Here is a 71,159-nt window from a genome sequence, read left to right on the forward strand (position 1 = left end):
TCACAGCTGCCTACAGGAAACACACTGCGGGGTCTCCAAACTGTAACTTCCTCTCCTGACCCCTCATAAGGGGTCAGGAGAGGAAGTTACAGTTCCTTTGTTGCCTGTGGGCAGAATCATGCCGGCACCTGCTCCCCAGGTCACTGAGGCATCTTTGACCCTAGGCGAACCTGGGGGCTGTGCGCTGAAGATTCGAGAACCGAGCCCACAATCCCAGTTTATTTATTTATTTATGTATTGTTTGTCGGATATGTGTATCCGACAAACAATGCATAGATAAATAAATAAACCGGGTAGTGGTTGTTCCTTCTCTGTACACGACGTTCTTAATTTATATATTCATGCATTGTTTGTTGGATACGTGTATCCGACAAACAATGCATAAATAAATAAATACACCAGGTCTGTTCAAGGAATGAAACCAAAGGTGCGAGAACAGAGAAAGGAACAAGGGGATGAAGTAAGGTGAGTGGGCAGGCGGGAAAAGAAGTAGAGTAACAAGTGAGCCTGATGGGAAAAGAAGGAGAGGACATGTTACGCTCACCTGGATCCCACGGGGGCGTCGACCGGAACTGGGCCGCTGTTATTTCCACCAGCGTGACGTGTAGCGCCGAGATGACTGACTGGACTGGCCCGCTCAGCCTAGTTTGTCTGGCTCGCAAGAATATTCTTCTGCAAAGGAGAAGAGGAATTTACCACATGTGGAATTGAGTGTCAACCCACCTTCCCCACTCCCGTTGTCTTCCCACTGATCACTCTTGATGTCCCCTCTTTAGTCTCACCTGATGGTTTGGAAGGATGAGCTCTCCATCCTGCGTCGACCGCAGGGGTGCGTTGTTGACCAGTTACTTCACTGGCGTAGAGGAATTGGTGAGTTCCAGTATTGACTCTAAAGTCCAATTGTTCATAAGAGTTCAAATGTCTGCTCTTCACTCTGTCCGATTCCTTGCAGGTTGCCGATTAATCCACTCGAAGATTTCCAAATGGCACTCGGTAAGATTCAGGTAAGTCTATTGTGGTTTTCCCCTTAGGGGCCGGGGTACGGCGATGAAGCAGAGTGGACTGTGCCGACCCGAGATGAGGTGAGACCCCCGTGGTAAATCAGGTAAGTTTTGTGGGGGGGTAACTGGTATTGTCCTTACTTTCTCCACTTAGGGGCCGGGGTACGGCGATGAAGCAGAGTTGACTGCGCCGACCCGAAATGAGGTGAGTACCTCCCGTGGTAAATCAGGTAAGTCCTTGGGGGTAGCTTGTATGGCCTTAGAGAGTCCCCTTGCTCACCTTGCTGTCTTTGTCTCCTTAGGTGTCGGAGGGCGGCCGCGAGATGGAGAGAGCGTGATGGAATGCTGAAGTACCGCCAAGCAGGTGAGTTCAGCGCGGCGCCGTAGGAATGCGAAGCAATGCTTCAAAGACTTCTGTCTTTCAGTTCCGTGGCGAAATGGATCAGGTTTCAGGTAAGGATTAAAGTTAAAACTCCTGTTCTAACCTTTATCCTTTTTGTCTTCTTGTTTCAGGAGTCCCAGGACTGAAGCGGGCGTGGCTGAAGACTGGAGCTGCTGAAAACACGGTGAGCGTTACGCTGCAGCAAGCAGAATAACGCGAAGCACGTGTGGCTGTCCGGGCGTGGTTTAAATAGCCTTGGAAGAAGATCCAGGTAAGTATTCTTCCACAGCCCCACCCAAGTAACAAAATAGTCCCTTCAGTAAAATAGTCCCTCCTAAGCCTCATTTGGCTTGAGTCTTCATGCAACATGGTCTGCCTCAGGTGAGTATGCAGCATGGTCTGCTTCAGGTAAGTTATCAATTTATGAGCCTGGCGCCATAGGCGCCAAGGCTGTACCCAAACAGCCCCTAACTGGGGCTTTTGGGCATGCTCCAAGTGGCATGATGCCTGCTTCCGGGGTTGCTGGGCCTGGTCTGGTCTTCCGGGGGCAGGCATCATGACAGCACTCCCCCTCAAGGCCCCTCCTAAAGTAGTTCTCCCCTTGGCCGTGGTTTGTCTGGAAATTCCCGATGGAACCTCTTCACTAAACGAGGTGCATGCACATGGTCACTAGGTTCCCAAGACCTTTCCTCTGGACCATAACCTTTCCAGTCAATTAGGTAAAAGAGTTTTGATCTCACTCTTTTTGATCCAAAATATTCTTGACTTCGAACTCGGGCTCCCCGTCTATGAGGATAGGTTCAGGTGGAGTGGTTAGCCTTGTTCCTGGTTGCACTGGCTTCAAAAGAAACACGTGGAAAACGGGATGGATTCGCATATGAGCAGGTAGGTCCAACTTGACGGCCACTGGGTTAATAATTGCCTTGACAGAAAAAGGTCCCAAATACCTGGGGTTAAAGGTCCGAGTCCCCTTGAGTGGTAAGTGCTTAGTGGCTAACCATACTTGGTCCCCTATTTGGTATTGGGGATCTTCACTTCTGTGCTGATCCGCATCCTTTTTGTATTTTTCCTTAGCCTTTTGCAAATGGATGGTTGCTTCTTTAAAGGCTTGTGTAATAACAGCATGGAGATGGTCCACTGCGGGCATCTCTAAATGCTGGGGTGAGTCCAAATCCAAGGTTCGAGGATGGTGCCCATAATTGGTAAAAAAAGGACTTTGTCCAGTTCCTGAGTGTACAGAATTATTGTACGCATACTCTGCGATCCACAGAATGTCTTTCCAATTCCCCTCAGACTGATGTAGCATACAACTGAGGTACTGTTCAAGAGTCTGGTTGGTCCTCTCCGTTTGACCGTCGGTCTGAGGGTGGTGACCGGTCGAAAGCCTAACATCAATTTGTGCCAGTTGGCAGCATTTCCTCCAAAAATGTGAAATTAATTGACTGCCCCGATCTGAAATTAACACTGAAGGAAAGCCATGCAGGCGGACAACATTTTCAAGGAATTCCTTGGCCAGGATTGAAGCTGAAGGTATCCCTTTTAAAGGAATGAAGTGGGCCATTTTAGAAAAAAGATCTACAATAACTAGAATGGTATTGTAACCTTGGTACGGGGGTAAATCCGTGATGAAGTCTAATGACAAGGTATGCCAAGGGGTAGGTGGTATGTCTACTGGTTGCAATAATCCAGCAGGTTTTTTCTTTTGCCCTTTATTTTGTGCGCAAATGCCACAAGACATGACAAATGACTTGACATCCTTTCACCAGGTAGGCCACCAAAATTGCTTCCTAATTTTAGCTTCGGTTTTTGCAATACCCGGATGCCCTTCTATTAAGGTGTCATGGTAATGGGAAATGACAAGTTCCTGTAGTTCCTTTTGCGGTAAAAATAGCCGGCCTTGGTAATAAGGTAAATCATCGATGACAGAGTACTCTGGACCTTTCTTTGCCCAGTCCTGTAGGGCAACGGAATCAAAGAGTTGGAGGATCTTGTTTTGAATGTTCTCCAGTGTCTGTATGGAAGTCAGGCCAAGGATTCTCTGTTCCGGAATTATGGGTACGGGTTCTAAAGTTATTTCTGCTTCTCCCATTCCAATCCGGGACAAGGCGTCTGCTTTACCATTCTTACAACCTGGTCGATAGGTTATTACAAAATCAAACTCGGCAAAGAACAATGCCCAACAGAGTTGGCGCGAAGATTGGGCTTTGGCTGTCTTTAGGTGTTGTAAGTTGCGGTGATCGGTGATGACCGTGATGGTATTGCTGGCACCCAGTAGATAGTGCCGCCAAGCCTTGAAGGCGGACTTGATGGCCAGCAGCTCCTTGTCGGTTATGGCATAGTTTAATTCGGGGGCTGAAAATTTTCTTGACCAGAACGCCACTGGGTGAAGCTGGTTAGTTTCGGGATCCTTTTGGGAAAGGACTGCTCCCATGGCTGAACTGGATGCATCTGTTTCCACTATGTAGGGAAGCTCGGGGCGCGGGTGTCTTAATATGGGGGCAGATGTGAATTTAGCTTTTAACTCTTGGAAGGCGTTCTCGGCTTCCTCTGTCCACACAAAGCATTTGTTTTTTTGCAATAGTGTTGTGATTGGATGTACAATGTGCGAGAAGTCCAGGATAAACCTGCGGTAGAAATTGGCAAAGCCAAGCATGCTTTGAACTCCTTTGATTGAACTTGGCGAAGGCCAATTAAGAATGGCATCCACTTTTCGTGTATCCATCCGGATTCCTCTCGGGGTCAGAATAAATCCAAGGAATTCCACTTCCGTAGTGTGGAAGATGCATTTTTCCAGTTTAGCATATCATTTATGCTGGCGTAACTTCTCTAGGACTGCTCGGACGTGTTTTACATGCTCAGATTCTGATAAAGAGTATACTAAGATGTCGTCGATGTAAACGACCACACAAACGTCGATAAGCTCTCGGAGGACATCGTTCATGAAGAACTGGAAGGCTGCTGGTGCATTGCATAGTCCGAAGGGCATCACCTGGTACTCAAATAGTCCGTACTTGGTGCGAAAAGCAGTCTTCCATTCGTCACCCTCTTTGACACGTACCAGATGATATGCCCCCCGAAGGTCTAGTTTTGTGTATATACAAGCGTCCTTCACCTGGTCTAGTAGTTCTGGGATCAAAGGCAGTGGGTATTGATTCATGATGGTTATCTGATTCAGTGCGCGGTAGTCTATACATGTTCTAAGGTCGCCTTCCTTTTTCGGTACGAAGAACAAAGCTGAAGATGCAGGGGATTTGGACGGGCGAATGAAGCCATTAGCAAGGTACTGGTCTAGGTACTGGCGCAAATGAAGATTTTTGGGTTCCGTAAGGGCATAGATTCTGCTGCAAGGTGGTTGTGCTCCAGGTACAAGATCTATTTGACAATCATACGATCTGTGAGGTGGTAAGGTGTTTGCCTGTCCCTTTTGGAAGACATCCTGAAAGTCTTGGTATTCAACAGGTAATTGCATAGCTACTGGAATTACTGGGGCCAGGACTGAGTTTTGAGTTTTCCTTGGGTAGCAGGTGTGAGCACATTCTGGGAAGGTTAGTCTCTTCTCTCGCCAATCAATACAGGGATTATGTTTTTCCAACCAAGGTATCCACAGTATCAGCTGAAACTGTGGGGCCTTGATTAAGTCAAACATCATAGCCTCTCGATGCCCATCTTGACTCAGCAATGTCATCTCTGCAGTGGAATGAGTTACGGGTCCAGAGGCAATTTCCGTTCCATCTACAGTGGTGACAACATCGGCCGTGGTCTTGCGGGTGAGAGATAGATTCATCCTGGTAGCCAATTCCCAGTCCAAGTAATTTCCTATGGCTCCACTGTCTACATACGCCTTTACCGCGTGCATGCGTGATGGCTGCTCTGGATATATAAGGACCATGGGTATGGTGAAATGCGAGGTCAGAGTGTCCTTCTTTAAGCTCGGCAAGCGGACCTCTACGCTTGCCGGGCGTGGTCGTTTCCCGAGTCAGATTTCACATGGTTTTCGTCTGCTGCTCCTATAACTTTCTTGGGTGGTTTTACAGGGCAGTTCCGAAGAAAATGACCAGCAGTTCCGCAATATAAACATAATTGCAGTTGCCGTCTTCTATCTCTCTCCTTTTGGGTTAGGGGTCCTTCAACCCCCCCCGATTTGCATTGGTTCTGAGACATCTACTCACTTGGAGTTTATGTGGGTTTTAACCAACACCCAGTTCTCAAACTTGGTTCGGTCAGCCTTCCTGGTTTGAAGTCTGTGATCGAGCTGGACCACTAGATCTATATAATCAGCACAGTCTTGAGGCGGGTTCACGATTTGGGCCAATACATCTTTGAGTTCTCCTCGAAGTCCTCGATGGAATAATGTGATTCGCTTGGCTTCAGGCCATTCGGTTTCCACTACTAATCTATTGAAAGTTGCAATGTAAGATAAAAGATCCTGGTTACCTTGACGTAGGGATAAAAGTTTGTTGTCCAAAGCCTGTCCTCGGGAGTGTCGGGCGAATAGTCTTTCCATGCTTGTTCGAAAACCCTGGAAATCTCGAAGAATTGGGTCATCCTGGATAACTAGTGGAATGGACCAATCCGCCGCACTGCCGCTGAGATATGACAGTACAAAGGCTACCTTGGCCTGATCATTTGGGAAAGCTCCAGGTCTACATAAAAAGTGCAAGCGGCATTGATTCATGAATGTTGCAAACCCTTTTGGGTCTCCGTCAAAGCGTTCAGGCGGAGCCAAAGGAACGGCTCCAGGTAAATTTATCTGCACAGGGTTACTCGATGGTACAGGAGCTGGACTTGCCCCAAGTCCTGGTAGAGGTGTTTGTCCAGCCTGGCTCTGTAATAGTTGTCTGGCCAACTCATCAGTTCGTTCTTTTGACACTATCAGTTCCCTCCTGAGGGCATTGGTTTCTTGGCAGGCGGAATGCACTTCGGCCCTTAATTCCCCTAATAATTGGGCCAACTGATCAGTTTCCGAGGTCTCCATGACGCCCAGGTGGGTATTTGTGGGTAGGCTTCGCGTTCTGTTACGCTCACCTGGTTCCCACGGGGGCGTCGACCGGAACTGGCCCGCTGTTATTTCCACCAGCGTGACGTGTAGCGCCGAGATGACTGACTGGACTGGCCCGCTCAGCATAGTTTGTCTGGCTCGCAAGAATATTCTTCTGCAAAGGAGAAGAGGAATTAACCACCCGTGGAATTGAGTGTCAACCCACCTTCCCCACTCCCGTTGTCTTCCCACTGATCACTCTTGATGTCCCCTCTTTAGTCTCACCTGATGGTTTGGAAGGATGAGCTCTCCATCCTGCGTCGACCGCAGGGGCGCGTTGATGACCAGTTACTTCACTGGCGTAGAGGAATTGGTGAGTTCCAGTATTGACTCTAAAGTCCAATTGTTCATAAGAGTTCAAATGTCTGCTCTTCACTCTGTCCGATTCCTTGCAGGTTGCCGATTAATCCACTCGAAGATTTCCAAATGGCACTCGGTAAGATTCAGGTAAGTCTATTGTGGTTTTCCCCTTAGGGGCCGGGGTACGGCGATGAAGCAGAGTGGACTGTGCCGACCCGAGATGAGGTGAGACCCAAGTGGTAAATCAGGTAAGTTTTGTGGGGGGGTAACTGGTATTGTCCTTGCTTTCTCCCCTTAGTGGCTGGGGTACGGCGATGAAGCAGAGTTGACTGCGCCGACCCGAAATGAGGTGAGTACCTCCCGTGGTAAATCAGGTAAGTCCTTGGGGGTAGCTTGTATGGCCTTAGAGAGTCCCCTTGCTCACCTTGCTGTCTTTGTCTCCTTAGGTGTCGGAGGGCGGCCGCGAGATGGAGAGAGCGTGATGGAATGCTGAAGTACTGCCAAGCAGGTGAGTTCAGTGCGGCGCCGTAGGAATGCGAAGCGATGCTTCAAAGACTTCTGTCTTTCAGTTCCGTGGCGAAATGGATCAGGATTCAGGTAAGGATTAAAGTTAAAACTCCTGTTCTAACCTTTATCCTTTTTGTCTTCTTGTTTCAGGAGTCCCAGGACTGAAGCAGGCGTGGCTGAAGACAGGAGCTGCTGAAAACACGGTGAGCGTTACGCTGCAGCAAGCAGAATAACGCGAAGCACGTGTGGCTGTCCGGGCGTGGTTTAAATAGCCTTGGACGAAGATCCAGGTAAGTATTCTTCCACAGCCCCACCCAAGTAACAAAATAGTCCCTTCAGTAAAATAGTCCCTCCTAAGCCTCATTTGGCTTGAGTCTTCCTGCAGCATGGTCTGCCTCAGGTGAGTATGCAGCATGGTCTGCTTCAGGTAAGTTATCAATAATGAGCCTGGCGCCCATGGCGCCAGGACTGACTTTATCTTTATGAGCCTGGCGCCATAGGCGCCAGGACTGTACCCAAACAGCTCCTAACTGGGGCTTTTGGGCATGCTCTAAGTGGCATGATGCCTGCTTCCGGGGCTGCTGGGCCTGGTCTGGTCTTCCGGGGGCAGGCATCATGACAGGACAAGAGAGTGACAAAGAAAAGTGGTGAAATATTCAAATGAAATAGAGACAATAAGGGGAGGAAAGATAGGCACACAACAGAGTCGAGGGGTGCATGCATTGGGGAGAAAACTATGGAAAGAGAATGAAAAGGAGGAAAGAAACACAAGAAAGTGACAGAAAACGATGATGTTACGGAAGAATGAATGAGAGAAATTAGGTGAGAGAAAAGGAGAAGAGGGAAGTCGAAGGTTAGAATGGGGAAGAGCGGTGAAGGAATGAGAGCAGAGGAGGAGAGGAAAGAATAGATGGGGGCAAATAGAGAAGAAAGGGAAGAGAAGGTGGAAAGGAGAGATGGAATGAGAGGAAATGTGGGGTGAGACTGGTGAAGATGGGGAAAGGATTGAAAAGAGGAGAGGAAAGGAAAGAAGGGGTAAGAATGGGAGAATGATGAGGAGCCATGGAAGGAGAGGAAAGACAAGGGTATGAATGCTGAAGAGGGGTGAAGGAATGAAAGAGAAGGAGGAGAGATGGAAGAAGAGGAAATAAAGGGGTGAGACTGTTGAAGAGGGGAGAAGGATTGAACAGAGGAGAGGAAAGGAAAGACATGAGAATGGAGCAGAGGAATGAAGCAATGAGAGCAAGGAAAAGGGAAAGGCAAGAAGAAAGGGATGACAGGGAGCCTGGAGAAGAGTTAACTGACAAAAACACTAATTGTAAGACAATTCTTGAAATAATGTAAAATGACCTAACAGCAGTCTGACCTCATACAGGCATAAACACACTCATTGCACAGGCACTCAACAACTACATGCCGGTTTCGTTTTGGTTTTCCTTGAATCTTGATTCTCTCCTTAATCCTGTTAGTATTGGGATAGGCTGAAGTGTTGTCCTACACATTACCTCTACAGCCTATCATCTTAAAAAGTGCCACCTGTGCATTCCTCTTCCAATGCGCACAGCATTCATGACACAGAGCAACACCCAGGCAGGGGGATTGCTAGCAGCGCATTGAGAGCTGTGTTACACAGCATAGCCATCCTCAGTCATCAAGCCCATGCTGCCACCCCCATGGCCTCCGGCCCCAGTTTACCTCCACGGTAGCCCTTTGATACAGTGAGGCCCACTTCCAAGGTTCTACATGGTTGCTCTTGCTGGGTTACCTGAACAACTACTTCAAAGAGAATTTGTGAAAGTGTTCGCAGGTGTATCGGACAAACAATGCATAAATAAATAAACCTGCTAGTGTGCTGAGCGGGAACAGTTCTTGGCTCACAAGGCCCCACCTAAATACACAACCCGGTTTATTTATTTATGCATTGTGTGCTGGGTGCACAGGCTGATTATTCTATGCAGTTTCTACCAAGCAGACTGCGCTGTGATATGCACTTAGTTATATAGGCCAGACCATTTTTACATGTTCCTCTTTAGGCCACGCCCATCAAGTCCTCGGAAACGCCCATTGTGCAAGCCACGCCCCTAAATGAGGGACCCCCCCACTCAATTTCTTATCCCACTTAAAGCACTGCTGTTATTAATCTTTACTTATTTCTTAAACACACAGAGGGGACGGAGGCTGATCTCTCAAAAAAGAGGGCAGACGCCATCCACCCTCATGGTCCCCCGACATGAGCCCTGACTACACAAGCGTCAGCTTCCACCCTGCCCTTCACGACACAATTACTGTCACAGGCTGACGGTGCGAAAGGCCTTCAACTAGAGCACCCCCTCCCCCTGCCATTGTAAGCGTACCCAGCTAATACCCAACCTAGCGAATGTGCAAGAGCACGGGCACCCAGGGGTCGCTGGAGGCACAATGCCTAACGTTTCTATGTGGCACTTCTGCATTTTAAAGGATGCATACAATAAAGACAATGTTCTGGCCGATTGTGTGTGGCCTTCACATGCGGAAATATCACATCTCTGGGGGTGGGGGAGATCCCCTCCCCAAAGCCCCAGCAATCGGATCCCCTGCCGGCCCCCACTCCCACCCTCTCCAAAAATCTCCAAAAATCGGGGAGATTCTCCCCTGAGTCTCCTTTCCATCACTGCTGCCTCCCTTTCTCGTACAAATGCATCCCCAGCAACCCCCACCACAGACACACTTAAACACACTCTGAAACACACTCACGTTTACATGTATCCGCTCCCCCGCTCCTTTGCCCTCCTTTCTCCAGCACAAGCATTTCCCCCTCCCCCCACACAGACACATACATACATGGGCACGCACCAACACACTCACACACGCATAGGCACTTACCTGGTACCTGAGACGCCCGCAACTTCCCACTTCCGCCCCGGTTGCTCCTGTCAGGCCCTGCACGCACTCTTGTGCACCCAGGGGAGTGGCATTTTGATTTAGAAAGACTGCACTGCGTCGTCTGCAAGCATTCATTTCGCTTAAGTGAATAGGATGTTTTCATGCCTAACAATCATCATGTGCCGTCTGCCCTAAAGCAATAACCAGTCCAGAGAAGGAACCTCCATGTAGCCAGCTAACTCACAACACATGTGCCTTGCCCACACTGACCACAGGCAATGCCAAGAAGCCAGGTAATTGACAAACATTGCGCTGTATCAAAACAAATGAGTAGAACATAACATCAGTGGTGGATCTGTGGATCAGAAAGGAATGGGTCTTCATGGGAGGGAATGGGTCTTCATGGGATATAATGGGTCTTCGGGGAGGGAATGGGTCTTCGGGGGAGGGAATGGGTCTTCATGGGAGGGAATGGGTCTTCAGGAGAGGGAATCGGTCTTCATGGAAGGGAATGGGTCTTCATGGGAGGGAATGGGTCTTCAAGGGAGGTAATGGGTCTTCATGGGAGGGAATCGGTCTTCATGGGAGGTAATGGGTCTTCAGGGGAGGGAATGGGTCTTCATGGGAGGGAATGGGTCTTCAGGGGAGGTAATGGGTCTTCAGGGGAGGGAATGGGTCTTCATGGGAGTCAATGGGTCTTCAGGGGAGGGAATGGGTCTTCATGGGAGGGAATGGGTCTTCATGGGAGGTAATGGGGCTTCAGGGGAGGGAATGGGTCTTCATGGGAGGGAATGGGTCTTCATGGGAGGGAATGGGTCTTTATGGGAGGGAATGGGTCTTCAGGGAAGGGAATGGGTCTTCATGGGAGGTAATGGGTCTTCAGGGGAGGTAATGGGTCTTCATGGGAGGGAATGGGTCTTCAGGGGAGGGAATGGGTCTTCATGGGAGGGAATGGGTCTTCATGGGAGGGAATGGGTCTTCATGGGAAGGAATGGGTCTTCAAGGGAGGGAATGGGTCTTTATGGGAGGGAATGGGTCTTCAGGGGAGGGAATGGGTCTTCAGGGGAGGGGACGGGTCTTCATGGGAGGGAATGGGTCTTCATGGGAGGGAATGGTCTGTAACGGATTTGTATTTTCTAGGTTAGAGCTGGTGTGTGCATCTGTTTGGCAACAGAAGGTCAATGTTTGAGGTGCATGTGAGTGGACACTGGGAAAGCAGTTTCTGTTCGTGGAATGAGTAGAATATTCATTTATGGTCCCTCAAGAGCAGTGGTCGAAGTGGGCGGGAGCTGTTGGGAGCGGTGCTCCTCTACATTTTATGTTACGTTTTACTTTTCCTATACTTTTGTTTTAAAAAATAAACCTTTCCGAAATTGGTTAGTTTTAAAATAAAAGTGTAGGAAGAGGCTGAAACGTGCACTTCAGTGCTCTGCACTGAGCATTCCGTTAAACAGCAGGTGTGTTTGTTTGTTTGGGGGTTTGGATTGAGCGTGGAAGAGGGCGAGGCGATGGGGTTTGTGGGGAGCAGGGGGCAGGCCAGCGGGGAACATAGTTCCACTACTTCTTTTCGTACGCTTGGACCACTACTGAAAAGCATGACGCTAGGTCGGGACTAATGGAGCATTGTACATAAAGTGGGGTGGAACGGGGTTCAGGGTCTGAGTACAGGGGGGAGGGGTGAATTAGGGTGGTGTACATAAAATTAGCCAATTATTGGTGGGTTATGGGAATTGATTAGAACGAGAGAGAGAGAGAGACAGAGAGAGAGAGAGAGAGAGAGAGAAGAGAAAAAGGGAGAGAGAAGAGAGAAAGAGAAGAAAAGAAAGAGGGAGAGGTAGGGACAGGGTGAGAGTAGAGAGAGATTAGACAACAGTCATGTCATATCATGTCATGTCATGTCAGTCACCTCCTAGGTATGACTGAGTTCAGCAGAATAAGTGTCAGTACTGGAGGAGTATACAGCAGTCACACTAAGCTTTGTGTGCCTGTGTGCGTGGCGTACGCATGCGTGCCATGTTTGACGCAGGTACGTGCACTAGTGAATTGCCTCTGAATGGAACATATTCATTGAGGTTGTTTTTGGAGCAGGGTGTGCGTGCTACTACAGAGGGGTGTGTTTGTACCTGGAAAGTGTGCATGTGTCAATATGGAAGAGCAGCGCATCTTCAAGCACCCTGGGTATACATGGAGAGTGAGTGAAGTGGGTGAGCATTTGAGTGTGATGCATGTGCCAAAGCAGAACACAGACATTAACATGCTGTGTACTTTGCTTATGTTTCAGTGGGGACCAGTTATAGCTTTTTAATGAATAGCACTAAGTGGGTGTGTACTCTCCTCTTGTATGGCGCAGGCTGGGGGGGGCACAGGAAGAACGCTATACGTGGCATCCTTGGACCGCTGCTCAGCCTTTGACAGTGTGCATCGATACTGTAGGGAAAGTTGTCTAGGTGGGGGATGGAACTGGGACTGCACCGTATGCTGGGACTCATACCAAAATGTCACCACAATTGTAGCAACAATACTCATGCTGCGCTGCGCCTGAGCGCAGTACATAAATCCCGACCCCTGTTACACCGACTAAGGTGAGCAGGCACTGCAGGGGTGTCCCGCGCTCCCCTTAGTCAGTGTAATCGAGGTCAGGGGTTGTGGGGGTGTCCCCCGCTTACCATTACCATTATGGGAAGCGCTGGATCAGAAATAAAAACATTTTTAAAAAAGGACCCAGCAGCAGCGCCCCACACAAGTGGGAGGAACTGACGCTGCAGGGGTACAAGGCAGTCAGCACCGCAGTAAAGGTAAGTGAGTGGGGTTCAGGTTGGGGGATTGCGGCCCGGGGCATGCGGGCAAACGTGATCTATCTGCTCACTGCACTGCGCCGTACTTGGAGTCGACATTTTCGTCTGCGGATTTATGGGCGGCACAGTGATTACATAGATTCTGTATGCTGCAGTTACTGCGTGCCAATCATTACGGGAGTGTCAGAGTAAATGTGGAGGGTGACCTGTCTAGAGTGGTAGATGTGGGAAAGGGGGTAGGGCAGGGTTGTGTTATTGCACCAACACTGTTTAACTTGTGCATAGCCGACCTGTGGGTAGAAAGCACTGGGCAGAGTGGATAGCCACCAACATGTGGAAGAATCATGGCCAACTGCATCGCAGACGCTGAGGATCTGATCTTCCTGCACTTGCCACCGGCAGGAGCTCAACTGCATCGCAGACGCTGAGGATCTGATCTTCCTGCACTTGCCACCGGCAGGAGCTCAACTGCATCGCAGACGCTGAGGATCTGATCTTCCTGCACTTGCCACCGGCAGGAGCTCAACTGCATCGCAGACGCTGAGGATCTGATCTTCCTGCACTTGCCACCGGCAGGAGCTCAACTGCATCGCAGACGCTGAGGATCTGATCTTCCTGCACTTGCCACCGGCAGGAGCTCAACTGCATCGCAGACGCTGAGGATCTGATCTTCCTGGACTTGGCACCGGCAGGAGCTCAACTGCATCGCAGACGCTGAGGATCTGATCTTCCTGCACTTGCCACCGGCAGGAGCTCAACTGCATCGCAGACGCTGAGGATCTGATCTTCCTGCACTTGCCACCGGCAGGAGCTCAACTGCATCGCAGACGCTGAGGATCTGATCTTCCTGCACTTGCCACCGGCAGGAGCTCAACTGCATCGCAGACGCTGAGGATCTGATCTTCCTGGACTTGGCACCGGCAGGAGCTCAACTGCATCGCAGACGCTGAGGATCTGATCTTCCTGCACTTGCCACCGGCAGGAGCTCAACTGCATCGCAGACGCTGAGGATCTGATCTTCCTGCACTTGCCACCGGCAGGAGCTCAACGGTCATTAGACCATGCGGTGTCCTATTAAAGTCTGAACACATTCATTATTAATGCAGTTACATCTCAGGTTATGACCATTACTGGTGAGAACAAGAGGAAAAAGTGTGTCTGGGCAATTAACAAAGTGAGAATTCTGGAGGTTGACTCATTGTGCTGTCTGGGCTACTTGTTCTCCACCAAAGATGTGCTAAACAGACAGAACATGAAAATGGGGGGGCGGGGGGGGGATGAAGATCTTATGCCTCGCTGATGAAATCAATAAAGCAGAGGCTAGGTGCCTATTCACTCGTTCCCCTGATAGAATTCTATCGCAGCAAGGTGTCCACAATGGTTCTCTATGGAATAGAATTGGTCGCCCTCACAAACAGAAAACATTTGGACTGCCTGAAGGGGCGTATACTGAAAGAAGTCCTCGGCTTGCCCAAATCTGTACCCATCAGTATTATCAGGTTGGGAGTTAGGCTTCCAATCATGGTGGGCTCAATACATGAATTAATGAATTAATCGCTTTGTATATGAAAGTGACTAGCGTGGAATGTCCGGCCTTGGGCTCGTACCTTGGAGACCTGCTGAAAATGGACTCCAACGTATTCCTTCAAAATGTTAAGAAATGATGTGTTGGTTTTATGAAAATTGTCTATCTAACTTGTCTTGATTCTCAGTGGTTTATGAAAAATAAAATTATAAGGCGGGATTTAGTGAGTGATGTGGTTTAATGTTTTGGACAAGCGCTTGTTTTATGACTTTTCAAAAGGACCTGGATTTTGTAATGGTGTTTTAGACACAAATCGTCATGACGTTTTATTGTATTTATAGATTAACATGTATTGAATTTGTCTTATTGCGCTTAAGATGTAATTGTGGAATTTTTTCTTTTGTGTAAGGTATTATGTATACTATAAACACAATAAAAAAAATACAAAAATGAACACTTTTCACATTTTAATTGTACTTCCCATCTGCAACCTCAACGCAAATCACTCCCACTTTGCCTTCACCTCTCCTCCCAACCAAACCCCCCAAATCTCTTGTGGATCTGCCAGAGCTCCCGGAGACCATTCCAACGGGCCGCGGTGCATGTTACACAGCCTAATAACACAACATGACCTAAGCTGGTGTATGATTGGAATATGCGAATGCAGGACAAATGAGAGTGTGGGCACACGTGTGTAACATGCTGACCTCTTAGTGACTCCAGAGTGTAAGGCGAGCATAATTATGTAGACTAGAGGTTGTGTAATGTCGTTTGAACACGTGTGTGTGAGGGAAATAGCCCTGTATTTACAAGGATATCTGATCTCATGGCTCTGCTATGTAGCCTCTACCTGGCTACCTATTTATTCTCTTCTGCACTTGAGCTTTATGTGTATATTTCCGCACCTACCTTGTATAACTCACTGTATCTATTGTATTTTTGTATCTTCTGTGACTAAGCTGAAAGTATACTTGTAACCTACTGGTGAAAGGCGCCCAGATACCTCTGGGTTGGGTGCGGCATACAAATAAATAAACAAACAAACAAATGTCATAGTTGTGCAGGTATGAGCAGAGTTTTAGGGTGCATGTTGTGAACGAAGCACGTGCGAGTGATGTGTCTAGCAAGCGAGCAACTTTATTTTAAGAGAGATTCGTGGGCAGGTTTAATGTGGATTGTGTTTGGGAATTGGAAACTCCTATGCTTTGTGTGCGCGCACTAGTGTTCTGTTTGAAACGTATATGAATGTATGAGTGCTATGTGATGGTTGTGTGTGTCGCCAGCATAGGCGTTGAATACATGGGGCAGCTGGGGCACTTGCACCCTTATTCCTTGAACAATGGGGGCAGGAGTGTCTTTTAGCCTCCGTTGAAAATGTTCAGGTGAGACTTCTCTCAATGTAATGAAAACAAAAAAAGTTTGTCTAAAGGACAGAGTGGCAGTGCTTCTGGCTCCTCTACTGCTGGTTGCCCGGGCTTCTAGCTCATCTCCTGCTGGGTGGCCGGGCTTCTGGCTCATCTCCTGCTGGGTGATCAGGCTTCTAGCTAGTCTCCTGCTGGGTGGCAGGGCTTCTGGCTCCTCTCCTGCTGGGTGGCCGGGCTTCTAGCTAGTCTCCTGCTGAGTGGCAGTGCTTCTGGCTCCTCTCCTGCTGGGTGGCAGGACTTCTGGCTCCTCTCCTGCTGGGTGGCCGGGCTTCTGGCTCATCTCCTGCTGGGTGGGATGATGCCTGGCTCCTCTCCTACTGGGTGGCAGGGCTTCTGGCTCCTCTCCTGCTGGGTGGCCGGGCTTCTGGATCGTCTCCTGCTGGGTGGCAGGATTTCTGGCTCCTCTCCTACTGCGTGGCCAAGCTTTTGGCTTGTCTCCTGCTCGGTGGCAGGGCTTCCCGCTCCTCTCCTGTAAGTGGCCGGGCTTCTGGCTCCTCTTCTGCTGGGTGGCCAGGCTTCTGGCTCCTCTCCCGCTGCGTGGCAGGGAGTCTGGCTCCTCTCCTGCTGGGTGGCTGGGCTTCTGGCTGCTCTTCTGCTGGGTGGCCGGGCATCTGGCTCCTCTCCCGCTGTGTGGCAGGGAGTCTGGCTCCCCTCCTGCTGGGTGGCCTGGCTTCTGGCTCCTCTTCTACTGGGTGGCCGGGCTTCTGGCTCTTCTCCTGCTGGGTGGCCGGGCTTCTGGCTCCTCTCCTACTGGGAGATACAGCGTCTGGCTCCACTCCTGCTGGGTGACCAAGCTTTTGGCTTGTCTCCTGCTGGGTGTCAGGGCTTCTGCCTCATCTCCTGCTGGGTGGCCGGGCTTCTGGCTGCTCCCCTGCTGGGTGGCCGGGCTTCTGGCTCGTCTCCTGCTGGGTGGCAGGGCTTCTGGCTCATCTCTTGCTGGGTGGCAGGGCTTCTGGCTGCTCTCCTGCTGCGTGGCAGGGCTTCTGGCTGCTCTCCTGCTGGGTGGCCGGGCTTCTGGCTGCTCTCCTGCTGGGTGGCCGGGCTTCTGGCTCATCTCTTGCTGGGTGGCAGGGCTTCTGGCTGCTCTCCTGCTAGGCAGCAGGGCTTCTGGCTCGTCTCCTGCTGGGTGGCCGGGCTTCTGGCTCGTCTCCTGCTGGGTGGCAGGGCTTCTGGCTCATCTCTTGCTGGGTGGCCGGGCTTCTGGCTGCTCTCCTGCTGGGTGGCCAGGCTTCTGGCTCGTCTCCTGCTGGGTGGCAGGGCTTCTGGCTCATCTCTTGCTGGGTGGCAGGGCTTCTGGCTGCTCTCCTGCTGCGTGGCAGGGCTTCTGGCTGCTCTCCTGCTGGGTGGCAGGGCTTCTGGCTCCTCTCCTGCTGGGTGGCAGGGCTTCTGGCTGCTCTCCTGCTGCGTGGCAGAGCTTCTGGCTCCTCTCCTACTGGGTGGCCGGGCTTCTGGCTGCTCTCCTGCTGGGTGGCCGGGCTTCTGGCTGCTCTCCTGCTGGGTGGCCGGGCTTCTGGCTGCTCTCCTGCTGGGTGGACGGGCTTCTGGCTGCTCTCCTTCTGGGTGGACGGGCTTCTGGCTGCTCTCCTGCTGGGTGGCCGGGCTTCTGGCTCCTCTCCTGCTGGGTGGCCAGGCTTCTGGCTCCTCTCCTACTCGAAGAGACAGCGTCTGGCTCCACTCCTGCTGGGTGGCCAAGCTTTTGGCTTGTCTCCTGCTGGGTGGCAGGGCTTCTGCCTCATCTCCTGCTGGGTGGCCGGGCTTCTGGCTGCTCTCCTGCTGGGTGGCCGGGCTTCTGGCTCGTCTCCTGCTGGGTAGCAGGGCTTCTGGCTCATCTCTTGCTGGGTGGCAGGGCTTCTGGCTGCTCTCCTGCTGCGTGGCAGGGCTTCTGGCTGCTCTCCTGCTGGGTGGCCGGGCTTCTGGCTGCTCTCCTGCTGGGTGGCCGGGCTTCTGGCTCATCTCTTGCTGGGTGGCAGGGCTTCTGGCTGCTCTCCTGCTGGGTGGCCAGGCTTCTGGCTCGTCTCCTGCTGGGTGGCCGGGCTTCTGGCTCGTCTCCTGCTGGGTGGCAGGGCTTCTGGCTCATCTCTTGCTGGGTGGCAGGGCTTCTGGCTGCTCTCCTGCTGGGTGGCCGGGCTTCTGGCTCGTCTCCTGCTGGGTGCCAGGGCTTCTGGCTCATCTCTTGCTGGGTGGCAGGGCTTCTGGCTGCTCTCCTGCTGGGTGGACGGGCTTCTGGCTGCTCTCCTGCTGGGTGGACGGGCTTCTGGCTGCTCTCCTGCTGGGTGGCCGGGCTTCTGGATCCTCTCCTGCTGGGTGGCCGGGCTTCTGGCTCCTCTCCTACTGGGAGATATAGCGTCTGGCTCGACTCCTGCTGGGTGGCCAAGCTTTTGGCTTGTCTCCTGCTGGGTGGCAGGGCTTCTGCCTCATCTCCTGCTGGGTGGCCGGGCTTCTGGCTGCTCTCCTGCTGGGTGGCCGGGCTTCTGGCTCGTCTCCTGCTGGGTGGCAGGGCTTCTGGCTCATCTCTTTCTGGGTGGCAGGGCTTCTGGCTGCTCTCCTGCTGCGTGGCAGGGCTTCTGGCTGCTCTCCTGCTGGGTGGCCGGGCTTCTGGCTGCTCTCCTGCTGGGTGGCCGGGCTTCTGGCTCATCTCTTGCTGGGTGGCAGGGCTTCTGGCTGCTCTCCTGCTGGGTGGCCGGGCTTCTGGCTCGTCTCCTGCTGGGTGGCCGGGATTCTGGCTCGTCTCCTGCTGGGTGGCAGGGCTTCTGGCTCATCTCTTGCTGGGTGGCAGGGCTTCTGGCTGCTCTCCTGCTGGGTGGTCGGGCTTCTGGCTCATCTCCTGCTGGGTGGCGGGGCTTCTGGCTCATCTCTTGCTGGGTGGCAGGGCTTCTGGCTGCTCTGCTGCGTGGCAGGGCTTCTGGCTGCTCTCCTGCTGCGTGGCAGGGCTTCTGGCTGCTCTCCTGCTGGGTGGCAGGGCTTCTGGCTCCTCTGTTGCTGGGTGGCAGGGCTTCTGGCTGCTCTCCTGCTGCGTGGCAGAGCTTCTGGCTCCTCTCCTGCTGGGTGGCCGGGCTTCTGGCTGCTCTCCTGCTGGGTGGCCAGGCTTCTGGCTGCTCTCCTGCTGGGTGGCCAGGTTTCTGGCTGCTCTCCTGCTGGGTGGCCGGGCTTCTGGCTGCTCTCCTGCTGGGTGGCCGGGCTTCTGGCTCGTCTCCTGCTGGGTGGCCGGGCTTCTGGCTGCTCCCCTGCTGGGTGGCCGGGCTTCTGGCTCGTCTCCTGCTGGGTGGCAGGGCTTCTGGCTCATCTCTTGCTGGGTGGCAGGGCTTCTGGCTGCTCTCCTGCTGCGTGGCAGGGCTTCTGGCTGCTCTCCTGCTGGGTGGCCGGGCTTCTGGCTGCTCTCCTGCTGGGTGGCCGGGCTTCTGGCTGCTCTCCTGCTAGGCGGCAGGGCTTCTGGCTCGTCTCCTGCTGGGTGGCCGGGCTTCTGGCTCGTCTCCTGCTGGGTGGCAGGGCTTCTGGCTCATCTCTTGCTGGGTGGCCGGGCTTCTGGCTGCTCTCCTGCTGGGTGGCCAGGCTTCTGGCTCGTCTCCTGCTGGGTGGCAGGGCTTCTGGCTCATCTCTTGCTGGGTGGCAGGGCTTCTGGCTGCTCTCCTGCTGCGTGGCAGGGCTTCTGGCTGCTCTCCTGCTGGGTGGCAGGGCTTCTGGCTCCTCTCCTGCTGGGTGGCAGGGCTTCTGGCTGCTCTCCTGCTGCGTGGCAGAGCTTCTGGCTCCTCTCCTACTGGGTGGCCGGGCTTCTGGCTGCTCTCCTGCTGGGTGGCCGGGCTTCTGGCTGCTCTCCTGCTGGGTGGCCGGGCTTCTGGCTGCTCTCCTGCTGGGTGGACGGGCTTCTGGCTGCTCTCCTTCTGGGTGGACGGGCTTCTGGCTGCTCTCCTGCTGGGTGGCCGGGCTTCTGGCTCCTCTCCTGCTCGGTGGCCAGGCTTCTGGCTCCTCTCCTACTGGAAGAGACAGCGTCTGGCTCCACTCCTGCTGGGTGGCCAAGCTTTTGGCTTGTCTCCTGCTGGGTGGGAGGGCTTCTGCCTCATCTCCTGCTGGGTGGCCGGGCTTCTGGCTGCTCTGCTGCTGGGTGGCCGGGCTTCTGGCTCGTCTCCTGCTGGGTAGCAGGGCTTCTGGCTCATCTCTTGCTGGGTGGCAGGGCTTCTGGCTGCTCTCCTGCTGCGTGGCAGGGCTTCTGGCTGCTCTCCTGCTGGGTGGCCGGGCTTCTGGCTGCTCTCCTGCTGGGTGGCCGGGCTTCTGGCTCATCTCTTGCTGGGTGGCAGGGCTTCTGGCTGCTCTCCTGCTGGGTGGCCAGGCTTGTGGCTCGTCTCCTGCTGGGTGGCTGGGCTTCTGGCTCGTCTCCTGCTGGGTGGCAGGGCTTCTGGCTCATCTCTTGCTGGGTGGCAGGGCTTCTGGCTGCTCTCCTGCTGGGTGGCCGGGCTTCTGGCTCGTCTCCTGCTGGGTGCCAGGGCTTCTGGCTCATCTCTTGCTGGGTGGCAGGGCTTCTGGCTGCTCTCCTGCTGGGTGGACGGGCTTCTGGCTGCTCTCCTGCTGGGTGGACGGGCTTCTGGCTGCTCTCCTGCTGGGTGGCCGGGCTTCTGGCTCCTCTCCTGCTGGGTGGCCGGGCTTCTGGCTCCTCTCCTACTGGGAGATATAGCGTCTGGCTCGACTCCTGCTGGGTGGCCAAGCTTTTGGCTTGTCTCCTGCTGGGTGGCAGGGCTTCTGCCTCATCTCCTGCTGGGTGGCCGGGCTTCTGGCTGCTCTCCTGCTGGGTGGCCGGGCTTCTGGCTCGTCTCCTGCTGGGTGGCAGGGCTTCTGGCTCATCTCTTTCTGGGTGGCAGGGCTTCTGGCTGCTCTCCTGCTGCGTGGCAGGGCTTCTGGCTGCTCTCCTGCTGGGTGGCCGGGCTTCTGGCTGCTCTCCTGCTGGGTGGCCGGGCTTCTGGCTCATCTCTTGCTGGGTGGCAGGGCTTCTGGCTGCTCTCCTGCTGGGTGGCCGGGCTTCTGGCTCGTCTCCTGCTGGGTGGCCGGGATTCTGGCTCGTCTCCTGCTGGGTGGCAGGGCTTCTGGCTCATCTCTTGCTGGGTGGCAGGGCTTCTGGCTGCTCTCCTGCTGGGTGGCCGGGCTTCTGGCTCATCTCCTGCTGGGTGGCGGGGCTTCTGGCTCATCTCTTGCTGGGTGGCAGGGCTTCTGGCTGCTCTGCTGCGTGGCAGGGCTTCTGGCTGCTCTCCTGCTGCGTGGCAGGGCTTCTGGCTGCTCTCCTGCTGGGTGGCAGGGCTTCTGGCTCCTCTGTTGCTGGGTGGCAGGGCTTCTGGCTGCTCTCCTGCTGCGTGGCAGAGCTTCTGGCTCCTCTCCTGCTGGGTGGCCGGGCTTCTGGCTGCTCTCCTGCTGGGTGGCCAGGCTTCTGGCTGCTCTCCTGCTGGGTGGCCAGGTTTCTGGCTGCTCTCCTGCTGGGTGGCCGGGCTTCTGGCTGCTCTCCTGCTGGGTGGCCGGGCTTCTGGCTCGTCTCCTGCTGGGTGGCAGGGCTTCTGGCTCATCTCTTGCTGGGTGGCAGGGCTTCTGGCTGCTCTCCTGCTGCTGGCAGGGCTTCTGGCTGCTCTCCTGCTGGTGACAGGGCTTCTGGCTCCTCTCCTGCTGGGTGTCCGGGCTTCTGGCTCATCTCCTGCTGGGTGGCAGGGCTTCTGGCTCATCTCTTGCTGGGTGGCAGGGCTTCTGGCTCGTCTCCTGCTGCGTGGCAGGGCTTCTGGCTGCTCTCCTGCTGGGTGGCAGGGCTTCTGGCTCCTCTCCTGCTGGGTGGCCGGGCTTCTGGCTGCTCTCCTGCTGGGTGGCCGGGCTTCTGGCTGCTCTCCTGCTGCGTGGCCAGGCTTCTGGTTGCTCTCCTGCTGGGTGGCCGGGCTTCTGGCTCATCTCCTGCTGGGTGGCAGGGCTTCTGGCTCATCTCTTGCTGGGTGGCAGGGCTTCTGGCTCGTCTCCTGCTGGGTGGCCGGGCTTCTGGCTCGTCTCCTGCTGGGTGGCAGGGCTTCTGGCTCATCTCTTGCTGGGTGGCCGGCTTCTGGTTGCTCTCCTGCTGGGTGGCCGGGCTTCTGGCTGCTCTCCTGCTGGGTGGCAGGGCTTCTGGCTCATCTCTTGCTGGGTGGCAGGGCTTCTGGCTGCTCTCCTGCTGCTGGCAGGGCTTCTGGCTGCTCTCCTGCTGGTGACAGGGCTTCTGGCTCCTCTCCTGCTGGGTGTCCGGGCTTCTGGCTCATCTCCTGCTGGGTGGCAGGGCTTCTGGCTCATCTCTTGCTGGGTGGCAGGGCTTCTGGCTCGTCTCCTGCTGCGTGGCAGGGCTTCTGGCTGCTCTCCTGCTGGGTGGCAGGGCTTCTGGCTCCTCTCCTGCTGGGTGGCCGGGCTTCTGGCTGCTCTCCTGCTGGGTGGCAGGGCTTCTGGCTGCTCTCCTGCTGCGTGGCCGGGCTTCTGGTTGCTCTCCTGCTGGGTGGCCGGGCTTCTGGCTCATCTCCTGCTGGGTGGCAGGGCTTCTGGCTCATCTCTTGCTGGGTGGCAGGGCTTCTGGCTCGTCTCCTGCTGGGTGGCCGGGCTTCTGGCTCGTCTCCTGCTGGGTGCCAGGGCTTCTGGCTCATCTCTTGCTGGGTGGCAGGGCTTCTGGCTGCTCTCCTGCTGGGTGGACGGGCTTCTGGCTGCTCTCCTGCTGGGTGGACGGGCTTCTGGCTGCTCTCCTGCTGGGTGGCCGGGCTTCTGGCTCCTCTCCTGCTGGGTGGCCGGGCTTCTGGCTCCTCTCCTACTGGGAGATATAGCGTCTGGCTCGACTCCTGCTGGGTGGCCAAGCTTTTGGCTTGTCTCCTGCTGGGTGGCAGGGCTTCTGCCTCATCTCCTGCTGGGTGGCCGGGCTTCTGGCTGCTCTCCTGCTGGGTGGCCGGGCTTCTGGCTCGTCTCCTGCTGGGTGGCAGGGCTTCTGGCTCATCTCTTTCTGGGTGGCAGGGCTTCTGGCTGCTCTCCTGCTGCGTGGCAGGGCTTCTGGCTGCTCTCCTGCTGGGTGGCCGGGCTTCTGGCTGCTCTCCTGCTGGGTGGCCGGGCTTCTGGCTCATCTCTTGCTGGGTGGCAGGGCTTCTGGCTGCTCTCCTGCTGGGTGGCCGGGCTTCTGGCTCGTCTCCTGCTGGGTGGCCGGGATTCTGGCTCGTCTCCTGCTGGGTGGCAGGGCTTCTGGCTCATCTCTTGCTGGGTGGCAGGGCTTCTGGCTGCTCTCCTGCTGGGTGGCCGGGCTTCTGGCTCATCTCCTGCTGGGTGGCGGGGCTTCTGGCTCATCTCTTGCTGGGTGGCAGGGCTTCTGGCTGCTCTGCTGCGTGGCAGGGCTTCTGGCTGCTCTCCTGCTGCGTGGCAGGGCTTCTGGCTGCTCTCCTGCTGGGTGGCAGGGCTTCTGGCTCCTCTGTTGCTGGGTGGCAGGGCTTCTGGCTGCTCTCCTGCTGCGTGGCAGAGCTTCTGGCTCCTCTCCTGCTGGGTGGCCGGGCTTCTGGCTGCTCTCCTGCTGGGTGGCCAGGCTTCTGGCTGCTCTCCTGCTGGGTGGCCAGGTTTCTGGCTGCTCTCCTGCTGGGTGGCCGGGCTTCTGGCTGCTCTCCTGCTGGGTGGCCGGGCTTCTGGCTCGTCTCCTGCTGGGTGGCAGGGCTTCTGGCTCATCTCTTGCTGGGTGGCAGGGCTTCTGGCTGCTCTCCTGCTGCTGGCAGGGCTTCTGGCTGCTCTCCTGCTGGTGACAGGGCTTCTGGCTCCTCTCCTGCTGGGTGTCCGGGCTTCTGGCTCATCTCCTGCTGGGTGGCAGGGCTTCTGGCTCATCTCTTGCTGGGTGGCAGGGCTTCTGGCTCGTCTCCTGCTGCGTGGCAGGGCTTCTGGCTGCTCTCCTGCTGGGTGGCAGGGCTTCTGGCTCCTCTCCTGCTGGGTGGCCGGGCTTCTGGCTGCTCTCCTGCTGGGTGGCCGGGCTTCTGGCTGCTCTCCTGCTGCGTGGCCAGGCTTCTGGTTGCTCTCCTGCTGGGTGGCCGGGCTTCTGGCTCATCTCCTGCTGGGTGGCAGGGCTTCTGGCTCATCTCTTGCTGGGTGGCAGGGCTTCTGGCTCGTCTCCTGCTGAGTGGCCGGGCTTCTGGCTCGTCTCCTGCTGGGTGGCAGGGCTTCTGGCTCATCTCTTGCTGGGTGGCCGGCTTCTGGTTGCTCTCCTGCTGGGTGGCCGGGCTTCTGGCTGCTCTCCTGCTGGGTGGCAGGGCTTCTGGCTCATCTCTTGCTGGGTGGCAGGGCTTCTGGCTGCTCTCCTGCTGCTGGCAGGGCTTCTGGCTGCTCTCCTGCTGGTGACAGGGCTTCTGGCTCCTCTCCTGCTGGGTGTCCGGGCTTCTGGCTCATCTCCTGCTGGGTGGCAGGGCTTCTGGCTCATCTCTTGCTGGGTGGCAGGGCTTCTGGCTCGTCTCCTGCTGCGTGGCAGGGCTTCTGGCTGCTCTCCTGCTGGGTGGCAGGGCTTCTGGCTCCTCTCCTGCTGGGTGGCCGGGCTTCTGGCTGCTCTCCTGCTGGGTGGCAGGGCTTCTGGCTGCTCTCCTGCTGCGTGGCCGGGCTTCTGGTTGCTCTCCTGCTGGGTGGCCGGGCTTCTGGCTCATCTCCTGCTGGGTGGCAGGGCTTCTGGCTCATCTCTTGCTGGGTGGCAGGGCTTCTGGCTCGTCTCCTGCTGGGTGGCCGGGCTTCTGGCTCGTCTCCTGCTGGGTGGCAGGGCTTCTGGCTCATCTCTTGCTGGGTGGCCGGCTTCTGGTTGCTCTCCTGCTGGGTGGCCGGGCTTCTGGCTGCTCTCCTGCTGGGTGGCCGGGCTTCTGGCTCGTCTCCTGCTGGGTGGCCGGGCTTCTGGCTGCTCTCCTGCTGGGTGGCCGGGCTTCTGGATCGCCTCCTGCTGGGTGGCCAGGGTTCTGGATCGCCTCCTGCTGGGCGTCTGGCTCCTCTCCACTCTCCCATGATGTTTCGGTGGTTGCACGGCCTCCCGCGCGCTCTCAAATGGTGAGTCAGCCGGCCCCCTGCTCCCTGTCCTCATCGGCTCTCTGTGGAGTCCTCCGGGTCCCTTACTCTCTGCTTGATGCCCACATCTTCATCTGCAGAGATAAGCTGGCACCCCGATATGTAGATCATTCACGCGCCTACAGATTTACATTTGCTTCCTATTGTGCAGTATAACTGAGTGCCATGCATGCCACTTTCCCCCCACTGTGCCCTCCAGCGCCTGGCTGCATTGCCACCTACTGATCACTGCCCCCTCCTTTGCATCATAGTATACTCATTCCGGGGTAGAAGCCTCACCTGCCCGCACTCCACATGAGGAACAAGGACCGGGAGCCCCGCACCTTGGCAGGACACAGTCCCTCACAAGACAGTCCCTGTCCCCTTTCAGAGCGCCCTGCTTTGCAGTAGATCAGGCATGGGACCTGAACACAACTTTACATTATATCTCTCCTCCTGAAAGGTGGCATTGAATTCTAGCACTAACAGGGTTTGTGGTAGCATTGACCATCCAGTAAGATCGAGGGATGCCAGCGGCAGGCGGCAATCACCTGTGCCTTATGTGCAAGTCGCAGGGACCCACCACCAGTAAAATGGCTCCATATTTTAATATAAGGAAGCACCTGTTGCAGAGATCTGTTTTAACCCGGAAGCTACAGGTTTAAATTCCAATAATATGGCTTGGCATGTTAATGCACTTGTTGTGCAAGAAGGGAGTTCCACTCCTTACCATCATTGCCACGCAGTACATGCACCGCCTTATGTCTTCTTGGCCTGGCTGGGGAGAATAAAGGATGACTCCTCTCTTCTGCCAGGGCTGAGACATGAGGCCCATAGCCCTGATTCCATCTCGGTCTCAGAGCACTTCACAATGCCTCTCTGAGCACGGTGGCTACTCCCAGCAGGCCCCTGAGGAAAGGTGTGGGGACCTGGCATCTAGAAATGAAAAACAGAGTACTGCAGCGCGGAATGCGACAGTTTGACACTTAAATTATGTCATTTTAAAGCACCGAGTTATATTTTTGCTGCATTTTGTAGGCACATTTTTAATTGAGTTGAGTAAGCAAGGTAGTGTTAGTATGTGCAAGCGCGACAGGGTGCAACAACAATTGGAAATGCAATCCACGTCCTTAGGGTGACTTGCACATTTGCAAACAACATCTGCAACTCTGTGTGATGAATATGAACATAGAAGATGAATATAATATTATATATTGAACAAAGGTACATTCTGCTGGGAAATGAAGCCGATTGGGCAAGGGGTCCTGTAAGAGCTGGCAAATGTGTTAAGTCTGCTCGGCTCCCAACTTCCCCAGCCAAATCGTACAACATCCCTCAGGTGCAAAGTGCCGGTATGTGCTGTTACTGCCCAGAGGCGGATCTAACGGTCGCCAGGCAGACCAATGGCGACCGGGCCCCTGTGCCAGACCCCGCCCCTTTCACGCAGCACAGGGCCCTTTGCAGCACAGGGCCCTTTCTGTTGGACGTCTTGGACGTCACTCCAGTGTCCAGTCTCCTTTCTTTCTCCCTTCCAATCCTGGGCCAGTGTAGGTAGTGGTACCTGAGAGACGACCGTGACGTAGACACGTCTCGTGACGTCCCTACACTGGCCCAGGATTGGAAGGGAGAAAGAAAGGAGACCGTTAGATCTGCCTCTGCCAGGTGACTCAGTGTTATGTGCCGGTGTGGTGGTGCCACGAGGAAGGAGTCGCCAATCGCCATTGCCCGGGCCTAGCTGCAGAAGAGAAGGTGCTGCTACTCGAGTCGAGGGAGGCTGTCGTCCAGCAGTGTTTGCGGTCTGCTGCTGCTGCTTACTAAAACAGGTAAGCTTGGCTATTGTGGGCTTGGGGGCTTTGATGGTGTTTTTTTATTTCCAGTGTTTTTTTGTTTCCAGTGTTTCTAAGCATTTGTCTGCAGGCCTTTGCGTGGAAATGGATGTATTTATTTAAAGGGGGTGTGTAATCCGCGCTATGCCACTGTAAGCCGCTTCATGGCGCTGGAGGGAGGGGTGAGGAGTGGAAGGGGAGACAGGTTGAGAGGGAGGAGAGATATGACAGATTTACTATTTTTTTATGTCATCAGTGCTTCCGAAACTAGGGGGTGTGTAACTGTGTGTTTTCGTTTCGTTTTAAATTCATTGTAGAGTTTAGGCTGATGTGTCCTGAACTGCCTGCCTCCTTGATTGTTTGTCTTTGCTGGGCCTCAACATAGCTGCTGCTGTGGGGATCAAATGGGACACGTAGGTGGTTGGCCTCTTTATTGGCGGAAGTGTGCAGCTGCAGCCACCGCGCACATTCCGTCCTTGGACTCTTTGTGTGGGGAAATTTAGGAATTAGCGGAGTGCAGTCAGTCCCCATCCAGTGATTGTTCTTTCTTCTCTGGGGGTGCTGGGAGAAGTCTAGCCTCTCTGCTCACTCAGTGCTCGGCCATAGGGCCTCCCACCCATTCGCTGCTTGGCCTCTCTGTGCCTCTCCCCTGGTGTGGTGAACTCTGGAAGGCCTCGGCAGTCAGTTTTGTGATTCGTTGTCTAATTTGTAATGCGTGCCCTGGGCTGGATGTAGTGACGGCTGCCCGTTTGATATGCTGCGTGGCCAGGCCTTGGCTAGGGAAGAGTACTCTATAGAGTTGTCTTATGGTTATTGCGGCCCTGATTCAGAGGCAGATCCAATGGTCACCAGGCACAGGGACAATCCCTGGCACAGTGAGTCAGAGGCTCTGGGCCCAGCTCAGAGTGGGAGTTCATGGACCGCAGTAGTGCGATGCCACCACAGGCCCACTTCGTTGCCTCTGTGTCTCTCTATCTGTGTTTGTTTCTCTGTCTTTCTTTCTCGTCCTGTCCGCCTTCTTCTCCCTTCCCCTCCATCTCGTTCATCTGTTTCTCTACAATCCTCTCACCTGCATTCTTATCTCATCCCATCGCCCTTCCCCTTTACCCACGACTTTCTCTTCCATCCTATGTTCTGTCTTTCTTTCTCTTAACTCACTTTATATAATCTTTCTCACTCCCTCTACTAAACTCCCTGTTTTTCCTTATTCTTTTCTCCTTCGTTCTCATCCCTCCATCCCACTTCTCACTTGCCCCTCCTGTTCCTCTTTCTCATCGCCCTTCTCTAGCACCCATCATTACCTCTCTCGCCTTTCATCGTATTCCCCTCGCCCCCCCTCTCATCCGCCTCAAAAGCACTCTTTATCCCCCTTTTTTTTCTTTTTCTTTCCACCTAGCTTGCTCTCTTTCACTCCTCACTCCACAGTCCCCTCCCCTTTCTTCCCCCGTGGATCTTGCACCAATCTGGTTTGAAATGATTGGCACAAGACAAGCAATGCCATACCTGATATAACTAGAACACATCTCCCCTTTCTTCCCCCATGGATCTTGCACCAATATGCTGAGTCTATCTGGTTTTAAATGATTGGCACGAGACAAGCAATGCCACGCCTGATATAACTAGAACACATCTCACGTATATATCTGTTGCAAAGAGCTAGAAGCTCAGAGGCTAGAACCAAAAGGCTAGCTAGCCTCGAGTCCAGACAGTCCCGACATTAGCATAGCCCAGATCTTTTCCAAATCTAGCAACACCTGTGTCTGAAAGGGTGGACTTGTGGGGATGGATGGGCCTCTGTGAAACGTGACTATTTAGGGATCAAACACGTGACTCGCCACCCTAACTTGCTGTTGAGATTCAATGGGTGTACAAGGGCATCATGCGCATGGTGCAGAAGTTGCTACCCTGGGTTGCTGCTTGTCAACCCTTCACCCCCCCCAATGGAGCATAATCGGGACACTGATAAACTAAAGAGAAATCTGCTTTTGTCTTTTTTCAAATGTTACTGTCTGTGGTCAAAGTTGAAAGTCATTAATTGAGCTTCAGGAGGGGGCCAAGAGAGATTCAAAGTTCTGAAAGGTAAAGCTCGACTGGAGCGTAACTGACCCCTAGGTCACTGTAATAAAGACAACTTCATAAAAAATAGCTTTTGTCCCTAAAGTTTGCCATTGTGCTCTTGTTACCACAATTAACTCCGCCCACCCAAAGCTCCGCCTCCATGACCCGCCCACCTAGGGCCCTGTGTCAGGTGCTGCCCACGGGCCCCTTTGCCTTAAATCTGCCACTGTTACTGCCCGCACAACTTGAAAGCGGACCCTGACCATTGGAGCTTTATTTTCCACACTGTGAACGGAGGCCTACAAGTTCCAGCATACAAAATGATAAGGCACTACAAACAATCATCCACAGATACAAAGTGAAATGCAAAGCATGGCACGGTCACTGTTTCAGACAGCTTTTTGTTTGCTCTGTACCCCCATCATTTCTAATAACCCAACGATCACACCTAAATCACTTATTAAAACCTTGTATAATTCTAAGAAAAAAGTCCCAGAGCAGTGGTCACTGCCAGTGACCTGTCCCCATCGATAATCAATTGCGCTTGTAGCTCAGCGGGTTGAGCGCTCGCTGCAGTGATCTGCAGGTCGCAGGTTCGAATCCCGGCAAGGCCAACTCAACCTTTCGTCCTTCCAAGGTTGAGACATGAGTACCAATTTCTGTTGGGTGATATTGTATGTAAATATGTGCTCTGTAAAGCTCTTTGGATAAAGGCGCTATATAAATAACACATCATTATTATTAAATGGTCTAATGGTGAGACATGTTAAAGGAAAAGGCCTCACGGAAAAGCCATGTGCAGCCCTGGCTGTTTGTCTTTGATGTGAGGGAGACAGAGCAAGCGAGGCCCCGTGGGCATTTGTCCGTTGCACGACTTACCTGCTCCTTTAGACGCCTTACAATAGAATGTATCTTTTTAACCAACTCCTTTGAGGTGTTAACTACTTGTTGCTGCAAATCTTGATACTTTTACTGCATTGGGGTTAAGGATTTAGTAAGTGCAAAATAAAAAAATCTTGCCCCGTACTGAAAATCAAGAGCTGGCACCCATGGTCGCCAGGGTGCATATGCTTGTGTGTAGATTGTGCATTGTGTGTAGAATGTGTAGAGTGGCATGATTTTTAGATGCACAATGAACATTACACAACATGAAAAATCCCAGTAGTGTTGCAGAAACCTGTGCTTGTTCCCCCTTTCCAGGGCCACACCCTTTTAATAAGGGAATGGACTCCTGCACTGTGCTGTAATATTTTATTGCAGAACAGTTGCTAGCGCATCCAAATTGACTGTCCCTTCACACGCAGACACTTTTTTCGCCCTTTGATCAAGGACAGAGTCGCCGAGTACGCGGGTGCTCCGGGGCCCAGGCATCCGCCGGAAGAATCAATTCGGGGCTGACCACCACCCGGGCTGGAGAGAAGATACAATATGGATGGCCCTTTGTTCTGGGATCCATACTGTGCCTCGCTCTGGCCCGGGTCCATGAGACTGAAAGGGCACACATTTCAAAATAATGTACATTTTCCTCATCTAATTGATTTAGCATGTGCAACAAAGTCGTGAACCTGCTTTATATATTTTCTTTTGTAGGTTTCTGCTTTGGTTTTCTCGTGTATGGCAACAGAGGACAGTGTGGTAAAGTATCCAACATCCATCACACTCCTTAGATATCAGTGAACAGACCTCTGGTTGTATAGAAGACTGTCTCCAAGACTCTTTAGATCAGAGGATATTGACTGGATTGAACTTAATAACACCAATAACAACAAAATGATGTGCCAACTACATTCACCAATAACAACAAAGATGTTGTGGGAACATAGCATGGACTTCGAACAATCGGGGCTGGATCTCTACCGTTTCCAGACTCACGAAGCAGCAAAGAGCTTCCTTCAAATCCAGGATCCCACATACTCAGTGAGTGAAGAACTTGTCCTAACAAATCTATCGTTAAAAGCACAAGAACTATCTGCGCTCTCCCAATTAGTGACCTTGACTTCTGCCATTAAGGATTGGTCTTAGTTGATTCCACTTGCAAACACAATAAATTAAGTGAAAGCCTCAAATACAGCTTCATAGTAATCAAGTTCTTTCTATTATTTCATGGAATCCATGCGGATTTAACAACTTTAATGCATGGATCAATACTTTACCATCCCTTGATCAAAGTTCTGTTATCATAGTTCAGGAGACCATGAATACACATACACTTACCACTGATGGATTCACCTCCTATGTGGTGGAAGCAAAATGGGGCAGAGGGCGGCGACCTTTTGGTCGACTTGCTATTTCTCTTAATAATAACATGAATATAACTTCTAAGCTAAGAGCTGCCACTGAAGATATTTTAGTCATTGAATTTAGCTTTGTCCAGGGAACCAACATCCCATATATAGTGATTGCTTTATATTGGAACCCTATGAAAAAATCTCTTGATCACATGTTTGATCAACTTAATTCAATCCTTGAGGAAGTTTACTGGTTATATCCTCTTCGTCATATAATTATAGGAGGTGACTTTAACGCTTGCTGTCTCCCACAAGCCCCTAAAAAGACATGTGAAGAGACCTCAGCCTACCAGCTGATGGCTCAAAATAATGGGGAAAGATGGAGTGAATTTCTAGCAAATTGGGATATCCATCTCTTGGAGTTTTGTCCGGAAGCGTTACCAACACATAGATCTCGGATAAACTACTTTGCAGTCTCTGCTCAGCTTGCATCAATGTCCAGTTTAGTATCCACTACAGACCCACACTTGGGAGATCACATTATAATTGGCACCACTATTATCGCTAATGGTTCCGCGTTACAGAAAGATTTATCATTACGATGTATAGAGATCGTTGGCCCCATAATTTCAATTAGATGGAGTGTTCATTTATGGCAAAAACAAATCAATATGATCAATAAAGAAATGCAAATCCCAGCTAATAAACGTACTGATCCTTTGGATACGAATACAACAAGGTGACAGCAGCAATGCTGGTTAAAGTGAGAGAGGAACAAACTCTGATCCGTCTTAACAAAACACCTTGTCGTAATGCTGAGATTTACAACTTAAAACTCTGTAAAAATAAGCTTATTCATGGACTAAAGAAACTTCACTTGACGATTGATGAATACCTGAAGAGAAAAAGACTTATCTGCAATTTACATACTAACAAATGTCGTAATATAAAACATAGATTAAGAACCATAGATAACCAAAAAATGGTTGGCCATCTTTGCTTTAACAATAGGAGATCGGCGTGGGCTATGCTTGGAACCAGCCTCTCTAAACAAGAAGATAGTCTTGCATCACCTATATCAGCGGAAAAATGGACTACCTTCTTTTTAGATAAATACAAACTACCTAATAAATTTAAAAAGGTGTTCCCTCCCAGCCAAATGTACTTCAAAGCCACGACATGCCCTTGGTTGTTAACAGATATAGAGTGGGCAATTTTGCGGATAAAATATTCCAAGCCGCCGGGGACAGATGGTATTACAGCTTGCGTAGTAAAGAATGATCCAAATTTTGGGCAACAATACTCAAAATTAAATTTGATAACATCTTCAATTCAAATAAAATACCCCTTTCATGGCATGCTGCAATTATTGTTCTTCTTCTTCTTAATTATCGGGTGCGTGGGCGGACCCACGCAGGCGCTTCCCCATCCTAAAGGATGATGTGCACCAGACCCACCAATCAATACTTGTCTCACATAAACTCACAACTCCTCCCACCATCCCGTCTGCCTCACAAAATCCAACATCACACTGTTCCTCCTCCTGCCTCTCACCCCGTCACCTCCCAGCAAAGCCTTCCCACTCAGCTCAGCCACACCCAGCGCAGATAACCAAACCCTCATCAATTCTCTCTCCTCAACATGTCTCTCACATCTAAGCAGAAAATGTCCCACAGTCTCAGACACCCCACACACCGCACAATCCCTCGTCTCACGCTTCCCCACTCGATACAGACAGTCATTCAGCCCCACATGCCCTATCCTTAATCGATTCAGCATCACCTCCTCCCGCCTCCTCCATTCCTAAGGAAATCAAGAAGATCCAGCAACCTACCATGCTATTGCACTGTTAGATGCTTCTGAAAAGATTTGTTCTATCCTTATTTTAAAGGAATTAGAATCTCACATAAAACAAAATAACATCTTATCCCGTTTTCAAGTGGGGTTCTGCCGCCAAATGGGTACTTCTCTGAACGCAACTATTTCAGCACATCTGCTCGAGAAAAGCAGAAATGATAAGGCTGGTCCAACTTCTATGGCGTCCTTGGACTTAACCACAGCTTTCGACTCTGTGGCTCGTAATGTTCTGTGGAACAAGATGGCTGAAATGGGTTTTAAACCTCTTGCGCTTTCGATGTTGGCCATGTTACATGAGGACACAACCGTCAGAGTACGAATCAACCAACAAGGTGCCATGAGAGAAGCAATTCCTACTCGTATCGGGGTTAAACAGGACAGCAATTTGGCAGCCACTTTGTTTAATTTATATTTGTGTGACATGGACACCACATGGTCCCAGAAAGTGACTTTTCCTGCTAAACTAGGCAATTTAAATGATGATATTTTACTTTTTGATCTTACACCGTTTGGTCTGCAGACCAAGTTGGAGCTTTTCACTTTATCCGCCCACCAGCTAAACCTGCAGGCCAACGCTACGGAATCTAATATTATTATTTTTAATAATTGAAGGAAGAAAACAGTGGCATATAAATGGTGGCTAGGTGGCACAAAAATAGAGCGTGCTCTTTCAGTAAAATATCTTGGGTACAACTTGTGCAACACTTCTTCAGTGTCCATGTGGAAAAATGTGATCAGAGATAAAAATCAAACCTCACAAATGAAGATTATATATGGCAGGTATTGCGACTTCTCTATGTCTCTGTTATTTTAATATTATACATTGAAAGTAGAGGCGGTTATACTTTACGGCCTGGACATGTGTTTGCAGAATATTGATACATTTTTAAACCAAGTCCAGGCAATGATATGGAAATACACTCTCAGGCTCTCTAATGAGTTACTGAATGCTATGCTACGCCATGAGCTTGGCATTGTACCTCTTGCCGCAAGATATAAATGGAGACGTCTAAATCATTTTTCGAAAATGTTGGATCCACCCGCCACTTCTTTATATGAAAACATTGCGAACATGCTAGAAGAAAATGTGCCACACTCTATTAAGAAATATCATGATGAGATGATAGAGCTCTTAGATACGATTAGCTTGAATACTTCTGACTTGCAGCAACGCCCCTATCATGTAAAGAAAAGGCTTTTTGAACATGATTGGTTACTTACCATAGAGGCTCCCGCAAAGTATAAACAGTACACAGAAATTGCATGTTTGCCTACCAAACGTACTCCTCGACAAAAGTATTTAATTCACTTCCCGGGAAAGAGAGCATGTGATTTATACCTCTGTTTTAAATTAAACCAGTTTCATACAAATGAGAAAATCAAATACTGGTCTAAGGGAAGTTTAATCGTAAATAAGGGGACGTGCCGATTTTGTGAGAACCTACTTCAGAAGGAAACGCTAAAACATTTAACGGTGTAGTGTCCCCACTTTGAGACACACAGACGAAATACTTTCGGCAAAATAAAGATTGGTTCGACTGTGTGTGGAAGGGATTGGCCGTGTACCCGCTGTATTTGTGGGTCAAATATAACTTTGGTGTTAGGTCTGGCTCGTCTATTGCACACAATAGACGAGGAGATCCAGTCTAAAGTCTAGACCGCCTATCAAACATATGATTGGTGGATATGACTCTAACATATAGGATCATTCTTTACAATATAGTACATGTGTCCAATGTTCTTCCTAAATCTATGTTGTTGTCGTATATGACTGACAACTTATACCTATAACTTCAATGATATTTGAGAGGGAGATAGAGAAACTCTGAACCACTGTCCACAAAATCTCCCAGAGGATCTTATATGCATGTAATACTTGAAGATGCTCTAACAACAGTACTTCCCCCCCTCTCTCTATCTAACAACAAATGCATGTTTATAAAGAAACAGGTTGAATTGATGAAACAGGCCACTGAACATAGGGAAGCGGTCTCATGTGGAAAATATTAGAAATAGTGTGAGCGGGTGGCACATCTAGACTGTGGGGAGAATGTTTAACAAATGGGGATTTGCGGGCAGAATGGCGCACAAATCCGTTTTTTTTCGGCGCAAATAATCCATGAATTACCCCCACAGTGTCTGAGGCATGTTACTGATAATGAGTAATTGAAGAAGCCAGAGAGGTGCATATGAATTAGTTTGATATACTTGTATTTATTAATGGAGGTTGCAAATTGTTTTTAGTGAAGTAATTGGAGGAATATGAATTATGAAGTTAATTGGAATAATGATTAACTTAATTCCCTTTGTTTTAAAAAATGATATGTGCTAACCTCTGTGAAGTGTAAATTTGATATGATGAAGATTGTAAATTGCTTGTTTTGTGGTTTGATTTATGTTGAAATTGTGTCTAAATGTATAAAGAACAACAGAATTGTTGTAAAAGTTTGTTAAACGAACTAAAAACAACAAACAATAAAAAACATTTTTTAAAAAGAAGACTGTCCTGAAGAAAGTGGTCCTATTGAACATACACCACTGAAACCGTTAGACAGTAAATGTTGCAATAGGAGGCAGTCATTTACATACTTAGCCAAGCAACTTGGAGTTTACGCTTTTCATGGATTGTTAGAAAACAATCAGAGATAGCTCAGAGCCAATGTCTTCCAGATAGCTACCGCTGGCTATTTTACAAGCAATCTTGTATTATTTTTAATTTCAGAGAACCTACCAAACAAGTTTGGTTAGTCCATAGGCTAATACATTGAATTGTACCTACAACTAGACTACTGAACTATGCCATATATGTCCTCTTTTTAAACAAAATTCTTTGTGAGTGAAAGAGAGTGGCCTGAGAGTGAACTGGCAGGAAAAATCTAAAGATAGCGATTGTGGCAGCAACTAATTGCTTGATCTTCTTTCTTTTTCTTTTTCTATCTACTTTAAGATAAGCGGCACCTCAGCGCTACCTAGAATTAGCTTTCCATCAGCCAGATTTAGATAGAAAATCCTGCTATCCTTCTCTCTCTTCAAGTGGATGAAAATCCGGCCCCTCCATTGACCACTGTGTGAATGAGAAGCCTGTTGCATAGTACTTTTACTAAAACACCAAGGGTTAATTTTACTTCTACCTTAATCAAGGTTAAATTTCAATTCTTACCGAGAATTACAAGATTATTGTCACACTCAATCACGGTCTATAGAGGAAGTGGTTTTACAAAACATAGTTTAATATGCACAAACATTTCATCTGACTATTGAAGCAGTAAAGACAATTCTTCAGTGTATAAATGATTCTTTTCAACATCAAAAAAGTGTCCATTAAATCATTTCTAAAAGTTAAAATACAGTACCAAGTGTATAAATCACAAACGAGTGAGTACATAAGGCATTTTACATTAGATAATGCCTTTTCAATGGATTGTTCTAGTGCTGTATCTGTGCACCAGTGTATAAGTATTTTAATGGCCACTATAGTGCCAGCATATAGAAAAAAAAAAACCAAAACACTTGTACTATTATCACACAATTTTAAAGTACCACAGGCGCCTCACAAGAGGGGTCCTGTTTAACACCTAAAACCTTTTATATAGACAACATACACAATATGATGTCAACTATGTATAACACAGTCTATGTCAGCAATTTATTGCATAGATCTAAAAAAACACATGAGACCTGCTCATGCTAAATCAGGGTCGACCGGTTTCATAACCGTAACTTATTGTGGTCATCTTCATCAGGACTTTTAATTAAGAAGGTCTTGACTGCCTGTCTAGGGTCGCTGTCTTGCACCCCTCCGTGTGTGTTTCTATTCCTATAGATTATAGTTCAAAGGAAACAAAAAAAGGGGGATGGTCTTAATATGTGCCATTCAAACTTCTACGAGTCTATACTGCTATGCATATATTACTTTTAAATTGTATTCAAGAATATCATTAGTCTTTCTTACTATTGGACAAATGATTGTGTCCAAGACATGTGCCTATTATTACATTTAACATCAAAGGGAAGAGGGTGGGGGGGGGGGGGAGGTTAAGGGGTAGGTGGGGGTTGGTTGTGTACAAACATGCACGGGAACATCTCCACATTCTAATCATTTGGTTGTGAATGGAGGTGAGAAAAAGGGGGGGCGGGGGGGGGTTGGGGTGGCTACCCGTGGTGAAATGACCTTATAGCCCATATTAATCTGTGCGTTAACTTACCGCACTTAGCTGAAGAGCGTCACTGCTCTTGGGTGTCTAGGGACTAAACGCTTCCTGATGTGGAAGTACTCGATGTCATGCTCTAAAATGGCCGACCGGGCATAGAGTTTTCCATGGCCCGAAGAGCGTCGTTTTCCTATGTAGGTACTAGCTTGGCAGGTGCAGAGTGTAAAAGCAATTTCCAGCCCACGATTTTTGGTGCAGTTGCATTAAAGCACTGATACAGACACTCAACAGAGCTAGCAAGGTAAGAGACAGCAATTTATAAGTCTTGCATTGTCTTTTTTAAAAAAACGGCCGTTTTTCGAGTGGAAATTTCGTAAATAAAAGCATCATGTATTTTTATAGGGTGTACATGAGTCTACTCTATAACCTTAGAGCATGACATCGAGTACTTCCACATCAGGAAGCGTTTAGTCCCTAGACACCCAAGAGCAGTGACGCTCTTCAGCTAAGTGCGGTAAGTTAACGCACAGATTAATATGGGCTATAAGGTCATTTCACCACGGGTAGCCACCCCAACCCCCCCCCCCCCCGCCCCCTCTTTTTCTCACCTCCATTCACAACCAAATGATTAGAATGTGGAGATGTTCCCGTGCATGTTTGTACACAACCAACCCCCACCTACCCCTTAACCTTTCCCCCCCCCCTCTTCCCTTTGATGTTAAATGTAATAATAGGCACATGTCTTGGACACAATCATTTGTCCAATAGTAAGAAAGCCTAATGATATTCTTGAATACAATTTAAAAGTAATATATGCATAGCAGTATAGACTCGTAGAAGTTTGAATGGCACATATTAAGACCATCCCCCTTTTTTTGTTTCCTTTGAACTATAATCTATAGGAATAGAAACACACACGGAGGGGTGCAAGACAGCGACCCTAGACAGGCAGTCAAGACCTTCTTAATTAAAAGTCCTGATGAAGATGACCACAATAAGTTACGGTTATGAAACCGGTCGACCCTGATTTAGCATGAGCAGGTCTCATGTGTTTTTTTAGATCTATGCAATAAATTGCTGACATAGACTGTGTTATACATAGTTGACATCATATTGTGTATGTTGTCTATATAAAAGGTTTTAGGTGTTAAACAGGACCCCTCTTGTGAGGCGCCTGTGGTACTTTAAAATTGTGTGATAATAGTACAAGTGTTTTGGGTTTTTTTTTTCTATATGCTGGCACTATAGTGGCCATTAAAATACTTATACACTGGTGCACAGATACAGCACTAGAACAATCCATTGAAAAGGCATTATCTAATGTAAAATGCCTTATGTACTCACTCGTTTGTGATTTATACACTTGGTACTGTATTTTAACTTTTAGAAATGATTTAATGGACACTTTTTTTGATGTTGAAAAGAATCATTTATACACTGAAGAATTGTCTTTACTGCTTCAATAGTCAGATGAAATGTTTGTGCATATTAAACTATGTTTTGTAAAACCACTTCCTCTATAGCATAGTACTTTTATACAGGCGTGTCTAAGACCTGCTCAACAGGTGGGCCCTAGGAGTCTTGTTTGAAGTCAGGTGTTTGTTCAGCTTTTTGATCAGCGCTCAAGATTAATTTGCCCACTGTTAACGCTACAAAGAAAAAGCAAAATAAAGAAGGGCAGGAGGCCCGTTCGGATAAAAGCCTCACTGATCAAATATGAAATCAGAGCCACCAAAAATCACATTAACACACAACAATCAGCTGCACAAGGATGATAAAATCCAAGAAGTCTGTTACTAGAAGATGGTAAAAGACAATGTAGAAAGAAAATAAATAAATAAATAAATAAAATTCCACAAGGAGAAGTAAAGTACGATACGAATGTTAGTACTCTGGCTACATCCAAAATAGCGGGAGTGGGATGGCCGCGGTGGCTATTTCTGTCGAGTGGGGCTGGGGGTACCTTTGATGAGAGGGGTGGGGGAGGGGGTGACCAGGATCACAAACCTTGGCTCAAATTGTTGGATTTCAAGGTCTACAGTAATAATGGGCCTCATTCCAAGTTGGGCGATAAGGGATACCGGGCACCGGTAAGGAGACCGGTGCCGGTAATCCCTTACCGCCCAATTCCGAGGTCCCTTAGCGGGAACCGCAAAGGACATGTGGTCGGACCACACGTTCTTTACGGGTCCCGCTAAGGGACCAGGGCGCTAATTACGGGCCTGCTGCTAGCAGGCCCGTAATTAGCGCCTTCCCCATTCCCATTGAGCCCTATGGGGGCTCAAATGGGAATGGGGAATGGTCGGGTGAATGGGGACTTACTGGGTCCGCACAGGTCGGAATGTCCAGGTAAATCCTCATTCACCCAGACCAGACACAGACCTGGGTTTGGAGGCAGCCATGGCGCACATAGCACCATGGCTACCTCCAAACTCGGAATGAGGGCTAATGTCTTATACGGTTTACTTACAAAACACACAAATTGCATAATAAAGCCACAGGACAACATGTAAAACATGTTAAGCCAAAATAATACTGTTGTGGCGTTAATTTTCACATCATGAATGGTAAACTATAAGTCCCAGAATGCAAGATAATGCCAATCTAAAAAATCTAGTTAACCCCACTGTACTTTCAGTGATTTAAGACATGTAATACAAGAAGTAGTGTAATAAACAAAAATAGATATGCAGATTCTTTGTCACAAACATCCAGCTCATTGTTATGATGTTGTGTTGTTGCTCACTTTAACTATCACAGATTTCAAGGTGGTGCTTTGCGAACTCTTTGAGTAGGAAATGTTCCATCATGCATATGAAAGTCTCTGCCACTGAAAATAGAATTGTGCTTGAAACCTGCGCTCCATAACGACCTTCAGAGCCGCGGACCCTGTGTGTGTGTGTGTGCCTAGCTGTGACTAGGAAAACTGGCAGTGCTTGAATGTCCGGCCTGAGCGGATTCTATGCAAATCAATGGTTTTCCCCCATAAATTCGGAACTGTCATGTTACCTGCACATTTTCAAAGTGAAAAACCAACCCTGCGTGGTCCGAAAGAACCCCCTCGCCCTGTATTTCCATGTCCCCCGGCCTTTTCATATTTTAATCGCGGCCCCCCAGACTCACCTAGACCGCCCCCCGCCCCAGTCTCCACCAACCACAAACCCCTGGTGATGGCAGAGTCTGAGTCTCGGGCTGCTCTGCTGTGTGGTTACATCCTTACCCCCGGTGATGGTAGAGCCTGTGTCTCAGGCTGCCCTGCTGTGTGGTTACATCCTTACCCCCGGTGATGGTAGAGTCTGAGTCTGCTCTGCTGTGTGGTTACATCCTTACCCCCGGTGATGGTAGAGCCTGAGTCTCAGGCTGCCCTGCTGTGTGGTTACATCCTTACCCCCGGTGATGGTAGAGTCTGAGTCTCAGGCTGCTCTGCTGTGTGGTTACATCCTTACCCCCCGGTGATTGTAGAGTCTGAGTCTCAGGCTGCCCTGCTGTGTGGTTACATCCTTACCCCCGGTGATAGTAGAGTCTGAGTCTCAGGCTGCTCTGCTGTATGGTTACATCCTTACCCCCGGTGATGGTAGAGTCTGAGTCTCAGGCTGCCCTGCTGTGTGGTTACATCCTTACCCCCGGTGATGGTAGAGTCTGCGTCTCAGGCTGCTCTGCTGTGTGGTTACATCCTTACCCCCGGCGATGGTAGAGTCGGAGTCTCAGGCTGCTTTGCTGTGTGGTTACATCCTTACCCCCGGCGATGGTAGAATCTGAGTCTCAGGCTGCCCTGCTGTGTGGTTACATCCTTACCCCCGGTGATGGTAGAGTCTGAGTCTCAGGCTGCTCTGCTGTGTGGTTACATCCTTACCCCCCGGTGATGGTAGAGTCTGAGTCTCAGGCTGCCCTGCTGTGTGGTTACATCCTTACCCCCGGTGATGGTAGAGTCTGAGTCTCAACCTGCCCTGCTGTGTGGTTACATCCTTACCCTCGGTTATGGTAGAGTCTGAGTCTCAGGCTGCTCTGCTGTGTGGTTACATCCTTACCCCCGGTGATGGTAGAGTCTGAGTCTCAGGTTGCTCTGCTGTGTGGTTACATCCTTAACCCATCCTTAACCCTGGTGATGGTAGAGTCTGAGTCTGCTCTGCTGTGTGGTTACATCCTTACACCCAGTGATGGTAGAGTCTGACTCTTAGGCTGCTCTGCTGTGTGGTTACATCCTTACCCCCGGTGATGGTAGAGTCTGAGTCTCAGGCTGCTCTGCTGTGTGGTTACATCCTTACCCCCCGGTGATGGTAGAGTCTGAGTCTCAGGCTGCTCTGCTGTGTGGTTATATCCTTAGCCCTGGTGATGGTAGAGTCTGAGTCTGCTCTGCTGTGTGGTTACATCCTTACCCCCCGGTGATGGTAGAGTCTGAGTCTGCTCTGCTGTGTGGTTACATCCTTACCCCCAGTGATGGTAGAGTCTGAGTCTGCTCTGCTGTGTGGTTACATCCTTACCCATGGTGATGGTAGAGTCTGAGTCTCAGGCTGCCCTGCTGTGTGGTTACATCCTTACCCCCGGTGATGGTAGAGTCTGAGTCTCAGGCTGCTCTGCTGTGTGGTTACATCCTTACCTCCGGTTATGGTAGAGTCTGAGTCTCAGGCTGCCCTGCTGTGTGGTTACATCCTTACCCCCGGTGATGGTAAAGTCTGCGTCTCAGGCTGCTCTGCTGTGTGGTTACATCCTTACCCCCGGTGATGGTAGAGTCTGAGTCTCAGGCTGCTCTGCTGTGTGGTTACATCCTTACCCCCCGGTGATGGTAGAGTCTGAGTCTCAGGCTGCTCTGCTGTGTGGTTACATCCTTAGCCCTGGTGATGGTAGAGTCTGAGTCTGCTCTGCTGTGTGGTTACATCCTTACCCCCGGTGATGGTAGAGTCTGAGTCTGCTCTGCTGTGTGGTTACATCCTTACCCCCAGTGATGGTAGAGTCTGAGTCTGCTCTGCTGTGTGGTTACATCCTTACCCATGGTGATGGTAGAGTCTGAGTCTCAGGCTGCCCTGCTGTGTGGTTACATCCTTACCCCCGGTGATGGTAGAGTCTGAGTCTCAGGCTGCTCTGCTGTGTGGTTACATCCTTACCCCCGGTTATGGTAGAGTCTGAGTCTCAGGCTGCCCTGCTGTGTGGTTACATCCTTACCCCCGGTGATGGTAAAGTCTGCGTCTCAGGCTGCTCTGCTGTGTGGTTACATCCTTACCCCTGGCGATGGTAGAGTCTGAGTCTCAGGCTGCTCTGCTGTGTGGTTACATCCTTAGCCCTGGTGATGGTAGAGTCTGAGTCTGCTCTGCTGTGTGGTTACATCCTTACCCCCGGTGATGGTAGAGTCTGAGTCTGCTCTGCTGTGTTGTTACATCCTTACCCCCGGTGATGGTAGAGTCTGAGTTTCAGGCTGCCCTGCTGTGTGGTTACATCCTTACGCCCTGTGATGGTAAAGTCTGCGTCTCAGGCTGCTCTGCTGTGTGGTTACATCCTTACCCCCGGCGATGGTAGAGTCTGAGTCTGCTCTGCTGTGTGGTTACATCCTTACCCCCAGTGATGGTAGAGTCTGAGTCTGCTCTGCTGTGTGGTTACATCCTTACCCATGGTGATGGTAGAGTCTGAGTCTCAGGCTGCCCTGCTGTGTGGTTACATCCTTACCCCCGGTGATGGTAGAGTCTGAGTCTCAGGCTGCTCTGCTGTGTGGTTACATCCTTACCCCCGGTTATGGTAGAGTCTGAGTCTCAGGCTGCCCTGCTGTGTGGTTACATCCTTACCCCCGGCGATGGTAGAGTCTGAGTCTCAGGCTGCTCTGCTGTGTGGTTACATCCTTACCCCCGGTGATGGTAGAGTCTGAGTCTCAGGCTGCTCTGCTGTGTGGTTACATCCTTAGCCCTGGTGATGGTAGAGTCTGAGTCTGCTCTGCTGTGTGGTTACATCCTTACCCCCGGTGATGGTAGAGTCTGAGTCTGCTCTGCTGTGTGGTTACATCCTTACCCCCAGTGATGGTAGAGTCTGAGTCTGCTCTGCTGTGTGGTTACATCCTTACCCATGGTGATGGTAAAGTCTGCGTCTCAGGCTGCTCTGCTGTGTGGTTACATCCTTACCCCCGGTTATGGTAGAGTCTGAGTCTCAGGCTGCCCTGCTGTGTGGTTACATCCTTACCCCCGGTGATGGTAAAGTCTGCGTCTCAGGCTGCTCTGCTGTGTGGTTACATCCTTACCCCTGGCGATGGTAGAGTCTGAGTCTCAGGCTGCTCTGCTGTGTGGTTACATCCTTAGCCCTGGTGATGGTAGAGTCTGAGTCTGCTCTGCTGTGTGGTTACATCCTTACCCCCGGTGATGGTAGAGTCTGAGTCTGCTCTGCTGTGTGGTTACATCCTTACCCCCGGTGATGGTAGAGTCTGAGTTTCAGGCTGCCCTGCTGTGTGGTTACATCCTTACCCCCGGTGATGGTAGAGTCTGAGTCTCAACCTGCCCTGCTGTGTGGTTACATCCTTACCCTCGGTGATGGTAGAGTCTGAGTCTCAGGCTGCTCTGCTGTGTGGTTACATCCTTACCCCCGGTGATGGTAGAGTCTGAGTCTCAGGTTGCTCTGCTGTGTGGTTACATCCTTACCCCCGGTGATGGTAAAGTCTGCGTCTCAGGCTGCTCTGCTGTGTGGTTACATCCTTACCCCCCGGTGATGGTAGAGTCTGAGTCTCAGGCTGCTCTGCTGTGTGGTTACATACTTAGCCCTGGTGATGGTAGAGTCTGAGTCTGCTCTGCTGTGTGGTTACATCCTTACCCCCGGTGATGGTAGAGTCTGAGTCTGCTCTGCTGTGTGGTTACATCCTTACCCCCAGTGATGGTAGAGTCTGAGTCTGCTCTGCTGTGTGGTTACATCCTTACCCATGGTGATGGTAGAGTCTGAGTCTCAGGCTGCCCTGCTGTGTGGTTACATCCTTACCCCCGGTGATGGTAGAGTCTGAGTCTCAGGCTGCTCTGCTGTGTGGTTACATCCTTACCCCCGGTTATGGTAGAGTCTGAGTCTCAGGCTGCCCTGCTGTGTGGTTACATCCTTACCCCCGGTGATGGTAAAGTCTGCGTCTCAGGCTGCTCTGCTGTGTGGTTACATCCTTACCCCTGGCGATGGTAGAGTCTGAGTCTCAGGCTGCTGTGTGGTTACATCCTTAGCCCTGGTGATGGTAGAGTCTGAGTCTGCTCTGCTGTGTGGTTACATCCTTACCACCGGTGATGGTAGAGTCTGAGTCTGCTCTGCTGTGTGGTTACATCCTTACCCCCGGTGATGGTAGAGTCTGAGTTTCAGGCTGCCCTGCTGTGTGGTTACATCCTTACCCCCGGTGATGGTAGAGTCTGAGTCTCAACCTGCCCTGCTGTGTGGTTACATCCTTACCCTCGGTGATGGTAGAGTCTGAGTCTCAGGCTGCTCTGCTGTGTGGTTACATCCTTACCCCCGGTGATGGTAGAGTCTGAGTCTCAGGTTGCTCTGCTGTGTGGTTACATCCTTAACCCATCCTTAACCCTGGTGATGGTAGAGTCTGAGTCTGCTCTGCTGTGTGGTTACATCCTTACACCCAGTGATGGTAGAGTCTGAGTCTTAGGCTGCTCTGCTGTGTGGTTACATCCTTACCCCCGGTGATGGTAGAGTCTGAGTCTCAGGCTGCTCTGCTGTGTGGTTACATCCTTACCCCCCGGTGATGGTAGAGTCTGAGTCTCAGGCTGCTCTGCTGTGTGGTTACATCCTTAGCCCTGGTGATGGTAGAGTCTGAGTCTGCTCTACTGTGTGGTTACATCCTTACCCCCGGTGATGGTAGAGTCTGAGTCTGCTGTGTGGTTACATCCTTACCCCCAGTGATGGTAGAGTCTGAGTCTGCTCTGCTGTGTGGTTACATCCTTACCCATGGTGATGGTAGAGTCTGAGTCTCAGGCTGCCCTGCTGTGTGGTTACATCCTTACCCCCGGTTATGGTAGAGTCTGAGTCTCAGGCTGCCCTGCTGTGTGGTTACATCCTTACCCCCGGTGATGGTAAAGTCTGCGTCTCAGGCTGCTCTGCTGTGTGGTTACATCCTTACCCCCGGTGATGGTAGAGTCTGAGTCTCAGGCTGCTCTGCTGTGTGGTTACATCCTTACCCCCCGGTGATGGTAGAGTCTGAGTCTCAGGCAGCTCTGCTGTGTGGTTACATCCTTAGCCCTGGTGATGGTAGAGTCTGAGTCTGCTCTGCTGTGTGGTTACATCCTTACCCCCGGTGATGGTAGAGTCTGAGTCTGCTCTGCTGTGTGGTTACATCCTTACCCCCAGTGATGGTAGAGTCTGAGTCTGCTCTGCTGTGTGGTTACATCCTTACCCATGGTGATGGTAGAGTCTGAGTCTCAGGCTGCCCTGCTGTGTGGTTACATCCTTACCCCCGGTGATGGTAGAGTCTGAGTCTCAGGCTGCTCTGCTGTGTGGTTACATCCTTACCCCGGTTATGGTAGAGTCTGAGTCTCAGGCTGCCCTGCTGTGTGGTTACATCCTTACCCCCGGTGATGGTAAAGTCTGCGTCTCAGGCTGCTCTGCTGTGTGGTTACATCCTTACCCCTGGCGATGGTAGAGTCTGAGTCTAAGGCTGCTCTGCTGTGTGGTTACATCCTTAGCCCTGGTGATGGTAGAGTCTGAGTCTGCTCTGCTGTGTGGTTACATCCTTACCCCCGGTGATGGTAGAGTCTGAATCTGCTCTGCTGTGTGGTTACATCCTTACCCCCGGTGATGGTAAAGTCTGCGTCTCAGGCTGCTCTGCTGTGTGGTTACATCCTTACCCCCGGTGATGGTAAAGTCTGCGTCTCAGGCTGCTCTGCTGTGTGGTTACATCCTTACCCCCCGGCGATGGTAGAGTCTGAGTCTGCTCTGCTGTGTGGTTACATCCTTACCCCCAGTGATGGTGGAGTCTGAGTCTGCTCTGCTGTGTGGTTACATCCTTACCCATTGTGATGGTAGAGTCTGAGTCTCAGGCTGCCCTGCTGTGTGGTTACATCCTTACCCCCGGTGATGGTAGAGTCTGAGTCTCAGGCTGCTCTGCTGTGTGGTTACATCCTTACCCCCGGTTATGGTAGAGTCTGAGTCTCAGGCTGCCCTGCTGTGTGGTTACATCCTTACCCCCGGTGATGGTAGAGTCTGAGTCTCAGGCTGCTCTGCTGTGTGGTTACATCCTTACCCCCGGTTATGGTAGAGTCTGAGTCTCAGGCTGCCCTGCTGTGTGGTTACATCCTTACCCCCGGCGATGGTAGAGTCTGAGTCTCAGGCTGCTCTGCTGTGTGGTTACATCCTTACCCCCGGTGATGGTAGAGTCTGAGTCTCAGGCTGCCCTGCTGTGTGGTTACATCCTTACCCCAGGTGATGGTAGAGTCTGAGTCTCAGGCTGCTCTGCTGTGTGGTTACATCCTTACCCCCGGCGATGGTTGAATCTGAATCTCAGGCTGCTCTGCTGTGTGGTTACATCCTTAACCCTGGTGATGGTAGAGTCTGAGTCTCAGGCTGCTCTGCTGTGTGGTTACATCCTTACTCCCAGTGATGGTAGAGTCTGAGTCTCAGGCTGCCCTGCTGTGTGGTTACATCCTTACCCCTGGTGATGATAGAGTCTGAGTCTCAGGCTGCCTGCTGTGTGGTTACATCCTTACCCCCGGTCATGGTAGAGTTTGAGTCTCAGGCTGCTCTGCTGTGTGGTTACATCCTTAGCCCTGGTGATGGTAGAGTCTGAGTCTGCTCTGCTGTGTGGTTACATCCTTACCCCCGGTGATGGTAGAGTCTGAGTCTGCTCTGCTGTGTGGTTACATCCTTACCCCCGGTGATGGTTACATCCTTACCCCTGGTGATGGTAGAGTCTGAGTCTCAGGCTGCCCTGCTGTGTAGTTACATCCTTACCCCGGTGATGGTTGAATCTGAATCTCAGGCTGCCCTGCTGTGTGGTTACATCCTTACCCCCGGCGATGTTAGAGTCTGAGTCTCAGGCTGCTCTGCTGTGTGGTTACATCCTTACCCCCGGTGATGGTAGAGTCTGAGTCTCAGGCTGCCCTGCTGTGTGGTTACATCCTTACTCCCGGTGATGGTAGAGTCTGAGTCTCAGGCTGCCCTGCTGTGTGGTTACATCCTTACCCCCGGTGATGGTAGAGTCTGAGTCTCAGGCTGCCCTGCTGTGTGGTTACATCCTTACCCCCCGTGATGGTAGAGTCTGAGTCTCAGGCTGCTCTGCTGAGTGGTTACATCCTTACCCCCGGTGATGGTAGAGTCTGAGTCTCAGGCTGCTCTGCTGTGTGGTCACATCCTTAGCCCCGGTGATGGTAGAGTCTGAGTCTCAGGCTGCTCTGCTGTGTGGTCACATCCTTTCCCCCGGCGATGGTAGAGTCTGAGTCTCAGGCTGCTCTGCTGTGTGGTCACATCCTTACCCCCGGCGATGGTAGAGTCTGAGTCTCAGGCTGCTCTGCTGTGTGGTTACATCCTTACCCCCGGCGATGGTAGAGTCGGAGTTTCAGGCTGCCCTGCTGTGTGGTTACATCCTTACCCCCGGCGATGGTAGAGTCGGAGTCTCGAGCTGCTCTGCTGTGTGGTTACATGTTAGAGTCTGAGTCTCGGGCTGCTCTGCTGTGTGGTTACATCCTTAACCCATCCTTAACCCTGGTGATGGTAGATTCTGAGTCTGCTCTGCTGTGTGGTTACATCCTTACCCCCGGTGATGGTAGAGTCTGAGTCTCAGGCTGCTCTGCTGTGTGGTTACATCCTTACCCCCGGTGATGGTAGAGTCTGAGTCTGCTCTGCTGTGTGGTATACCTCCTTGCCCCTGAAAACAAGGGAAAGGATGATTTTTAGTGTATTTCATGGAGGTCTGCCTCAGCGAAATATGAAAAAAAGGTTATTTTTTTTATAAACAGACTGAAAAGTCTTGCTGAAGTCACAGCACGGCTTTACAGGCCACTCACTGGTCATGCACCAGCTCTGTTTCTTTTATTACTGGGCGGGGGCAAGGCTTCACAGGCCACTCGCTGGTCATGCACCAGCTCTGTTTCTTGCATTAGTGGGCGGGGCAAGGCTTCACAGGCCACTCACTAGTCATGCACCAGCTCTGTTTCTTGTATTAGTGGGCGGGGCAAGGCTTCACAGGCCACTCACTGGTCATGCACCAGCTCTCTTTCTTGTATTAGTGGGCGGGGCAAGGCTTCACAGGCCACTCACTGATCATGCACCAGCTCTGTTTCTTGTATTAGTGGGCGGGGCAAGGCTTCACAGGCCACTCGCTGGTCATGCACCAGCTCTGTTTCTTGCATTAGTGGGCGGGGGCAAGGCTTCACAGGCCACTCGCTGGTCATGCACCAGCTCTGTTTCTTGTACTAGTGAGCGGGGCAAGGCTTTACAGGCCACTCGCTGGTCATGCACCAGCTCTGTTTCTTTTATTACTGGGCGGGGGCAGGCACAAGTCTTAATGGAGAGTGCTAATGTCCCTCTTCTCTGTGAAATCCAAGCTCACTGGGATGGGGTCATTGGCATTCCACTACCTCCACTACATAAACCTCTCCTTTTTTTACTTTACCAATGAGCGTCCATCAGGTACAGCAAACCGGTCTAGTGGAAATCCTGCCATAGCTCAGGTGGGCATTTAGACCACCTTTGGGGTCACGTTATGCTCCGGGCTGCAGGTTATGATGTAGACCATGTCAGACCACCAATGCCCTTTTAATAATTTAACTTCTTTACTTCTTGTCTTCCCTTGAATTGGGAACTTTGTTGGTGTTGGTGGTGGTACTCCTTGTAGCTGTATCTTCTGTTTAACGAGCATGTCGTTCTCCCATCCTAGTCGTGTTTCTCCGCCTTTTGAGGGCTGCTCCATCCTGGATGATTAGAGGGGTGGGGTAGGGGCAGTGATGGCTCACTGGAATGCAACTGGAAGGCTGGCATATCCTTCTTACTTGAGTTTAATATATGCAGTACATGCTAGCCAGTGTTCCCACTGTTCTACGCCCCGCTTCCACCATGTTGCCGACTAAGTGCAAATGCGGTCATATAACTGCTGGTGATGTCACTTCCCTATATCCGGCACCCCCCAGGAAATTCATAAGTTGGATTCCCTGATCAAGGATAACATGCCAAAGGTATGCTGTGGAGTGTGTGGAGGAGGGTTGCAGCCTTAGGACATTAGGTGTGGCTGCTGTGAATTTGAGGTGGGGTGCAGGGGTGGAACAAGGATATCGGTCTTGTTTCAGATGGGGAGACGAAGTGAGACGCAAAGCACAAGGTGTGCTTTGTATTGTGAGTTAAAACCTCGCATTATCAAGCACCCCAACCCTTTTTAGAACAAGTATGTGGCTTTGCACCTCAGATCAAGAGCCCATGTAATGCTTAACATCCTCTGTTATCCACAGAGAGTTCTCAAATTCATATTATTTTGAATGTTACTCTTTTAATCATGTTATTTGAACCTGCTTTTTTAAAGCTTATAATGTACACACATCTCCTCGTGCTAACACCTGTCCCCCGTAGAGGGGTATCTTGTGCTAATTGTGTATTATTCTTGCTTTCGGTGTTAGCTATGGGTTATGTTCTTCTGTGGCAGTATTGGGAATAAGAAAGCAACACAGAAGTCACGTGCAGTGCCCCGGGGCGTAAACACATCGGTTTATTTTACCCAGCGCTTTGTTGTAGCTGCTGGTGACGTGCTTAGGTTCTTCCTGGGGGTCAGCGCTGCTCGCAAAGGCATCTGGATGACACGTGACTAGGACGGAAGCTTAGAAGATGGAAGCCGGCTGCAAGGCTGTGTGTGGCGTGTAGATCTCCAGGGCAGGCCCTGGTGAGTCTCTGGCCTCAGATATAGCGGAAAAAGACAGGAAGCCAGATGCTTCTAATCAAATGAAACAGCAGCAGAGAGGCCCCCAGGTGAAGTCTGCGGATTGTGCAAGAGGCCAGTGCCTCGGGAAAGGCGATAAATTAGGATTAGGCAGTGGACATGGCAGTGCCCATTATAGGGAGTTAGATGCAAAGGGAACGGATTGTGTGAGCGTGTGTAACCTGAACAAGGTTTGTTGAAACCTAAAAAGAAACGCCTTATAGTATTCGTATAACTAGCTGATACAGAAATGAGAAATTAGTGGGATTTTGAGAACAATACTGACCATTTTGTAAGAATGTATGTGATACATTAATACTTATTTAATTCTGAGACAAAATCAATGGCGCAGAAGGCTGGAACCATGTGCGCTTGGCAACGCAAAGGCCACTTTGTGCAGAAAATATAAACCCGCTGATACCTGGGTGTGTGGCTGCTGATGGTGGTTGTGTATAGGAGGACCCCTTTGCCCGAGGTGTCCAAAAAGTTAATACGATACACAAAAGGACACAACCACACTGCGCAATTACAATATCAATTTCAATATACAGAAGTGAATGGAGCCGACACGTGTTTCGACCAGCGGGTCTTCTTCCAGGTTGATAGTGTTTTTTGAGGAGCCCACTTGAAATAAGTATGTGCACACTTTGGATTACGTTAACTTCACAGGTGGAAGCTGAATAGCAGCGTTACGTGAGAATTACATGCCGCACTTGCGGGGGTATATGGTATTCGCACTTAGCTATCTAGATTGTCATTTGGTTTTTCAGAACTACTCTGCGCACCTGCGAAGTTAACGTAATCCAAAGTGCCCGCATACTTATTTCAAGTGGGCTCCTCAAAAAACACCATCAGCCTAGAAGAAGACCCGCTGGTCGAAACACGTGTCGGCTCCATTCACTTCTGTATATTGATTATACATTGATATTGTAATTGCGCAGTGTGGTTGGGTCCTTTTGTGTATCCTTTAATTCTATGACAAGACAGGAGGCGATTATTATACATTCTAATCTTTACTCTGAAACCACAGCAGCAAAGAAAAAACTTTACAAACAAAAAAGTTTAAAACAGAACTAAACAGAGTTCAATGTCAATGCAAGGGGGGACTCCCCAATCCATCATGGAGGACAGGTCATGCCCTGCAGGAGGCCAATGAGCAGGGACCCTTCCTTATATAAGTCCATTACTCGAAACCCAACCCCTCTTTCTTTGCTGCTGAAATCCACATCTAAGTCTACTCCTCCTAGTTGTTGCCTTAGTGTGAAATTATGGAGTTTGGAGTGTTTTCTTTGAATAATATTGAAAGAGCTTTGGTGATTTATAACACTGTGCTGGAGAAATGGGCATTTCATGTGTGTTTGCATTACTTTACTGAAAGTCGCGTTCGCGCTCGAACGCTTCCTCCAGTCCAGAGTGTTACATTGTAGCGGTGCTCCGTATGGAGCATTCCGCTCGTTAATGCCTTTCTATAACGCCGTTCGCGCCTTGTTTACTTTAATTAAGTCGCAACTGGGCGGCGACGCGCGAAATGTTTTTCCCTCAAGAGAGGGTTTGTTTATTTGTTAAGCGGCGGTCTCCCCGGAGCCAGCACGCTCGTTCCCTCAGTTTGTATTGTGACGCGCGCGGTCTGTTCAAGAAGCTCAGCTTCTTCCGGCGAGCGTCACGGCAATTAAGACTGGCCTTGCAGGTCAATCAGTTCACACGCGTCGCGTGTGTGTTGTTTCCATTTTATACGCTGCTCGCGTATGAAGTCAGGAGATTACAGGCTTTGCCTGCTTTGGGACCCGGCTGGGAGGCGGCTCGCTAGGGCCTTATTGTAGTTGGTGAAGCTCTTTAGTGAGCACTTCTACAGCGTGCAGCTGCCCTCTTTATTTTTCAGTTGAACGCCATGTTTTCTTTGTTTGGGGTTTATTTCTGTTTAATATGTTTATTAGGTTTACTTTTTATATAATGTGCATATGAGTTCAGGAAGGCTTCTGTTGCAGCACAAGCGACATAGCTCAATAAGAGGGTTGCAGGTTTCCCATGCAGAAGGCCCTGGGTTCGATACCCCCATTGGCGGTATACACATATGTATGTGTGTATGTGTTTATATTTATGTATATGTCTTTACTTGTGGATATATATATTTAAGAATTGATTTTTATTTTGTGTTTGAATTGATATTTCAGCTTATACTAACACTAGTTAGCCTACTGAAGAGCCTCATGTGATGCTAATCTGCTGCTATTTATTTATTTATTTACTTATTTATTTATTAAACACTGCACAGGGCATAGGGGATTTGCCTTCACTGTAGCTGCCATAGCCTGTTCAGTTTCAGGTTCTGCTTGAGTTCTAATTCGAGGTTAGCCCTCGTGTACTGATGGTTGCCTCATTCTGCTGGGATGCGCAGTTTGAGGTTCACATGCTCAGGGCACCCCTCCCTTAAACCTGGCAGAGTTTTTGTTTAAGGGCTGCTGTTGGCAGATGTCAGTATCTTCCCTGGATAGGTGCAGCCACCTGCTCGGCGGCGAGGTGGCCTATGTGGTTTCTGCGAGGTGACCCCTCGTATACGGCTGGGTCCACACCCTGCTTGGGTGTACGGTTTCAAATACACTTACTCAGTGTTTTTCTCCCTTAAAGTCGGCAACTTGGTAATTACCCTAACCGGTGTTTGCCATATCCTGCTCGGTTTCAGGTTCTGCCTGAGTTCTAATGCGAGGTTACCCCTTGTGTACTGCTGGTTCCACACCCTGTTTGGGTGAGCAGTTTGCGCTGCACTTACTCAGTGTTTTCCTCCCTTAATGTCGGTGTCTTGTAAATTACCTTTACCGGTGTGTGCAATAACCTGCTCGGTTCAGGTTCTGCCTGAGTTTTTTTTTTTTTATGCGAGGTACCCCCTCGTGTACTGCTGAGTGTCACGCCCTACTCGGGCGATGCAATTGGAGGTGCACTTGCTCAGTGTATCCCTCCCTTAAGGTCGCCAGTTTTGTTTTGGTGCTGCATATGGCAGTTGTCATTGTATTTTTTCTGTAAACATGCCGTATCCTGCTCGGTTTCAGGCTTTGCCTGGTTTCTATTGCGAGGTACTCCCTCGTGTACTGCTGGTTGCCACGCCCTGCTGGGGCGAGCAGTTGAGGTGCACTTACTCAGTGTACTCTTTGCTAAACTATATGTTTAAGGGTTGGCTGGAGCACTTTTGCGTTTCCAGATTTGTCAGTAACCCGGATAGTTCAGTAAGTATCACCTTCTATAAGGGCCGGGGGTTCGGACCCTTGGGAGGGCGTAACCCCTCTTCTTTGGATATTTTAATTATTTTCAATATTTTAAATATTTTTTATATTTTATATTTATTTATTAAGTTCTTTAAAGAAAAGACTGCGAGGAGGTGGTTATAACGGACTCATGTGGGGGTTGTACCTTCCCTCTAGCCATCACTATGGTGTTAACCTTCGTCTTAGTAAAAATTCTGATGCCCTTTACCTTAGTTAGATTTGGGACAACTCAGTCCTTTCCTTAGGTTTTTGCTTTCCCCAATAACAATTGCTCCACCCAATGCTCGTGCTGATTAAGCTGCAGAGAGTTTTCTCTCGACATGAGGGGAGAAAATGATACTTTATGCCCCTTTTGAGGTCTGCAGGGCTTGACGCTCTCTTTAGTGGGGAAGTGTTCCCTTACTATTTGTCCCATTTGGACATTCTTTTACTATTTGAACTATTGGTGGAGACAAGCCAGCTCGAGGGTAACTGTTCAGTTTGTTGCAAGACACGTTGGACAACCATGTTCTGCTTGGATGAAATGTTTGGAAACACTTGCTGATTTCAGGTGGGTGAATTGCCAAATAATAACTTCTGGCGCCTGCCCCATGGGCTTCCTCCCAAAGCTTGGCCTATTGTTCAGCTGTCTGTCTGGCAGCGTGTTACAATTTCTCCTCTGCTCGAGGAGTATAGCAAGGCTTCGATATACTCAGGAGAGTTGTTTAGCCTCTTTTGTTATGTATATATATTTTCTACGGTGCAGCGAATGGAGTGCTGGCTTCACACCCGTGATCAGCCTACTGATGCAGGTTCCTATCTTGGAAGGGTATAAATCAGTCGTTTATCCCGCTGCAATCGATGAATAAACACCTCACACCACACTGGTGGTAGTAGTGATGAGTAATTCTAGTATACCTGAGGGTTCGTAGCACTATACAAGGGCTATTTTGCTATGGGTAATGTGCTTAATATTCCTTCCCTGATTACCTTAGTGGCCAGCTCTGCCTCACAAAACACGCAGAGACTCTGACCTCAGGGTGTGAGGGGCAGTGGTCCCAATATGCTTTCACAACCTTTTCATTTACGGGGCATGATATTTCCCCAGAGTGCTTTCCCCCTCATTCCCCTTCCCGCCATCCTTGGGGAGGGTTGCATCAGGATATTACACCTCTTGGAGTATTCCTTTACAGGAATTCTGACTCGTGACCAGTGCAGACTCGCACTGAGCATTTCCCTCCCGTCAGTTTACTTCCTTTGCGCTAATGCCTGTTATTTCCATAAGTTCATTTGAGCCCATTTTCATGGTCAGGGAGTTGGTTGGAAGTGCAAGAGTGTATTTATTTTAAGGGTGTAAAGCGAGGCTTTAGCGTGGTCCTCGGGGTAGCCTTCTTTTGGGGTTGCAAGGGTTTCCTTAGATATGTGGGGAAGGGTTCTCCTCCTTTGGGGAGGTTCAATTTCCCTTGGTGGGATGGAGGGGTTTTGAAGCGCTACTACTCTCCCATCCATGTCTGTCAGTGCGTTTCCCAGAGGGCTGGGATATATATATATATATATATTTAGTTAATGACTTGTGTCGCCTAGTCTACTGAATGGCAGGTAGACCTATTAAGTTTTCACAGGAGATTGTTGGTTGCAATAAGGTGCCAGCTCTGGGTGCTGGGAGCTTCAAGGTTCTTCAAATTGCATAAGGTAGAGGATAGTTCTATTCTGGGGAGCGACTTCATTTTAACTGCTTAAGGATCAGTTCTTTACAGTTTAGAGTACTTGTTGAGACTTTGGAATTTAGAGGGTCCTCCTTCGGTTAGTTTATGATCCTCTAGGGGAGTCATACCATGGAGGAGGGTACAAGATCAAGCATCGGGCACATCTGTACAGGGGTTCAGATTTCACTATAATGGTAGTGGTTGGATATAAGATACATTTTTCTCTTTGCCAAGTTTGGACTCTTATAGGTCAGGTTTGTAAATATCTGCCTTTGTCATGGTAGCAAAGTCCTTCTTCAATAGCTTGGGTGGTCTGTTGGTCTCCGTTTTGGGTAATTTGGCATGTTAGCGGTCAGATGGGGCCTGATCTTCCATTCTGCTTCCGCCTCCAGAAGACATACCTTCTTTATTATATTCATATGTCTGTAGACAATTGTGGGTTAAGATTATTTCTTTTCATCTCCGCTCGGGATGGGTCGTCCTATTACAGATTAATAAATGACCTTTTTACTCCCATTTTACCTTTTTATGAAGGTTTGTCTTCCCACTTGTTCCCCAGTGTAGTTATGTAACATGCCCTGTCTTTTATGCGATATCTTCCTTTAACGCATGAGATGGCCCATCCTACTAGTGTAGAAAACTTCGTTCAGTGTTTCCCCTCTTTTAACCAGTTGGGTTTGGTGACCTGTAAGGAAAGCTGGAATTGGCACATCTTCCAGTTGGTCTGCAGGGGATTTGGCTATGCCTTATATGACAGTTATTAAAGCAGCCTAGTCTTGGGCAATTCTCGGGTGGCCAGTTGGTTGATTTAATGAAAGTATTTCATGAATTTTCTTCTCCTATTATTTTATTATATTGTCTATGGTATTGATGATGTTGTGCTAGTAAGATGCAAGGGCTTTGAACTTGCATAATATGAGCCTCCTGTCTTGTCATAGAATGGCTAATCCCCCACACTAACGTGAGAGGGGGTTTAGATTCTATTAAAGACAAGGAGGCGATTATTATCCCACCCACCCACCCTGGGTATGATATGATATGACAGTTATGACACGCATGTACACAGATGTTTTAAGAAAGAACAGTCTTTGGTTTGTTGGTCTTCCCATCCACCCACCCTTCTTGCTTGTTTTACAGCTACGAGTTGAGATTTTGAGCAGGAGGGTGGCTCACAGCTTCAAGTTATGGAGGGCGTGGTACGAGAGCTTCGCTGGATTTGCCTTCATCGTTTCTCATCTGACCTGTGCAGTGGACGTCTGGTTCAAGACAGCTACAGAAAGAGGGGTTGGGTTTCGAGTAATGGACTTATATAAGGAAGGGTCCCTGCTCATTGGCCTCCTGCAGGGCATGATCTGTCCTCCATGATGGATTGGGGAGTCCCCCCTTGCATTGACATTGAACTCTGTTTAGTTCTGTTTTAAACTTTTTTGTTTGTAAAGTTTTTTCTTTGCTGCTGTGGTTTCAGAGTAAAGATTAGAATGCATAATAATCGCCTCCTTGTCTTTAATAGAATCTAAACCCCCTCTCACGTTAGTGTGGGGGATTAGCCATTCTTGTACCGTCTCCTAAGTTTTAAGTAGAGTTTTTGCAGGATCCCAGTAGATTCTGATAATATCGCTATAAGAAAACCAATAAGATGTGATTGGTAAATCATCCACATTAGAAAACCTGAAAAGGACAGAAATTGTCAACCAAAGAAATCTAAACAATCAATCATCTGCACGCAAACGCATTAGAACACAATAGTCGGTAGGGGGGGGGCAGCAAAACAAAAATGCCTTGCCCTCCCCTGGTCATGGGGTGGGCACCACATTTTTCAACAGGTGGCAATTTCGCATCAGAGTCTTGTTGTAAAAAAAAATGCACACAGCTCCCGAGAACCGAGGGTGGGGTCATTTAATTACAAAAGGGTGTCTGCCGCGCCTTCTCCCACCACACCAGCTCGGAGGAGACAGTGAAAGGCTGCGCCCGAGCTGGCGTGGGACTAAAGGCCCCACGACAGCTCGTAATTAAGTTGTAGGTAGGTAGTACAGCTTGTAATTAGGGCCGCCCCGGGCGGTTGCCCTGGCGGCCCTAGCTACATGTATAACCTGGCACAGTGCTGCAGGCGTATCGCCCTGCCCACGATTCATGCAGGGTAGTCATCTATTTCCACTCCTCTACTTTGCCATATTTGCCCAATGCATGGAAAGCACATTCTTTGGTTTTAGAACACTTGTACTGTTCAGCAAGAGTTGCACTGATCTGAACAAATGTGAGCCATCAAAAGATGGCTGCCTTTTCTTTTTCCTTGTCTATAGTTTAGCTAATGAAATCTCGATGTTATGCACTGACCACGCTCAGCTCCTGTTGGGCCCGCAAACACGCACGCATGCGTCATGATCAGGTGACTTCTAACATCACTGCTCGTCAAATAAATGATGTTTCACCTGCGTGCTCGAGCGGAAATACATCTGCGGCTAAACTGACGAGTAATCTCTGTGTCTTTATTTGGGTGGGCCCCCATGGCCCGCCATAAATGCAGACTGGCCCCATAACTGGTAATGAAGTGGTCCCCTTCCCATGGTGTACCCATACCTGCCTAACCTCTGGGTTTATCCTGGAGACTCAGGGTTTTCACGCTTTTCTCCGGGTCTCTGGGGAAGAGCTTGGAGTCTCCAGGTTTTCGCAGCAGGCCCACAGTTGCTGCTGCTCTGAGGCTCGGAAGGGCTGGAGCAGTCAACATTGAAGCGGCACTTGCGCACCTGCATTCCCCGAAAAGGTGTTTTTTTAAATTGTCCGTGATTTTCTAATTACGGTTACTTTTATTTGTTCCTGCCAGAGAAGCACTGATCGAGGGCTGGCTAAAATGTTAATGAGATGGCTCAGGACTATACAGGCTGCAGGCATTTTCCCTGCATTCTCTTTGTTTCTTTTTAAGTAACCCACTTGGCACGTCTTATTGCAGGCATATTGTGTGGGAATGGTCAATTGCTCAAGCCACAGCTCACTGGGATGGGCTGCTTAGTATTTAAAAGCACCATAATCTGCATCTATGATAAAGTAAATACCAGACTAACAATGCATACTAGTCTGTGCCATGTCTGTTTGGTTGACATGAAAACAATGTGTTTACCCTTTATGAAGCATTGCACATTTTATTTACGTCCAGCATAACAAGGTGTATGCAAGTGTGAAATGACTGAACTGCATTCTGGGACTCGTAGTCTTGTAGTTATAACGGGGAAACCAGGGGCATATTCCCAGAATCAACTTAAAGAGGCTGGAAGGCCGTCCCCGAATGGAATGGTGGGTGGGTGTGCATTTCAAAATGAGGTCCCCTTGCCAGCAGCTGAGAAAACTTGCCTGCACATGTTAGCAAAAATGCCCTTATCTGGATTAGTGTAATGCTTTCAAATGCAAAAGGGCCCTGTAAAAATGGTAAATGCGTTTTTTGAGGGCACTGTTAAATTCGATGCAGTTTTGTACACATAGCCGATCACACATTCAATATAGTTTACCTTTTTGACATGTGGGCGGAGACTTGTGTTACTGGGCGGAGTCTTTTATGGCTATGAGCAAGGCATAATTCTCAGTGTTTTGGATTTTCAAATGTAGGCAGGTATGGGTGTACCCTCACCACTGCCTGCCGGAGAGCAGGACTCAGGTCGAGGAACCATGCAGTGAATGGTGTCTCTAGCACACAAAAACACTTATTGGGGTCCACCTTTTCAGTGTGGAGGCTGATCCTTATGTTGGTACCATTTAATGGGTGACCTCAGAGGATGGATTTCACAGAAGATTCCTCATAATGTATGGGGGCTCCTGTCCTTAGACATGGGGTGCCTGGGGCTGTTGTCCATTTCAGAGACGATTGTGTGATTTCATAAAAACTTGGGGCCACATTTCAGTGAGGAACTATTTTTACTTTTTATTCGACCTTCATAAGAAGTGTGTGGTCCCTGAGTTATACGTCACTCGGTAGTATTTCAAGAGTGAGGTTTTTGTAGGAGAAATTTAAACTTTAAAAGCAACGAACTTCGTCCATAGTGCAGAGTTATATGGTGTTGTTCACAGGGTATCCCGAGTTGGTTTTTGGAATATCCTTAGTTAAAAAGTGGTCGACCGGTTTCGATGAATTTAATTGATCATCTTCTTCAGGACCTTGATTTTGGCTTGTCTCTAGGAGATCAGGGGTATGGAAGGGGCACCGTCATCCCTTTTACCTAAGAGAAATCAAACCGAAATGGGTTTTAAATCTTGAGGTCACAGTGGTTCTTGAAGTTTTATTCTGTGGTATTTTCTATTAACTTAATACAATTAAATTGATATGCTAGCATTTTTTGACAGTCATTTGGCTATTTAGGCTAAAATGGACATAGAAGGCAGCTGGTGATTACCTCATATATAGTAACTGACAGCCGGGTCTTTTTTGTCATGCGTGACTCCAGTCCTGTAAGACATTAACAAGGTGTTTTTTATAAGACAAAAGCCTACGTGAGGCTGTATCATAAATGAGTCGTAATACAATTATAGGAGTGTCTAGTACCGTCTGATTTGGGGTTGACAGACGAAGCGCTGGTGTGCATTCATATCTCTGTGTTTACTTCCAAATGCGGTTCGCGGTATAGTGCGGGGAAACCCTTTGTTCTAAGAAGCGCCACTTTCTTGTAAAGAGGTGCTGTCCGAGTACCAGGCGCTTATGCCGTGTGGGAATACATCTGCCCACATTCATGCATCTGCCCACATAAAGACTCTACATGAAAAACATGTACATGCGCGGTGAATAGGTCTACATCCCAGTCCAAGATACCGGTCGCGGGCGCGGCTGGTATCCCAATAATAGTTCGCGGTCATGCGCGAGTGATCTTAATTCTGAAAGGGCCACGAGTGTTGACGCGTAAATCGCGTTTGACTTGGAATTCACTCACCGTGTGGCACAAATGCTTGCTGGTGTCTGTGAGACGCCGAAGGAGTTGTTCAGTTTTAGCAACCGTTGCCCAGCAACGGCGGCATTTATACGTTGGCCGTTTTTGCTGTTGATGATCCTCATTTTTGGGGGCCATCTTAGAGTGACTAGAGTTACATTTAAGGGGTATGCATTTTTGCACGGGCGGTTTAAGTGCGGGCTGCAAAGTAGCTGATGCAGTAGCCTTACTTTCTTATGACTCCTGTATTCATTATGGCAATCCTTTTTTTAAAAAAAATATATATACAGTGGTCTCATTCCCTTATTAGTTTTTAGAAGGGGGGAAAAAAGCAAAGACAGTTTGTTATTCTAAGCAATATCCAAATTGTATTTTTGCCACCTACATATGTATTCGCCTTCTGTCTTCATCAAGGATGCTGGGCAGGGGACTAGGCGTAATTGCGATTCCTTATTTTGCGTGGCTTGGTGATTGAGTTATGTATAGGGGCGGGCGCAGGGCGGGGCCTCAGCACTACTTGACTGCGGAGAGGAGGTTCCACATATGTAGGGGGTGTACATTATCGTTTCTCAGGTGTATCCCCAATAAGCGGAATCCCATATTGAGTTTCTTGTCATGCTTCTTCGTCTCTTTTTTTAACAATATCTTCATTTCATTAGGGCCAGGCTGTTCCACTGGATTTCTTCATTGAGTCCATTTTTCTCTGTATTGAGTCTAAAAATCCAGAGTTGTTCTCGTTTCATGAGCATTTTTCCGAAATCCCCTCCCCTTCTGGGTGGGGTTAGTTTTTCCAAGATGGTCCATGTGAAGTCTTCTTGTTTGTGACCTTTTTTCACGAAATGGTTCACAAGGGGGGCTGTCAGTTTTTTTGTACGAATACATGATTTGTGTTCAATAAGTCTAGTTTTTACTTCTCTCGTTGTCATGCCTACATATCGTAGGGTGCATGGGCACGTGATGAGGTAGATTACCCCTTTGGATTTGCAATTGGTGAAACTCCTCTGTTGCCATGGTGTGTGCCATCCGATCTCGATCGATTTGCTGCGTGTGGTTTGGGCGCACATTGAGCACCCTCCACATGGTGTGTGTCCCATTGGCTTGTTGGCTCCCCAGATAGTATTCTCCGACTCATTGTTGCTTGGTTCTCTCATAGTGTGGACCAGACTGTCCCTTAGATTTCTACGTCTTTTGATGGCAAAGGACGGTAGAGGCAAGGAGCTGGCGCCTGTATTTAGGATGGGCCAAAGTTTTTTTATTTCTCTTTTGATGCGGTTGAACATGGGGGAATAACTCATTACTGCTGTTATTTCTTCTCTTTTTTCATCTTTTTTGTGTTGTTGGAGAGTAATTTCTCTCGGTATATTTCTTGCCCTTTTGTATGTGTCATTAATGATTCTTTTCGGATAGCCTCTTTTTTTCAGTTGTTTCTTGAGAGCTGCAGATTGTTCTTTGAAATCTTCCAAAAACTAATAAGGGAATGAGACCACTGTATATATATTTTTTTTAAAAAAAGGATTGCCATAATGAATACAGGAGTCATAAGAAAGTAAGGCTCCTGCATCAGCTACTTTGCAGCCCGCACTTAAACCGCCCGTGCAAAAATGCATACCCCTTAAATGTAACTCTAGTCACTCTAAGATGGCCCCCAAAAATGAGGATCATCAACAGCAAAAACGGCCAACGTATAAATGCCGCCGTTGCTGGGCAACGGTTGCTAAAACTGAACAACTCCTTCGGCGTCTCACAGACACCAGCAAGCATTTGTGCCACACGGTGAGTGAATTCCAAGTCGAACGCGATTTACGCGTCAACACTCGTGGCCCTTTCAGAATTAAGATCACTCGCGCATGACCGCGAACTATTATTGGGATACCAGCCGCGCCCGCGACCGGTATCTTGGACTGGGATGTAGACCTATTCACCGCGCATGTACATGTTTTTCATGTAGAGTCTTTATGTGGGCAGATGCATGAATGTGGGCAGATGTATTCCCACACGGCATAAGCGCCTGGTACTGGGACAGCACCTCTTTACAAGAAAGTGGCGCTTCTTAGAACAAAGGGTTTCCCCGCACTATACCGCGAACCGCATTTGGAAGTAAACACAGAGATATGAATGCACACCAGCGCTTCGTCTGTCAACCCCAAATCAGACGGTACTAGACACTCCTATAATTGTATTACGACTCATTTATGATACAGCCTCACGTAGGCTTTTGTCTTATAAAAAACACCTTGTTAATGTCTTACAGGACTGGAGTCACGCATGACAAAAAAGACTCGGCTGTCAGTTACTATATATGAGGTAATCACCAGCTGCCTTCTATGTCCATTTTAGCCTAAATAGCCAAATGACTGTCAAAAAATGCTAGCATATCAATTTAATTGTATTAAGTTAATAGAAAATACCACAGAATAAAACTTCAAGAACCACTGTGACCTCAAGATTTAAAACCCATTTCGGTTTGATTTCTCTTAGGTAAAAGGGATGACGGTGCCCCTTCCATACCCCTGATCTCCTAGAGACAAGCCAAAATCAAGGTCCTGAAGAAGATGATCAATTAAATTCATCGAAACCGGTCGACCACTTTTTAACTAAGGATATTCCAAAAACCAACTCGGGATACCCTGTGAACAACACCATATAACTCTGCACTATGGACGAAGTTCGTTGCTTTTAAAGTTTAAATTTCTCCTACAAAAACCTCACTCTTGAAATACTACCGAGTGACGTATAACTCAGGGACCACACACTTCTTATGAAGGTCGAATAAAAAGTAAAAATAGTTCCTCACTGAAATGTGGCCCCAAGTTTTTATGAAATCACACAATCGTCTCTGAAATGGACAACAGCCCCAGGCACCCCATGCCTAAGGACAGGAGCCCCCATACATTATGAGGAATCTTCTGTGAAATCCATCCTCTGAGGTCACCCATTAAATGGTACCAACATAATGATCAGCCTCCACACTGAAAAGGTGGACCCCAATAAGTGTTTTTGTGTGCTAAAAACATTGTTTTGAATAACACTTCGGGAAAAATTTTGAAGTCTAAATGCCTCCCTGAATGTGATCCAGTGAATGGTGTCTCACCACTTTTATGAGAGGGTGGGTCTCCCTGGATGTTTAAGAAATAAAAAAAAATAAAAAAAAGATTAAGAACAGGCAACAGTGGGCTTTCAAAGTTGTAACCTGTCTCTTATTGACATCTTTCTATACCAACATGCTTTATTACAGGCATCCCTGTTTCTTGGCCCGGGCAGAGCTAAATAGCTGAGGAGGGGGCTGAATTCAATCTTACCGGACAAATGTTTAAGCAGCCTGCTGTTCCTGTGGGTGCTCCTCTGGGATGTGCGGCTGGCTGCTCTCTGCCGACTTGTGGATGACTGCGATGCGTTCGGAATTTGCAAACAAAGGTATTCTAGTGGCTGCTTTGGGACATGGACTGAATGCATCAGCTCAGCATCAAAGGTCTTTTAATTTTCTAAACAGGCCAGCCACTGCCTAGCGCGCACACCAGATGGCAACTCAGTGTCACTTGGCACTTTGATTACGAAAGTAGAGTTCATTGTGTGTCACCACACAGACAGTAGTCCATGGCACATCAGTGCAGTGATATGTGTGCAACAATGTTTTGTGCGCTGCACAAGCCACAAGCCTGTTGGTTAATGGTGCCTATGTGGCACTCCCGTATGTAACAGCACATATGCCTATTTTTGTCTGATGTATCCAATGTCCATACAATAGCACATTGTAACGTTTTGATAATGTGGCTCTGACGAGCATGCCATACTGTGCCCACACTTAAACGCATAAAGCAATCAAAGAAGTTGCCTCAAAGTGTACCTCCACTAGGCCAAATGTCCTTTCTACACTGCCACAACATGATTTTCACTACTTACATGCAAGCACTAATAAGAGATGCTAATGCCAGCTCTGTTAGATAGGTTTTTGCAGAAATAACCCCTAAGGCCTGTGTAATAGTGAGGAGGTAGTGGCTGAGGAACTGTGGACACTTTACAATGCATTAGAAGCCGTTTTTGATTAAAATGCTTCACCAGCTTATTACAGGTCAGGCTAAAGTTTGTAAGAGGTACAACCCTTTCTGTGTATCCTTTCTATGCATTGCTTATTGGGCGTCTCTTGTAGGGTATCCTTTCCTGTCTATAGATATAATTCACTAAAGATGTTTATGTATTGGGGGCTGGGCATGCACACACTGAGACCCAGCCCTTCTTCATCTAAAGTTATCCAGAAACGAGAAGCAAAAGAACCTTTGTACCCCATTTGAGTGACTGATGGTCCAGCAATTTTATACTGTCATCCAAAAACTTAAGCTGTTAGAATAAGTATTTATGGTTCATGGTTACAAAAATGTTAATGTTAGGGTGAGTGTTGTGAACAGTGATATGAGCACCACACCATGTATCAGTTATGCATTTAGAGATTCACGCATACATACAATCCTTTTATCACAGACTTTTTTATCAAATATAGAGATCTCTGATCACTGTTTTATTCCAGAAATGCTCTGTGATTTAATGCAAAGCATACAGGAACCCTCATTGGTGCTTTGTGTCCCCTTTTCCACTCTCATAGAGGTATTGTGAAAGAGTGAAATAAGAGTGTGCCAGACTGTCCATCTTGGAATGATAACCTTCTATCAGAAAATAATTCATATGGTTAGTCTAGTATTGCCCCTTACAAAATACAAGTAAAGTGGTACGAACAGAACACCTGCATCACAAGTCCAGTGGTCCGTGGGCCCTCAGACTCCGGTAGGCTGGTCACACTATGCTGTGCCAGTATGGACAGTTTGTAACTGCATTCAGGCAAGGCCTTTCCTTAGAACAGGTGAAAGGAAAACCATTGACTTGGACAGCAAAAGCTGTGTTTTCACATTAGAATTCTTCTGTAAAGTACTTGCAATACAATGTAATGAAACCAGCTTCTTTTATATGGCAATTAGTTATTCATATTGAGGAGGGGTTTTATTGCACGACAGAGAGGTGTAGTTTGGGAGTGACGTGTGCCAGTTGGGGGGTGGGGGGTTTTGTGCATGCTGGTATTTCGCCCTGGGCACCAAGTTGGCTAGAAACTACCCTGGTTACAGGTTCTCAGGTGTAAAAGGTGCATACATTTTATACTTAAGCAGCAAGGTAATAGGGAGTAGGTGGGAGAATACCATCAGGTTTCTCACACAGCCTGCAAGAATGCCTTGACAGAGGATATTTCCATGCTTGCACAGACTGCTGTCTTCGTAAGGGCCTTCCATCCCACAGCACTTCAAAGCCATAACAACGGCTGTAGGCGCTATACAAATATCAAAAGACATAACATAGTATACGCCTTCCAGAACTGTAATAAGATCAACCATTTATCCAAAGTATGCAAGTCTCGACCCACGATGCAAAGGCAATATGCCCAAACACCCAACACTAGAATGTTAGAACTGTCTGCTGGTGAGAAAAGAGTATCCAACACACATGACTTCTGCATGTACAAAATACAACAAGAGCCGGGGAGTAGGTGGACTAAACAACCAGGACGCAAGGTGTACATCAACCTGTGGTTATTGATATTGATCAATTCTGGTGTGTCCGTAAGTGTACAGTCAGTTTTGAAATGTAATCTCATCAACCCTTGCCATTGCCTGCAACAAATGAAGGTGTGCATCTTCTCATACGACAAGGAGATGCCAATACTGCTGAAAGGCATGTTCATGGCTGACATTTCACACAGTGTAAACAGCATAACCAAAATAGTCTTTGTGCCAGAAGTCAGCATCTCCACTGTAAGGCTGCCAAGTCGATGGGTTGATTCACTTCACATTCCAGCTACACATGTCTCGCCTATCGTACTTACTCACAGAGTTGAAGTCCCTCTTCTCTGGCATAGAGTGCTTTAAAGAGAAGCCGGTCAAGCTGCATGTGGATGCGTCACATTCCACATGAGAAATAAGGTAGACTAAGAATTTGGAGGACCAGATCATGAAGAAGTTGCCTGGGCCAACCCCCTGGGTTTCACCAATTGTATTTGCTATAAAGTCCAAACAGCCCAGACACATGAGCATATGTGTTGATATGCACTTGCCTAATAGAGGCACTTGACGTGACTGCTATATCACACCACAGTTGACAACATCATTACCATCATCGAGTGGTGCTCGATTTTTCTATAAAATCAACCTAAGTTCTGGGTAATACCAGCTAAATGTAACCAAGGTTTCCGTGGCACTGACCACGTTTTCCATGAATATAAGGCTCAACGATACAAAACAATACGCTTCACTATCTCATCTTTGGCTGAGGTATTTCAGAATGCAATACAGAGTGCACTCACCGGCCTTGATGGCGTTCTCAACATAAGAAATGAAATCCTGGTGTACTCCGTCACTGAGGACGAGCACTTCCATTGTTCAAGAGATGTTTTCAAACGTCTTCACAATATCGGCTCACTTTGCACTACGAGAAGTGTGAATACTTCAAGCCCACGCTGAAGATCTTTGACTTGGAGCCATTGTAACCCAATTCAATGGCTCAGGACCCCTGCAACGGTTGCCTATGCCTGCCACACCCTTACACCAAAGGAGCAGAGAAATTCCAACATTGAAAATTAAGCCGTCGCTGTTCTCTTGGGTATGATGCACTTCGTCCTCCACTTCAAGGTGCTCACTGACAATATGCCATTACGTTCTCTCCCACACCATCTCCCCGGATTGAAAAATGGCTACTGCAGCTACAGGGACATGCCTTCAACCTCAAATTCAACCTTGGGGCTAAGAACTCAGCTGACTACGTCTCCTGTCTCGCTTGTGAAACCACCATGAGAGGAGCCAGAGAGGCACAACTTACCAAAGAACACAAGCGCACGATCATAGAGACAGCCGCTCCTAAGGCCATACTACCCTGCAAGATGGTGGCATAAAAGCTGAAAATCGAATGCTGCCAGCCCACTGAATCAGGGAAATGGAAGAGCCTACTACAGGATCTGCGTAGTGAGTGCTGTTCTCTGATGAGTGGAAGATACCCTTGTCCTCAGACGGCCACTAAAGCTACCCTAGGCTGAATGTGGAACACTCAACAGTTGCACATGCAGTGAATCTGAAGTAGGAGAAGATGCTAGCAGTGCAAGGAATCCCTGGCAAATCAAAGGCAGACAGCGGACCTCGCTTCCAAGGGAGTGAATTTAAAGAATACCTCGAGCACCACAGCGTAACACCATTGGACGACCGCCTCATATCGGCCATAAGAGAACTGAGATGCCAAGTGCTTCATTCACACCCTTAACAAGGTCATACGCATCACAATCAAAGGGCACTAGGACATTGTGTATGAACTGTACCTATTCTTATGCCTCATAACTCAACAGGATGCAATCCAGCGGCCCTGCTCAATAACCACTTCATCAACACAACCATCCCAACGCACTACTCCTCGGCCTTCATTGCTCTGGATCAGTAGGTAGTGCAAGCTCGCAATCATTGCATGAATACTGAGAACCCCACATAGAGGTCGGAAACGCTGTCTTGGTGCAGAATTGCCCTCCAAGAGGGAAGATGGATATGCCTTTTGAGGCTACCCCACTTACTGCCCGACATCCTCATGGAACGCTAGTCTCCACCGGACATAAGGGAACAGTCACCCGCAATGTGCATCATTTCAAGAGACAAGAGGGCCTGCCATGGGAGGAGACCCCATAAGAAGTCCAAGAAGCCAATCCTGAAGCTCAAAGTGTTGAAGAAGGACCTCAAGATGATGATTATCTCGACGAGAGCCCTGAGATCAAGGTGAGCAACAACCCTGAGAGTTCTGCTGTGAGAAAACCACCTGAAGGCTCCTGCCCCCGGCCAGACAAGCATTAAATCGGGAAGAACTGCAGCTATTATTGCAGTGTTTAAGTGCAGGTTGAATAGATAGGGCTTTATACACTACATGAAAGCCAGACTGTGAGGAAATCGACCATCCGAATGGAGGGCGTGAACTCTCGTCTGGGCTTTTTGAAATATTTAATGAAATAGAATGATGGTAGACCACCCTCAGGAAAATGTGTGGGGCTAATCCACACACATTTCCCTATGCTCACACCATAACAAATGCACAGACCTGTGCACTCTGGGTGGACACAGCCTACAGGCACAGTCAATCTGCCCTGTCATGTTTTTTTGTAATGTGACAGCGACGAGTACATTATGTCATCTCCAGGAAGGTAGAGGACCAAGCTTTCCCATGCTATGACCATCCTGATTAACTAACAAAGGCTCCATGGACCCTCCCTGCACTTTTGGTGGGCCCTGCAGCTGTTGGCAGTGATTAACATACCAATTATATGGCACTTCAAACAGGCCCACATGGGGCCTGGCTGCAGAGGTTAACAGAGGAGACAGGAAACCCAGCAACCTTTCATATGTACTTTCATATGTAACTGTGTCAACTTGAAGCCAGCTCCCGCCCTCAGTATCAATGGTTTGCAGGGGCCAGAGAGTCTGGTCTTGCCACAGCTTCAAGGGAGACCTGCTGCTAATCAGGAACCACAGAGAGATCCATCAATCAGAGAGACTGTTTGATCAACAACAGACAGGAAGATGTGTAGGATTTAGTATCACACATTTTCACCCCTTTACCTTTCCTGTTGCAAAGCACTCTGGTTATGACTTCGTGCATACAGGAGAATGTTGGTAGGGACCCCAGGATTGGTTCATTAAGGTAGGCTTAGCCTACACCAATCACTGTGGCACATTTGGCTTTAAAAAAGGGCGGAGCCCTTCTTTTGGCAGATCATCTGAAGACATCACTTCACATGACAAATAACTCAATCTTGGACACTGGTTGAAGGTACAGTCTGCCTAACATCTTCCTCCAGTGAAGGAGGGCCAGGATATTCAAAGAGGGAATCAAGATCTTTCCCATAAACATCTCTCAGGGAACAGAGGGAAATACAGAGCTCAGAGCACCCCCCGGCCCCTCCAAAACCGGTGCCCAGCCAGCACACAGCGTGCCGTGCTAGGATCTGCAGCAAGCTTCCTGGATAGGAAGGACCAGAAGGTCTCTGAACCTAAAACCAAGAACAAGGCAGCTGCCTACAAAAAACACTTTGCAGCTGTGGGCCATCTGCCTTAAACAACGACCCATTTGAAGAAGCTGGGACAAGTGCCTCAATGAGCATCTACCGACGTCCGCCTCAAAGGGCATTTTCAAGCCAGTCGAGTTCCTCGAGCTGCACCTGACTGCAACGCTGACTGTTGTCAAGCCGCCATCACTTAATGACATCTGAGACATCTCAACCAGTGCTTCAGAACTATCAATCAACACTGGGACAACGATTCCTGACCCGAGTTGCTGTGTTGGCCAGCTTGCAGCCATTCGTCCAGCTTTGCCCGCTGAACCGTCTTGCCGGCTGATACCTGCAGCTGACTCCCATCTTGAACTCTATCACAGATGCCTGCAAAGTGCCCTGAAGCTGACTCGACCCTGTCGAGCACCAAGACCATCTACAGCACAAAGTACATTGTGGTTCTGTTCCCCTGGTCGTTCCCAGAAGGCCCCTAGAGACATATTAAGACCCATTGCTCCCTTTGTGCTGAAGCCAAGAAACCTTAAACTCTTCTGGTTATTAACTATACTGACTACCCTTCTGTCAGTATCCAGAGTGCATCACTTTTCCTTCTTTGAAACTGTCTGTCCTCTGCATTCCTTTACAGGGTGGGTTGTATTTCGTAGTGTTGCTAGAACGGTCTTTTGTAACATAAAATAAAGTAGATATTTTTGATACAACCTTGAGAGGACAGTCCCTCTTATCATTGAGTAATAATTGTATTATTGCTGTGTTGCAACTAGCCAATGATCCACAACCTTTCAGTGATAAGCCTGCCGTTCCGTAGATGTTACCAAAATTGGACAAGGAGGTTTATAATTTGCTTGTTATTCCAATCTGTGTGGATTCATTCTGGTGTATTTGAGGAGTGAGGCTGATTGATGGTTTAGAAACGGATATTCACCCCAGGACCACTGGTGCCCCAGAAGTTGATTTGTCACACTTACATTATCATAAAATGTATTAATCATCCCGGCGCTGCAGGTGAGTGAGCTCCTGTGAGACCCTACAAGGCCTGAAACCCTTATTTGAGGACACTTTAAAATCTACTGTACATTTACTGTACCGAGCGCCTATTGCGCTCTCTGTGGCCCGGATCCTTCCCCTTCACACAGCTTGGTGCTTCCCCTCCCTCTGCTCACCTCCCTTCCCTCCCGCCTCCCCTGATTGGCTAAGCAAAGAGCCCACAACGAAGGCCTAGCCTCCACAGTCCACGCCTGCTTGCCATTTATTCCCAGAGCTGCAGGTGAGTGAGCCCCCGTGAGACCCTACAAGGCCTGAAAGCCTTATTTGAGGCCATTTTAAAATCGACTGTACATTTACTGTACCGAGCGCCTATTGCGCTCTCTGGCGAGACTCCTTCCCCCTCTGCAGAGCTTGGTGCTTCCCCCCCTCCCATCCCTCCCGCCTCCCCTGATTGGTTCAGCAGAAACCCTTATAGAGCAACCATCCACGGCAGCCCCTTGCCTGTGCAGCCCTGCAGCGAAGGACCCCAAGGCAAAGGACTGCTCGAACAGAAACATCACCAGACCGTGTTGGCCCATATTAGCCTGTGGCACATTCAGTCATAAACCAACAGAGTCTGACAAGGTAGGTGGAGTCTGGACAGGGGGGGGTACCAGCAATTCACTGCTCCCCATTAGACTGTCAGGCCCATCTAACTAGCCTATTATCAAATTGATGAGTGTACTCTGTCTAGATAGACTGCACCCCCTACCTGTATCTTGTATCTAAGCAGATTGTATCCCTCTAGGAAATCCTGATTGTGCCAGATAGCAGTATTTCAAACCTGATTTTGCCATATAGCCTGTTTTAACACTGAGCCTGTTTGTGCCAGATAACCTGATTGTGCCAGATAGCAGTATTTCACCCTTAGCTTGTTTGTGCCAGATAACCTGATTGTGCCAGAGCAGTATTTCAGATTAACCCTGTTTGTGTCAGATAACCGGATTGTGCCAGATAGCAGTATTTCACACTTAGCTTGTTTGTGCCAGATAACCTGATTGTGCCAGAGCAGTATTTCAGATTTTGCCTGTTTGTGTCAGATAACTGGATTGGCCCAGATAGCCTCTTTTCACACTTAGCCTGATTGTGCCATATAGCCTCTTTTCACACTCAGCCTGATTGTGCCAGACAACCTGATTGTGCCAGATAGCAGTATTTCACATTTAACCTGACTGTGCAAGACAACCTGAATGTGTCAGATAGGATCATTTCACATTTAGCCTAACTCTGCTAGATAAACTGATTGTGCCAGACAGCCTGATTGTGCCATATAGCCTCATTTCACATTTAGCCTGTTTGCGGCAGATAACCGGATTGGGACAGATAGCCTCTTTTCACACTTAGCCTCTTTGTGCCAGATAACTTGATTGTGCCAGAAGCAGTATTTCACACTTAGCC

General features: G+C 49.3%; 2 protein-coding genes across 2 annotated transcripts; both read right to left on the reverse strand.

The window, feature by feature from the left end:
* Positions 1-16,884: 16,884 nt before the first annotated feature.
* Positions 16,885-17,787, reverse strand: LOC138492804 (neurofilament heavy polypeptide-like). Its single transcript, XM_069620159.1, has one exon. It carries the CDS (start codon positions 17,785-17,787, stop codon positions 16,885-16,887), a length of 903 nt encoding a protein of 300 aa, XP_069476260.1.
* Positions 17,788-19,113: 1,326 nt separating this feature from the next.
* Positions 19,114-20,109, reverse strand: LOC138492806 (neurofilament heavy polypeptide-like). Its single transcript, XM_069620160.1, has one exon. The coding sequence runs from the start codon at positions 20,107-20,109 to the stop codon at positions 19,114-19,116; it is 996 nt and encodes a 331-aa protein (XP_069476261.1).
* Between the last annotated feature and the right edge of the window lie 51,050 nt (positions 20,110-71,159).

Source organism: Ambystoma mexicanum, chromosome 10 (genome assembly GCF_040938575.1).
Source record: "Ambystoma mexicanum isolate Mex_15411 chromosome 10, UKY_AmexF1_1, whole genome shotgun sequence".
In the NCBI taxonomy this organism is placed as follows: domain Eukaryota; kingdom Metazoa; phylum Chordata; class Amphibia; order Caudata; family Ambystomatidae; genus Ambystoma; species Ambystoma mexicanum.

Bases quoted from the DNA above. Each gene is read 5' to 3' on its own strand.
- LOC138492804 (XM_069620159.1), bottom strand. From the start codon at position 17,787: ATGAGCCAGAAGCCCGGCCACCCAGCAGGAGAGCAGCCAGAAGCCCGG.
- LOC138492806 (XM_069620160.1), bottom strand. From the start codon at position 20,109: ATGAGCCAGAAGCCCGGCCACCCAGCAGGAGAGCAGCCAGAAGCCCGG.